The sequence below is a fragment of the Gymnodraco acuticeps genome, unplaced genomic scaffold (genome assembly GCF_902827175.1).
Source record: "Gymnodraco acuticeps unplaced genomic scaffold, fGymAcu1.1, whole genome shotgun sequence".
Taxonomy (NCBI): Eukaryota; Metazoa; Chordata; class Actinopteri; order Perciformes; family Bathydraconidae; genus Gymnodraco; species Gymnodraco acuticeps.
This window is the reverse complement of record NW_022991372.1, coordinates 23,715-91,285: the sequence shown is the minus strand read 5'-3', so window position 1 is coordinate 91,285 and position 67,571 is coordinate 23,715. Positions and strand designations below refer to the sequence as shown.

The 67,571-nt window shown below is 40.9% G+C and overlaps 3 protein-coding genes and 1 long non-coding RNA gene across 4 annotated transcripts; 3 read left to right on the top strand and 1 right to left on the bottom strand.

Moving 5' to 3' along the window:
- Positions 1-9,484: 9,484 nt before the first annotated feature.
- On the bottom strand, positions 9,485-14,999 carry LOC117562810 (the record flags this gene model as incomplete). The annotated part of the gene is made up of 11 exons (XM_034240712.1): positions 14,914-14,999; positions 14,417-14,487; positions 14,102-14,211; positions 11,774-11,905; positions 11,530-11,669; positions 11,122-11,212; positions 10,728-10,893; positions 10,535-10,643; positions 9,929-10,007; positions 9,674-9,815; positions 9,485-9,567 (listed from the first exon to the last, which is right to left on the bottom strand). Coding segments are annotated over exons 1-11 (1,194 nt in total), but the record flags the coding sequence as incomplete, so codon positions are not given.
- A 13,447-nt stretch (positions 15,000-28,446) lies between these two features.
- On the top strand, positions 28,447-30,729 carry LOC117562812. The gene is made up of 2 exons (XR_004571625.1): positions 28,447-29,350; positions 30,441-30,729. It is a non-coding gene; the product is annotated as an uncharacterized LOC117562812 (long non-coding RNA).
- Positions 30,730-32,576: 1,847 nt separating this feature from the next.
- Positions 32,577-36,172, top strand: LOC117562809 (CMRF35-like molecule 7). Its single transcript, XM_034240711.1, has 4 exons — positions 32,577-32,580; positions 34,187-34,207; positions 34,342-34,659; positions 35,906-36,172. Exons 1-4 carry the CDS (start codon positions 32,577-32,579, stop codon positions 36,166-36,168), a joined length of 606 nt encoding a protein of 201 aa, XP_034096602.1. The 3' UTR covers positions 36,169-36,172.
- Positions 36,173-39,846: 3,674 nt separating this feature from the next.
- LOC117562811 (zinc finger protein 239-like) lies at positions 39,847-58,180 on the top strand. The gene is made up of 3 exons (XM_034240714.1): positions 39,847-39,896; positions 40,809-40,858; positions 57,321-58,180. Exons 2-3 carry the CDS (start codon positions 40,817-40,819, stop codon positions 58,101-58,103), a joined length of 825 nt encoding a protein of 274 aa, XP_034096605.1. The 5' UTR covers positions 39,847-39,896; positions 40,809-40,816; the 3' UTR covers positions 58,104-58,180.
- Positions 58,181-67,571: the final 9,391 nt, after the last annotated feature.

Genomic DNA, 67,571 nt, shown 5'->3' with positions numbered 1-67,571 from the left:
GGAGGTGAGAGGACAAGCAGAGCTCATGGCTAAAGTAAGGAGAGGAGAAAACCTGCTTTAAAGTGAAGAATCTCTAACCAAGGGAGAATTAAGACCAGTGCCAACTTAGACCAAGACAAAGAGCTGAAAGCAATAGGCTCAAGCCATGATAATGACCCAGACATTTTAATGACTATGATAACCAAGGGTTGGGACCAATAAAGGACCATGTCGTACTTTATTTGCTACACATCGTGTTTTAACTTTATTGTCTAAATCACCATGGTTTCAATTTTGTAAACTAACTTCTTACAGCAAAGATGTTTTATGAAGGTTGATGAATCTAAAAGTAATCCTTGAAAGAAATGCTGAATAAGAGATTGACCTTGAGTTTTAGAAGCCAGAGGAAACAGAAGAGTTAAGTCAGGATATTTTGTGTCTACGAACGACATGTGTGATTTTGTTGTTGATTTTTGATGCTGTGTGTTGTAACGCCAAAGTAATGTTGTTCAAGCCATGTCAATAAAATGGAAAAGAGTTTGAAGCCTAATCTTTCCTCCAATCAGATGTCCATTGCTTGCTGAATGAGAGAAGCCTGATACCAAGCCAGGTTGGGCTCAAAGAGTTCATACCCTGCTAATCATGAGAGAAAAAACTATGAGTCTCGACACTTGAGAGACTGAGATTCAATATGTTTGCCACATTTTATTTGATATTTTTAAACAATTGTATTTCTGCAGAAGTTATGTGATATTTTTGTCAGGTTCACCAAACAGGAGATAACAGATGAACCATGTTTGTGGGAACACATTTTGTGGCATGGACAGTTCATTGTGCAGTGTTTTTCCCCTGTTAGGATCATTTACATATTTCATGTATGCAGTTTACATTGCTCAATAAATTACATTTAGCTGACGATTTGATCATAACGACTTACCATCATTGTTTAAAAAGATGTGTTGCTTATTGTTTTGTATCTTCTCTTCAGGTATATATATACTTTAAATATACTTAATGTAAACAATTATACTGATGTTTACTGAATTGCATGTTATTGTCCTGTAGTAATTAGGTGAGGGATGAAGAAAGTATGAAATGATTAAAAAACTGTATTGTAGCTCCTTGACTCGTGACCAAAGACTTGAGACTTGACTTGGACTTGCAAAAAAAGACAAAGTAAAGCTCTGTTGTCCCCATATCAAAGTGGGTTCCAGAGGGGTCGGAATACAATGGATTCTATATTGTGCTTAGAATCAGACATCAGGAAAGCACAGACCAACGAGGAAGTAGTGATTGCAGTCTTCTTTGATATTGAAAAGGCTTATGACATGCTCTGGAAGGAAGGACTACTAATCCAGTTCAAATCATTGGGAATTGGTGGTAAAGCATATAATTGGGTTATGAATGTTTTACTGGACAGGAAAATACAAGTAAGAGTAGGAAAGAACTACCAGTATGGTGCATAGTCCAGAATTATTCTGCAAGATATCACTCAGACTCAACAATCATATTTACAGATGGCTCCAAAGATCCAGAGACAGGGCGTGCAGGGGCAGCAGTGTATATCCCAGTGAGTAATACACATAGAAAGAAAAGGGTAACAGACCATGTGTCAGTATACACCACAGAGTTGTTGGCATTGGTACTGTCATTGAAATGGATAGAGGAGAAAGAAATACATAACAGTGTAATTGCATCTGACAGCTTTTCAGCATTATGGAGTATACGATCAGGCAGATCTTCATCTAGAATGGACATCATAAATGAAATATTTCTAATTTTATATCAAATGCAAATCAAAGGCATAGCAACTCGTTTCATCTGGGTTCCTGCTCATGTTGGTGTGGAGGGAAATGAACAGGTGGATATTCTGGCCAAACAAAACACTCAGAAGTATGAACATAGACATAGAAGTTCCACTCAGCAAAGCGGAGGTTCAAACATTCATTCAGAAATATGCACAAACAACATGGCAAGATCATTGGGACCTTAGTGATACAGGAAGACATCTTTATAACATTCAAAGGTATGTGGGGGATGGAAGGAAGTTGGGGTTTAAAAGAAGGGAGGAAAATGTCATTTCTCGGATGAGAATAGGTCATACAGGTCTCAATCATACTTTAAGTATAATACAGGTCTCAATCATACTTTAAGTATAATACAGGTCTCAATCATACTTTAAGTATAATACAGGTCTCAATCATACTTTAAGTAATAATACAGGTCTCAATCATACATTAAGTATAATACAGGTCTCAATCATACATTAAGTATAATACAGGTCTCAATCATACTTTAAGTATAATACAGGTATCAATCATACATTAAGTATAATACAGGTATCAATCATACATTAAGTATAATACAGGTCTCAATCATACTTTAAGTATAATACAGGTCTCAATCATACTTAAGTATAATACAGGTCTCAATCATACATTAAGTATAATACAGGTCTCAATCATACTTTAAGTATAATACAGGTCTCAATCATACTTTAAGTATAATACAGGTCTCAATCATACTTTAAGTATAATACAGGTCTCCATCATACATTAAGTATAATACAGGTCTCAATCATACATTAAGTATAATACAGGTCTCAATCATACTTTAAGTATAATACAGGTCTCAATCATACTTTAAGTATAATACAGGTCTCAATCATACTTTAAGTATAATACAGGTCTCAATCATACATTAAGTATAATACAGGTCTCAATCATACATTAAGTATAATACAGGTCTCAATCATACTTTAAGTATAATACAGGTCTCAATCATACATTAAGTATAATACAGGTCTCAATCATACATTAAGTATAATACAGGTCTCAATCATACATTAAGTATAATACAGGTCTCAATCATACATTAAGTATAATACAGGTCTCAATCATACTTTAAGTATAATACAGGTCTCAATCATACATTAAGTATAATACAGGTCTCAATCATACTTTAAGTATACTACAGGTCTCAATCATACTTTAAGTATAATACAGGTCTCAATCATACATTAAGTATAATACAGGTCTCAATCATATTAAGTATAATACAGGTCTCAATCATACTTTAAGTATAATACAGGTCTCAATCATACTTTAAGTATAATACAGGTCTCAATCATACATTAAGTATAATACAGGTCTCAATCATACTTTAAGTATAATACAGGTCTCAATCATACATTAAGTATAATACAGGTCTCAATCATACATTAAGTATAATACAGGTCTCAATCATACATTAAGTATAATACAGGTCTCAATCATACTTAAGTATAATACAGGTCTCAATCATACTTTAAGTATAATACAGGTCTCAATCATACATTAAGTATAATACAGGTCTCAATCATACATTAAGTATAATACAGGTCTCAATCATACTTTAAGTATAATACAGGTCTCAATCATACTTTAAGTATAATACAGGTCTCAATAATACTTTAAGTATAATAGGAAAGCATCCAACCGGAAAGTGTACACACTGCAGCCAGCCAGAAACTGTTGAGCATGTTTATATATATATTTATATATTGTGAGATTATTAAGTTTCTAAGAGAAATTGATACATTAAAAATAATCTAGAGTTTTGGTTCTTTGTTTTGTTTTTTTTTGTTTCTTGTTTTCTGCATAGTCTCTTGTCCACACTTCCAGTCCAGTTGGTGGCGGTAATGCGCCTACAAGTTGGTTTGCCAACCGCCAATAAACACGGAAGAAGAAGAAGAAGAAGAAGAAGAAGAAGAAGAAGAAGATGAAGAAGAAGAAGAAGAAGAAGAAGAAGACAAAGGACAGAAGAAGAGGTGAGTGGATTAAACCTCTTAGTTTACAGTTAATCACTAATCAGAAGTTATCTTATTTAACACAACAGCTGTAATCTTCAGTCTAACAGCTACAGTCTGAAAGCTAACGGCTATCGGCTAACAGCTACAGTTATTATTCCAGTTCGGCTCTGGGGGAGTAACAGTTGATTTGTATGCTCAGCTGACTTTATGCTAGTTATTTATTACACCAGTTGTCTTTAAGACGGTTTGAGTTGTTTGTGTTGGTGCTCTTTACCATAGATATGGTTTTAAATGTATGCTAACTAGCTTATTAGCATCGCCATTCACGTAGCATTTTTCCCATTGAAATGAATGGGGTTCTTCAGTTAGCAGCTAACGCTAAGCTAAGCGACGGTTTAGCTCATTAGATAAATAGATATACTTTATTTAGCTAATGATTTATCTTAAAGTGGGAAATGAATGTGTCACAGCAGAAGTGTTTTCAGGCATTACACGAGTTAAACATATTTAAAAGATGCAATAAGATATAATACAAATGAAGCATTAGCAGCAAGTATACACACAGGACACATATCACTAGAGTATCTAAAGAATACACAATATACAGAAAATACTGTATACATGGAGTACATTAAACAGTCTCACTAGCTAATGTTTGCTTTCTGTGTTAACTTAGTGATAGTTACACACGGATAGCGCTATAACAGTGGTTCAAACAACCATTAATGTCACTTTCTATGTGAATAAAGTCATTTTAATGAAATAAAAGTGAACAAACTGTGAGCTGTAAGTTACAATGTAAGTTGCTACACAGATTATGATGAATTATATCTAAATATTTGTATTATATTAATAATAATTTACACAGAAAACCAACTTTTTATCGTAATGGTTAAAGTAATGTGCATGTAACGTTAATAACTATCTGACCTTTCTATCATGTTCTCCTCTGCTTAGCATCACATTGACTAAATGGATCAATTTGGACCATGTTTACGTCACAGCAGCATAGATAAGACAAGGCACTGCACATGGTGTGATAAAACACTACATATAAGCATCTAGAAATAGAACATATCATTGAATAAACTCTTTGAATTCCTCCTCTTCACTCCTGACAGTTTATGATGAATTATATCTAAATACTTGTATTATATTAATAATGAAGCAGCTCTGTGGTCTTCATCAGGACAGCTGATGAGCAGCATGGAGGAGAAGAAAGAGACCCCTGGAGCTCAGGTCAGTGTGCACTTCATCACAATATATTCCTAATTCCAGCGTTTCCGCCAGGCGGGCGTCTTGCCTTCATTTGACGCCCTTATTCAGCTCGGAACGCCCTATACAGACATAAATAAAGCAGCAACTGTATTCTCCATGACACGGACAGTCTGTGGTTTGTACTTGTTTAACTTCTGTCTAGTTTCTAAACAGATATGAGAAGCTGTGAGCTCTGAGGGCTAACAGCTAGCGGTTGATGTTGGTTTTGTGGTTCACATTGTCACTACCCGATCTGCAGCCCTGCCCTATCTGCAGTGCGCATGTGCGAGAAGTTCCGCCATATTTGACAACTCCATACGGCAACTCTAATAGGACATTTGACGTCTAGACGGCTGCCCGATTTGCATCGTGCATGCGCGAGTCATAAACGTCTCAAATATCTTTATTAAAATATTTTGTTATTTGAAATAAAATGAAGGACATTCACAGATTAGTGAATTAGATATAAATTATGAATGCCATACATATTGCATACATTCACAGTCAATATTTCTTCAGTATGTATGATGGCTGTCTAACAGAAGTTACATCCATTTCTCACTTATTCTGACAATGTACTTAACCCAATAAAATGACCCAACAAAAGGAGTTGTTCAATAATAGTGAAGTCACGTTGTAATAACAATAACTCATCTCTCTCGTTCAGATTAATATTGTCGGGTTTTTTGAGTGTTCTTTTTCTGCTTTGCCAAACGCCACTGTGTCAAATGTCCTATTAGAGTTGCCGTATGGAGTTGTCAAATATGGCGGACCAACTCGCACATGCGCACTGCAGATAGGGCAGGGCTGCAGATCGGGTAGTGACACACATTGAAGATGACGTCGCGGCTCCGCCTACACTGCGTTACTATAGTTACTGCTAGGGTGGTAAGTTTCCGGAAAGTTTCCTCTGGCCGGACATTTTTTTGTGCTTGAAACGAACCGGATTCCGGAGCTAAGAGGCTGCTCCGCTTCAGTTGCCCCTTTCACACCAGCGCTTTTTCAGCTCCGGCTCGGAGCTGGAGCCTGAAATGCGCCGGTTTTTCCTGTTCACACCGCAGCGGCGCCGGCTCTTAGCTCCAGAATCCGGTTCACTTCCAGCTCCAAAAAATTGTCGGTCTAGAGGCAAGAGCTTCGGAGCTAAGAGGTGGCGTCGCTTACGTCTCTCTTACGTCGAGGCGTGCAGCAAACTAAACCCACCTCCCCTGAACATGGGTCGACTGTCATGTAGGGCTGGGCGATATGGCCAAAAAAAAGACTGTCTACAAGCAGTAGTGCTTATAAACAGGGCTGCACATAACTGGTGTGCAGGTGCGCATGCGCACCTCCGCCAAAAAAAGAGCACCGTGTCTTTTGAAAAAAGGCGCATTTGCGTACCAACATTGAGAAAGAGAGAGAAGGGAGAATAGAAGAGAGAGAAGGGAGAATAGAAAAGAGAAAAGAGAGAAGAGAGAGAGAGATAAATATATTTGCGAGTTGCATATGAACCTATGATATGAACTCAGGGCCGGCCCGTAGCACTGGCGTAATAGATGTTCGCCTAGGGCGCCAGATCTGTGGAGGCGCTGCGCTGGCAGCTCTGGGAGGCCTTGATGTAACAATATTCATAATTAAGTAAATGTAACACCCTTTTCACCCCGGTTACACGTTTCATTTGCCCTGTACGATGGGCGTTGTAAGTGATGAAAATGGGGGATGTTGGTTTATCTGGCGCCCGCAGCTCACAGCCAAAATGCGAGTGAGCGAGGGAGAGAGAAGGGCGCACCGCCCGGTACCGGCGCTGTTGTTATTAGAATCTGGTGCTAGCTGCTTTAACGGATATAAGAAGAAGATGTTTCTACAATAATGTGGAGGGAGAGTCCTCTCCAGTCAGACTGAGAGGCTGATACTACAGCTCAGTGAGGTAAGGATGCGAGTGTTTAGATAGTTCACTTTAGTCTAAGTTCAAACGGTTTGGTCACAATTTATGTAAATACATATTTCCAAGGCACTCCTTTATAATTATTGGGATAAACAGGTTTAAAATCATTCCAATGTATACCATAGGACAGTAACCAAAAATATCCTTTAAAACTGGAGAGATAAAAAAAAATGCATAAATAAATAAATGTTAAGGTAAAATAAAATATGAACAACACAAATAAAATAAGTTACATTAATTTGTTATTGGTTATGTTCACATACTTATTTGATTACATCCACTTGTCTAAGATGACAACAGAGACTTTCGACCCAAACCCAGCTGTTGACTTGTGGATGCAAGCAGCTAATCGCAGACTCAACCAGAGAGAGAGAAGTAGGCTTACATCATCAGCTACCATGTCTGACAGAGAGGAAGACAGAGAGGAAGACAGTGAGGAGGGTAGTGATGACAGCTTGTAGGATTACTGATCGTGCTAATGTTGTCTTGTGTTCACCTCTGCATGTGTGTTCTGTGTTCACCTCTGCATGTGTGTTCAGTGCCGTGTGTCTGGCAAATAAAGTCAAGACCCCCTCAAAAGTTACGGTTTATTTCATTTTAAGGATGAGCACCAAGCAACATCTCCAGGTGCTCCTTTGAGAACCAGGGCAAAAAAGTTATGTGCACCCCTGCTTATAAACACACTTTATAAAGTCAGGCAACACTAACCAGGCTTCGTGTGATTCAATCAATGTTTATTTATATAGCCCAATATCACAAATGTTACATTTGTCTCAGTGGACTTTACAGTTTGTACAAAATATCAGTATGACAATACGACACCCTCTGGCCTTAGACCCTCACATCGTACAAGGAAAAACTTCCGAAGAAAACCCACAGTTTAAAGGGAAAAATGGGAGAAACCTCAGGGAGAGCAACAGAGGAGGGATCCCTCTCCCAGGACGGACAGACGTGCAATAGATGCCGTGTGTAAATTCAAAAGATAATACATTTGCAACATACACACTAAAAAATGCTGGGTTAAAAACAACCCAATTTGGGTCGTTTTTTAACCCAACGCCAGGATCAATATTGGACCAACCCAGCAGTAGTTAATTTGACCCAACGAAATGGGTTGCGTATTTTAACCCAGCAGATGGGTTATACATTTAATCCAAATGCTGGGTCAAATTAATTACAGCCCTGGGTTAATTCTACCATGAATTGGGTTAAATATTACACCCAAATGCTGGGTCATAATAGCTGCGATGGGTTAATTCTACAAGTTATTATCGTCATGTTTTTAATGCAATACCCATGTCTCTTAAACATTTAAATTACAAACCCTTTTAAAATGCATCCTATATTTGGTCATGCAAATAATATAATATGCAATAAACGTTTTTAAACAATGTTGGAATCTTAGAAAAATATTCATTTTATTGTTATAACAATTGACAGTTCAATAAAGTGCAAACATATTCAGTTCACAATAAAGTGCAAAACTTTCTTTAAACAAAACTTAACATTTATGCATGTACAGTACAGCCTGTAAACAACACACATTAGCAGATCTACAAGCTCTGGTTTGAGAACCACTAATAGCAACATACGTTTTTTCAGAAATGACTGGTTCATATACTGGCTATGTAAACGTTACAAAGAAAATCCTCCAACATGATCACAACAATGTACTGCTCCTTTAGGTGATCCGAACTACAGGAAATAAGATGTGCAAATAAACATTTTAACAATTTATGCTTCCACCATTTAGCTCTTTTTTTAGCACACAACTTGCTCATAAAATACTTTGAGCATTAGGTAGTATTTTGAACATAACACACACACACTTCACAAATCCAGCAATATTTAATTTAACCAGATAGAACCCTACTCTGAGCCAAGCAGCAGAAGAGAGAGAATAGAACAGGAGGACCAGCAGAAGAAAATAAAAGGATCAAGACCACAAGTCTACTTGCAAGCAAGTATTGCTGCACGCAAGGACGTAGCAGGTTTTGACTCCTCTCCTCCCTTGATTTCGTACACTGCATTTTGGAGGAATTTCCATACAGCTTCACACTGCTTTGTGTAGTCGATGTCAAAGATATAGAATACCTTGAAACAGACATCTACTGCCTGAAGCAATGTGTTTTGTTCCAACGCCTCCCCATCAAGAATAACGAACGCCTGAGAGGTGTGCCAAATATCGTTTCCCAGGGACAGGACATATGGGTAAGGTCTTATTCAGGCATATTCAGAAACAATGTTTTGAATTATTCTTGAGCCCAGGAATAACAGGCAGTCAGGCACATTCTTAACCACTTAAACTGGACCTGGGTTGGCTCTGTACTTTAGACCACTGTTTTCCATCTTCACCAAATCTCTTCGCCAAAAATAGCCGATCTAGCTGCCATGTTTGGCTAATGTCCCCGCCACCCCCCCAAGAATATGGATGCTGGGTTCAAGTGATTAAAAGAATAACATTTCCCTTTAGATATGCAGAGGGACTTACAGGCTTATGATCAATGAAGGCCAACTTAGACTCCTCGATAGTGTACCGGAACACTTTTCGGCCAACCCTGTAGACAGTTGGTGGAAGCAGTGTTGGTAACTGGCTCAGAGCAAGTTCCCCCCAAACAATCTGTAGGAAGACAATTTTATAGGTATCAATATGTGGCATGGCATATCTGTGTATTGGTCATTTAGTAGCAAAATAAAGTCTGCTGTACAATATAACAATGTATTACCGGGTGTTAATCCATCAAGCGACGAGATAAGTTTCCCTTCCCGTCTCGCCAGGTGCAGGATCTTGTCTTTAAACAAAGGTAGCCAGGTTTCGAAGAGCTTAGGCGCAGCCTCTCCATGTAGGATCTGAAAGTCCTGTGCAATCTAAATGAAAAATTGAAAAAGAAAATTCAATGTGGCAGCTGACATACTGATAAAAGATTGTTATAAACAATGCATCCACATCATATGTAAACATATACTCCTTCCTAACTTACCATGCCTGGAGTGAATAGATGTGGGAACTCTTGGCGGATCCCTTGAATGTCCCACCCGTTTTCCCTTAAAGACTTGGCCCTGTTTGATAGTTTGCAGAAAGTACAGCAGTACAAGAATGTTAAAAGGATATCACAAAAAGCCCTGAGGGCAGTTGCAGACAGGTGTTCTTTTATGGCAGTTTTGGAGGGTAAGGAGTTGCACTTTCTTGATGGCTGGTGGTAGGGTGTTCCACATTTTGGTAGCATAATAGTAAAATGCATTCATCCCCATGTTTGTGCCGATTATGGGGGGGGGGGGGGAGAGAGTAATGGAGCTCCCACTGGTGTTGTGCCCTTTTATTTTGACAGGTACATGGCACTGGTCCCTTGAAAACCAGGCCCATTGCAAGTTGCTGTACTCTGTCCTCCCCTGAGCCATCCCACTATAGCATCATAATGAGCAGGGGTTAGGTCATAGGTGTGAGAGGTCTAGTAGTAGTTTGTTTTGAGAAGTCTGTAGTTCAGATTTGAATGACTTGAGGTGCTACAGTACCATGAGGTGCATGCATAGGCAAAATGACATTGAATGAGTGCTGCAGCTAGTGTCCTCAGTGCATTCCTACTGACCTGTACACTGCTGTATCCTGCATGTATTGCTCCACCTGGTTGAGGGGCTGCGAATTGTGTTTCAGCCATTCTTTACACTGTATGGCTCTTTCTTCCGATATGGTACATTCTATAAAAGTACACATAAGGATATTAACAATCTCAAATTATATGTCTGTATTGCTTAAACAAATTATTCAGTTCCAACGATTACCTGGTATGAATGTCCTACGAGTGCTAGCTTCACTACTTTGTGGTGGTGTCTGCTGCGTGCTCTGTGACCTGGCCGGTTTTCTCATCCTCTTTCTGACGTTCCGAAGCCTCTCTTCGAGGAATCCAGTGGCTGGGCGGCGGTTCCGTCCTGGGGTGAACCAGTATCCCTGTCAAGAAATGAAAGTCTTTGGTGAATAGAGATGAGGCACATTTTGATAGCGTGGCGACAACATGTGGCTGAGCCATCTAGAACAGGGTTTGTCTGTATGTCTGTCTGACAACACCGGGCATCAAACAGCACAGAAGTCCAGTACTCTGGTGCTGGGAGATGAGTTATATTGTGTTCAACTGACTTGTTTTAGCATCAATTCCTCAATAAAATGTTAATTACTTACGAAGCCACTGCTTGAGTCCGACTCGTCCTTCAAGGAGGGAAACCCATGAATCAAAGCTGCAGCCAAGGCCTTTTTTGTCTCACTGGTAGGACTGCAAACACAGAAAAACTAAATTACCAGCAGAGTCAAATTAGATCTTAAGTATTTCTAAAACATGTGTTGCACCCCAGTATAATGGCTGTAGCATATTCTGCAGCTAATAGGCATCCTAATAAATTAAAAACACTACTGAACGTGTGTTTTGGTACATGTGTTGTGCATGTTTATGTTGGTGGTCTAGGTAAAGGTCAGACTTGAAAGTAGTGTCCCGTCTTATTCTTTTCCCCTGAAAGAAGATTCATATACCTTTTTCAAACTAACATAACATTCACTAAAAACAAGAAAAAAAAACCCACTATTTTTAATTACCTCTCTCCAAACTTCTCCATGAGGTGAGACACCAAAATACGGACAAGGCACTTTCTTTGCGAAGGGATGATCACATCCTCATCAAGGCTCCCCAGGATCAGCTTGCCTTCAGTTGAGCCTGTGAGAATCTGGCGGATATCCTGAGAAAATTGCAAGAAGGGACAACATCACAGATATCGTTTATTACTCTTTAGTGTTGATTAAAGAAAAAAGTGAAACCCAAGTCTTAAAAAGTGGAGCTTACAAATTGTGGAATTATATGTAGTGTTTGAGGTATCATCGCTGGTACGACAGGTGCCGTTTGGTCCTCCATGGAGGGTGGAGTTGTGGCAGTTGGTTGGACATCAGGACTTGTAGGTGGCACAGCAGGTTCAATCTAAACAGAACCCAGGTTAATGTAACAAACAGTGACAGCCACCTAGAATTGCCGGATGAGCATCAGTAATGTAAATCAGTGTACCACACCAGCGGACTCAGAAGACTGCACACAGTATGCATGGTGTGAGAGATATGCACCACGCCAAAGTTTTGATAAATTCAGAGACCTGTGTAAAGTATGGTTTATATCGACCCCTAAGCAGACACAAAACCACTCAGAAACCCTTCACCCGAGTGAATGAAAAATGCGACAAGTTTGGACCATGCAGATCTGCGGCAAATTGAAAAAGATATAAAACAAACATGTAACTTCTTAACTGACAGTGACTACTACTGTACATCGTCGCCGTCGGGTGGGAAACCGTGTATGTCCAAAATTGTTCCTTTTATAATTTTTAACATTTAAAAATTGTGAAATAGCCAATCGACAAGCTCTTGACATTGGGAGCTTGTAGATCTATTTGAACTACTTTTGTACAACACTATGACGAATTAGTACATTTACAAATATAAAAAACATAGTTTAAATATGGAGACACAAGGTTTCTGCCCAACAGCAACGATATGTAGACAGATTAAACAAAAAATACTTACTGTACAATTTATCACATCCATCCCAGTATTTACAGAAACATCCCAGTACTCCATCGCATGATCATCCCTGTAGTCCAAAGGCACCTTTTAAGCAGCATTTATAGCTAACCACTAAACAAATATGGCAGGAAAAAATGGACTTGACGAGTCAAAATGCTATTTACAAAGTGTCATACCTACTGTACACACACCTGGTGGCAGTAAGCTGATTTTCTAAAAAAGTCTATAGCGCAGTGAAATGTATAAACTGTCATCAGTCTCGCTGAATGACTTCACTGCATGTAGGGGATGGTGATCAAGCAGCTCTCTCACATCAACAGCTGCCAAAACTTGAGTGGGAATCACACTGTATGCAAAGAAATGCCTATCAAACCATTGTGTTTCCCACTTCTGTACAACAAGTTTTATTGTTGGTGTGTGTGATGTTTGGTCTAGTACTAAAATGGACTTTATGAGACCAAATTGGGGCTCCCCATCTGGGTCATAAGACAGGAATACAGTCATGCCTGCTCGATATGCAGTTCCCTTAAAGGTAACCAAGGCTGGTTCATACAATTCACTGAAAAGGGGAATGCCTGTTAGACCACTTTCGATGTCTTTAACTCCCTCAATGTTGGCCAGAAAGGTAGTGTGCCCTAGACCAACTTCTGTATTGTGGCTCAACACAGTTCCACACAGCAAATTATAGCACTGCGCTATCTGATGGCGAAAGGCCATGGTTTTGCAAATGTTTCGGAAGTTGCATGTTACATGGCTAACCCGTTTAAAAAAGTTGTGTTTCGCTTCGAATCTCATAGCCCAAAACTGAGTCAAGGGTCCGAGCTTTTGAATGGCTCTTGGGTAATGGAGCATGAAGTGGTGTTTTGGCAGCAAATGGTGAAGAGGATAGAGCTGCAGGAAGAGAGAGTGATGCTCTTCAAGGATTTTAGCTAAGTACAGTGTTGCTTCAACAGTAAGAGAAGGAGAGAAGATGAACTCCATACATAACAGTAACAGTAGGAGAAGTTTCCATTCCTTGCTATGCATGGGGACCAGGTCACCTATCATTGTCGGCAGCAACCTAAGTAGGCACCACATTTGAGCTGCTGATTGATGCATGGCGCCTTTAACCTTTTTTAGATCATCCTTACTAATTACAGAAGGTTTAGACCTCAGATGAGCTAAAAAAAGGGCTACCCGGTTGGTCATGTCATCTTGCCCTAGTTCATCCCATTCATCCTCAACTTCCTCATCTCCCTGTACAGGCTCATTTTCAGCAAGCTGTATGTCAACAGGCTGGGCTGGACCTTCAAGGGGATCATCGAGAGTATCACTTTGGTTTTCATGTTCCTTTAATAGGTGTCTTCTATAAGACCTTATAAAAGAAAATGTTCTACCACAACCAGTTTCACTACATTGGAAATATGTTGATGAATGGTTTACGTGATGTACTGCACGTAAATGTTGAAAGAGAGTCTTGGCATCCCCTGGAATTTGCCTTTTGCATTTAAAGCAAATATATGCCATCTGCTCACAAATTTGAACAAATCCTCAGAATGAATATGCGTGTGTGGGGGAGGGGTGTAGCCTCTCACATCTGCAGTGATCTAACTATACTTACAAGTCCTCTACATTTTTTGAGGAACTTAAGCCTGGGGCCAGCTTTTGGAATCAATTGGCTGATGGTCCCCTCGTCTAAAAGAAGAAAACTCTCCTCGTCAATTCCCTCGTCTGAAAAACAAAAAACAAGGACATCTATTTAAACCATGGAGAACAGCAAAAAATAAGAGGCTAATTACATGGAAGCTATTGGAATAAAAATGCATTTTCAGTAACATAAAATACAATGCAGTCAATGCCATTTCAAATAATTCCTTTACCTAGCTATACAGACCATCTGCTTGCTGTGAACGTAAAAAAAAAAACATGTTCTTACCTTTAAATCTATCAATAACGTCTGTCAACTGCCACTGTGTCAACGTGTCACACACAACATCGTCCATTGATCTGAGACAAAAAACACATAAAGAGCTTAATTAAAACAAAACATAAAATGTACATTTGCATGACTTCAACCTCACTTCTGGGGCTAATTTATTCAGTTGATGAGGCTACTAAAACTGACAAATGTCTGCTTCTCCTATTTATTTATTTGTATTACCTGTTGTATTTAGCACACATGAGCCCCACTTACTATGGTTATTAGCATTGTATTTTATCTGCAGACTTATGGTTATATCAAAGCCTTTATTTTTATATAGAGTGATACACTTTTGTGACTGCTAGAAACAGGTCAACCCACAATAGAGCAAGATTAGTTAACCAACTACGGACAGCAGCCACAGGAACTTTTGCAGTCACAAATTGCTGTGAAAAATTGAGAGACCAATGAAAGTTAAGTTACAGAGAACCTGCTTTTTTTTTACACCAAACCTTATCAGTCCCCTTATCAGACAGAGAGTGCGACTACCGACACTGGCAGAGCGGCATCCGTCACGTAACATTAACTGCAGAGCGAAAACCACAGTGGCAGCTAGCTCCGCATGGCAGCTAGCTCCGCATGGCAGCTAGCTTGGCAGCTAATGTACGTGACGCAGCCGAATAACGGCGCAACATTCCTTTGTAAAAGGGGCTGATATTACTGACATATATAAGCGCCTGGGGTAGCACACTTTCCGTTTAACTTTCCCAGGGTAATGCTACCGTCCTTTAGTTTTCAATCCTGATATCCTATATTTGAACCATCTCCCTAACTGGCAGTTACACAGACTAGCTAGTTAACGACGTTAGCTTTAGCATGTTTGTCGGCTCATTCGGCTTTTTAAGTGAGATAAAAAATAACACTAAATAACAAATTAACTATCAACGTTACCACAATATCGCTCATGGACTAGCAGTTGATGACATTTATTAACAGCTTCACAGTTAGATGACAATGTGTTCTGCTTACCTCCTCCAACTTTCGCCAACGGTCTTTCTTGTCTCAATGATCCTCTCTCGCGATGATGATGGTTAAGTTTACGGTTATGCCCAAATATCGCGAGTGCACACAGGATGCAGGGGAAACCCTTTCCCGCCAGATCGCGGTCAAAATCAAACCATGGCAGAGTTCTCTTAATACATCCATGGAAGTGTCCAAGAGCAGTCAATAATGTAGCATGCCTTATTGTTCAAGCCATGTTTGTTGTTTCACATCTTTACAACCGTGAACATTTAAAAGTAGATTGATTTTTGTCTCTGTTTACATTAGTTGGTATCATAGACTGGTTGGTATCCAGTTTATTGGTGGTTATACCGCCACCTTCTGCTCTGGAGTGGGAATCAGATATACCCTAATCCCTTTGTCTCAGTTTATCTCAACATGAATGAATCTAATACATGTGAAATGGTTGCGATTCATGCAAACCAATACCCAATACCATAGGCGGCGCCGGCGCGTGAGGCTCAGGTTTGGAAAGGCTTAATCACTTTTTTTACCTGACGCTGCCCGCCTCCGGCATCTATAGAAAAGAGATCAACTCAGTGTGCAGAGTTTAAATCTCTCAAGTCATATTACAGGATAAAGGAAATACAGTTTAAACTGCCGTATGCAGAGAAGACGCCGACGTGTCGCACTTATCATTCATATTACATCATCAATCAGATCATCGATCATATAATATTATAATATATCATATATTTCCTTATCTGAGTCAGCTTCTCCAGCCATATCTGGCCGTGCAACACTTACAGTGTCACATACTGTATGCAGAAGTATTATTTTAAGCAATACATTATGTTCACGAAACACTCGAGTCAAATGTAATTAAAGTCAGATCTGGTGAGAGAAACCCTGGCTTGATTTACCGAGTTGATAACCAGCGTCGTAGGACCGCTTAGCGAGATCTCGTTTGTTTGTTTGTTACTCAAACATATCCAGGGTATGTTGAACTGGCTTCGTAGTACAGGGCTAGCGGGTGGCTAGCAGCGCTAATGTCAAAGACACAGACATTATACATTAGCCTATATTTGTATTTTACCAGGATGCAGTGACACAAATATTTGGGAAGGCTTAGCCTTCCCTAGCCGCTACAGCACCCGCCGCCCCTGCCCAATACCATATAAATAACCCAGAATGAGTTAAACATTTCATAACCAAATGGTTGGGTAGACAAAAATATTTTGACCCAGTACTTGGGTTGCACAAAAATAACCCAATACCATATTAATAACCCAGAATGGGTTAAACATTTCATAACCCCATGGTTGGGTAGATGAAATAACCCACTGTTTTTTAGAGTGTAGGTAGTCCAAATGTTTGGAAATGCATGTGTGTATAATAGGAAGATGAATCCACGAGGATATCCATCCAGGACCTATGATCCAGGACCACAGCCACGACTCAAGATCCAGGGCTCGCGATCCAGGACAGAGGAGCGCAGGATCATCCATGACTCCGGATCCCGGCGTATATAGACACCAAAAAGAAAGACATTTGGGGAAGCTGGGTTAATCGGAACATGAGAGTACACAGGTATAGACAGAGAGAAGGAAGAAGTAAGATGTCCCCCGACAAACTAAGCCTATATCAGCAAAACTAGGGGCTGAATCTAATCAGCCCTAACTATAAGCTTTATCAAAAAGGAAGGTCTTAAGCGCACTCTTAAAAACGGATAGGGTGTCTGCCGCCCGAACACAAACTGGAAGCTGATTCCACAAATGTGGAGCTTGATAAGAAAAGGCTCTGGCTCCCATTGTACTTTTAGAGACTCTAGGAACAACCAACAACCCTGCATTCTTGGAACGCAATGCCCTAGTAGGACAGTAGGGTATAATGAGTTCTTTAAGGTAAGATGGCGCCTGCCCATTAAGGACTTTGTAGGCGAGAAGAATAATTTTAAATTATATCCTGTGTTCTATAGGGAGCCAGTGTAAGGCAGCCAGAACAGGAGTAATGTGGTCCCTTTTCCTAACTCTGGTTAGTACACGAGCTGCAGCATTTTGAATCAGCTGAAGCGACTTGACTGACTTCTTGGTACACCCTGATAATAAAGAGTTACAATAATCCAGCCTTGAAGTAACAAATGCATGGACTAGTTTCTCTGCATCGTTTTGATGCAAGATATGCCTGATTTTTGCAATGTTACTTAGATGGAAGTAGGCGGTCCTTGAAATTGATTTTATGTGGGCGTTAAAGGATAAATCCTGATCAAATATAACACCAAGATTCCTTACAGTCTCACTGGAGGCCAATGTAATGCCATCCATAGTTAGTATATCCTTAGATAATTTGTTTCGTAGATTCTTCGGGCCAAGTACAATAACTTCAGTTTTGGTCGTGTTTAACATCAAAAAGTTTAAGGTCATCCACGTTTTTAAGTCCTTAAGGCCGTCTTGAATTTTATTTAGATGATTAATTTCATCAGGCTTGATTGATAAATATAGTTGAGTATCATCCGCATAACAATGAAAATGTACAGAATGATTCCTTATAATATTGCCTAACGGAAGCATATATAATGTGAACAAAATAGGTCCGAGCACTGAGCCCTGTGGCACTCCATGGCTAACTTTGGTTTGCGTGGAAGATGAATCATTGACACGTACAAACTGAGAGCGTTCAGATAGATAGGACCTAAACCAGCCTAAAGCAGTTCCCTGTATGCCAACTAAGTGCTCTAGTCTTTGCAATAAGATATTATGGTCGATAGTATCAAATGCAGCACTGAAATCGAGCAAAACAAGAATAGAGACACGTCCCTTGTCATAGGCTATTAGAATGTCATTTGTGACTTTAACCAGAGCTGTCTCTGTGCTATGATGTGTTCTAAAGCCAGACTGAAAAGCTTCAAATAAATCATTGTTTTTTAAGTAATCACACAGCTGTTTAGCGACCGCTTTCTCAAGAATTTTTGAGAGGAACGGAAGATTAGAAATAGGTCTATAGTTGGCTAAAACCTCTGGATCGAGGTTGTGCTTTTTAAGAAGCGGTTTTATCACTGCTACTTTGAATGATTGTGGAACATAGCCTGATAATAAAGACATATTCATAATATTTAATAAATAAGTGCTAATTAATGGAAACACTTCCTTCAACAGCTTAGTTGGAATTGGGTCTAACATACACGTTGATGGTTTCGAAGAGAGAATCATTGAATTTAATTGTTCAAGGTTTATGGCTGAAAAGCATTCTAGTTTACTATCTAGTGTAATATTAGAACTTAGGTTTCCGGGAGCTGTTGATAACACTATACTGGTCAAAGGCAAGAGGTCATTAATTTTGTTTCTAAGATTAACAATTTTATTGTTAAAAAAGCACATAAAATCATTACTACTGAGTGCTATGGGAATAGAAGGCTCAATCGAGCTGTGGCTTTCCGTCAGCCTGGCTACAGTGCTGAAAAGAAATCTTGCATTATTCTTATTCTCATCTATTAATGAAGAGTAGTAGGCTGCTCTCGCTTTACGCAATGCTTTCTTATATTCATTGAGAGTAATATGCCAAATTAAACGAGATTCTTCAAGTTTAGTGGAACGCCATATCCTTTCAAGTTGTCTCGACTTTTGCTTTATTTTGCGGGTTTCGGCATTATGCCATGGAGCTAATCTAAGTTGTTTTATTTTCTTCTTTTTCAAAGGAGCAACAGAGTCTAATTTTATTCGCAGCGCATCTGTAGCACTATCAACAACATGATCAATTTGGGGTGGTGTACATTTTGTATAAGTTTCCTCCCTTACATGCAGACATGCTATCGAGTTAAGTATTGGTGGAATCTCTTCCTTAAATTTGGCTATAGCAATAACAGATAGGTTTCTGCTAACTCACCAGGCTTCGTGTCATTCTGTTTATTTGTGCCTTACTTTGACCATCCGTTCACTGTTATTGATCATTGTGGAGAGAGGCAGACGTGTTGTTTTGTATTATAGCAGCTATCGGATGGAATCAATACATGGGCTGCACAGGTTGTCGTGTCCGACTATCACAAGTAGAATCATAATAAAAATACGCCGGTAAAATGTGCCTGTAGAAAACGGTTTATGCCACAATAGGATAGCAATAGCAAGTAGTCAGTTTAGCTTCGGTTGCTATGCTAACATCACCCATTTTATACCAGAGAAACGTTCATAACAGCGTTGTGATACCAAACAGCGTCAATTCAGACTGACATACATTCACTTAGGCTAAGGGGAACTGGGGATATGTATCAGCTGCTTGTGTGAGTCGGACAGTGAATACTTTAGAGCGGCCGCTGCAGTGTGAGCTAACCGGGAGCTAACGGAGGAGAATAAACTCCCGTGGAAGAGCAGCCAACACTGCAGCGGTCGGTAAATGCTGCAGAAACACATTAATAAACAATGAACCACGGCACTCTGGAGCAAAGTATAAGGTTGGAGAAGTCGTTATTAATTTATTCTGGCTTCGTGTGATTAAAAGCAACACGATCATCGACCCGACGCAGTTCCCCGTTGTTGTTGTTGTGAGCGCCGTAATGCCGTTGGGGAGCAAGTCAGCGATGTAAATGGTGACGTCATGACGCAGCAGCGGCAGCACCAGTCGGGTGCTGGGCGGTGTGAACAGAGCGGGAGCAGAAAAGGGAAACCGGAGCTGAACCAGAAAAGCTCTAGCCTGGAGCTAGAAAGGGAAAAGCGCTGGTGTGAAAGCCGCAAGTGTGAACTGGAAAACCCGGTGCTTTTCAAGCTCCAGCTCCGAACCGGCCCTGAAACACCGTTGGTGTGAATGAGGTGTGAAGTAGATCTGAGGCCATGCAAGGAAAACCATCTTTGAAAAACCCTGTTGGAATAATATCAAGGCAGCAGGAGGAGGATTTCAGAAGTTGAATAATGTCCTCTAGGTTTTTATCATTAATCTGATGGAACTGTGTCATGGTGTTTGTATTGATTTTAGGTGGACACAGAGACAACACATCTGCTGTACCTGATGCAGAGGCTCTGACTGCTGGTCTGATTTTCTGAATGGGGGGGGTACTGACACTGGGGGGTTAGTTAGTCTGTCGACGGTAGCAAACAAGGCACGTGCATTGTTTTTGTTTTTGGCAATGATGTCAGAGAAGAAAGACTGTCGTGCAATTTACAATTCCAAATGATAAAAGCCAAGTCTTTCTTTATAGATTTCAAAGTGAACCTGGAGATTTGTTTTTCTCCACCTACGTTCAGCTTTTCGACACTCTCTTTTTGCTGTTCTCACGGTCATGGCCTTTCTCCATGGAGATCTTTTCTTCCCAGTCACTTCCTTTAACTTAGTTATTTTTTAATTAAAATAATCTACTAGCTCATTTACTGAGATGTTAGCAGGGGCAAGTGTGGAAGAAACATTTTGAGTAAACATTTCCCTAGTGTTTTCAGTTAAATATGGCTTTGTGGTTACCTCTTTTTGAACATTTGTGTGAACAGAAATAGAGCTCTCAAAGGAATGATCAGAGAGCGCAACATCAGTCACCACAACCTCAGAGATATTCAGACCCTTTGAGATCATTAAGTCCAGAGTGTGCCCCTTATTGTGCGTGGGCTCCGTCACATGCTGAGTCAGTCCATAGTTATCAAGAACACAAAACAGTTCTTTAGCCCCTCTGTCCTGGGGGTTGTCAACATGGATGTTAAAATCACCAACAATGACTAGACGGTCAAAGTCAAAACACACTATAGACAGCAGTTCAGTAAAGTCATCAAAAGAAGCTAAAAGAAGCTAAGAGCACAGCTGAACTCCCGCAGCCCTGGGGGGCCCTACATTGGTTGTGATTGCAGATGACAGGGTTTGGTCAAGTTGCTCTCTACTGGTGAGGAAAGCGGCATACCAGTAAATCAGGTATGGATTTACTTCCATTTTTGACACCAAGATGTCTGCTTGTATTGTGTTGCTGCTGAGAAGTCTAGGAAGAGGGCTCTTGCATAGGTGTGACGTTTATCTAAATGTTTAGTGATGATGTGAACCAGAGTAGCAGCAGTACCACCCCCTTGCTTATAGGCAAATTGGTATGGATCAAGTATGTCTTGTCCATCACAATAGGTTTAGCTGAAGAGGTCATTCCTGTCACGGTTCTCATGGTGTCCCACACTTTTTTGGGGTCTTTGGCTTCAAAAGCATTTCCCAAAAGCTCTCTGTGTGTTTTGATTCCCTCAATTTGACTTTCAGTTCTTTCTCTGTCTGTTCAAGTGCTCCATAGTCTTTGTTTTATGTCCTTAGTCACATATGATTTATTACTTTCTTTTCTGGTTCCCTTGAGGTTGGTCTTATACACTGGTATCATATTCACAGCACTATGATCAGAGTTCAGTATTGGTGGTCTGTATTTAGACACATAGGCTCCTTTATCATTAACAAAGCATTTGTCCAGGATATTGTCTTTCCTGCTGTGATCCCTAACACACTGCTGGAACCCAGGTAACACAGTCTCCAGGCGACATTGCTTCATGTCCCCGAGCACTATTGCCGGTGCATCGGGGTGGCTGAGTTGCAGCTCGTGAACACAGTGTCCTCTGCCGCTGGGAGGCACGTAAACAACAAACGGTAAAATACACCCGAATTCTCTAGGCAGATAAAAGGGTCTTAACGTCATGCCGAGAATTTCTACGTTGGGATTGCAGGTTTTACATTCTACTGAGTATGATCGGCACCACAGATCATTAATATACACACAAATACCACCTCCTCTGGTTTTCCCCGAGTTCGCATCCCTGTCTGCTCGAACAAGGGTGAGTCCGGGTACTTCAGAGAGAGATTCAGGCATCGTAGATTGGAGCCAACTTACCGTGAAACATAATAAAGAGGCCTCGAGAAATTCATGACAGTACCTTGTGTATGTCCTTAGTGTGTCCACGTTGTTGCTCAATGAGCGCAGGTTTGTGAGAATGATGGATGGAAGTGGTGGCCGGCTGAATCTCCGCCATATTCTGAACGCCTCGTCTCCTTCCTCGTCTCTTTTTCCTGGTGTTTCTAAGCGGCTCCCGAGGGATTTCATCCAATAACGAAGAGCACAGGTGGCTTTGTGTATTCGTAGGAGGCCGATCGCATTGTAGCTCTAGCATTGCCTCGCGTCTGTAGCAGCGTAGAGGCCGGGGCTCCTCACCATACCTGTTCGTGCTGTCACTCAGGTGTGTCATGGAAAGTTGAATGGCCAGACATGGTCTGCAGAAGGCAAATGTAATCCACAGGATCAAAAGCATGGTCTCTCAAAATGACGTTTCATACAGACACAACAAAGTTTAGACAAAAAAACAAAACACAAGAGGAACGGAGCATACTGAGACTCGCAGTGACAGGATGCCGTCTCCCTCTGTCTCCTGTATACCAGAGGTGGGAGTAAGTCATACATGTGCAAGTCTCAAGTTACTGGGGTGAGAGTCAAGCAAGTCAAGTCCTACGAAATCCTGATGAATAACCCCAGTTTAAATCAGTTAAAAGACAGTGGTTATGAAACTAGAGTTTTATTTTCAACATTAACAACAATGGAGAGTGGGGCTCTGAAATCATAAAACAGGTAATATATATGTATTTTATTTTTTTTACTTAATTTTTTCACGTATTCTTTATGTAATTTGTAATCTTTTTTTTTTAAATTTTATTTTTTTTAAACTTTCTTTAATTTATTTTTTCACAAGGTACAATTACACACAACAAATATTACATTTCAGAGAGAACAGTGCCTGTACGGAGACGATCTACATAGTTATCAAATATTACTTGTTTTTTATGACTCATTTGTTATGTACCGTAACCATTTTTCCCAGCCCTTAAGAAATGTGTCTTCCATTACTTTCAACTTGTATGTGATTTTCTCCATTATTAGGATATCACCAATAATATTAACCCATTGTCTGTAGCTTGGTGTTTCCGCCTTTAGCCAGTTTTTAGTGATAGCCTTCTTTCCAGCAGCTAGGAGGATCTTGATCAGGTATTGATCTCCGACATGTACAGATCCTTCCATATGTCCCAGGTATAATACCACACATGTTCGAGGGATTCTATAGCCTAATACCTTGCATATAACAGAGTGTACACAGTCCCAGAAAGGTTGCATTTTACTGCAGCTCCAAAACACAGGTGTATGGTGAGGTTCCTGATGTTTACAAAGTCTCCAGCATGATTGTTGAGTGTTTGTTTGTTTACTAGTGATTTTGGGTGTGTAAAAAAAACGAATTTGGTTTTTCCACAGAGATTCTCTCCATCCGTGTGACTGTGTATGGTCGTGTGACTGTGTGTGGTCGTGTGACTGTGTATGGTCGTGTGACTGTGTGTGGTCGTGTGACTGTGTGTGGTCGTGTGACTGTGTGTCGTCGTGTGACTGTGGTCGTGTGACTGTGTGTGGTCGTGTGACTGTGTGTGGTCGTGTGACTGTGTGTGGTCGTGTGGTCGTGTGACTGTGTGTGGTCGTGTGACTGTGTGTGGTCGTGTGACTGTGTATGGTCGTGTGACTGTGTGTGGTCGTGTGACTGTGTGTGGTCGTGTGGTCGTGTGACTGTGTGTGGTCGTGTGACTGTGTGTGGTCGTGTGTCGTGTGACTGTGTGGTCGTGTGACTGTGTGTGGTCGTGTGACTGTGTATGGTCGTGTGACTGTGTGTGGTCGTGTGACTGTGTGTGACTGTGTGTGGTCGTGTGACTGTGTGTGGTCGTGTGACTGTGTGTGGTCGTGTGGCTGTGTGTGGGTCGTGTTTGGTCGTGTGACTGTGTGTGGTCGTGTGACTGTGTGTGGTCGTGTGACTGTGTGTGGTCGTGTGACTGTGTGTGTCGTCGTGGTGACTGTGTGTGGTCGTGTGTACTGTGACTGTGGTGGTCGTGTGGACTGTGTGGTCCGTGTGACTGTGTGTGGGTCGTGTGACTGTGTGGTCGTGTGGTCGTGTGACTGTGTGGGTCGTGTGACTGTGTGGTCGTCGTGACTGTGTGTGGTCGTGGTGACTGTGTTGGTCGTGTGGTCGTTGACTGTGTGTGTCGTGTGACTGTGTGTGGTCGTGTGACTGTGTGTGGGTCGTGTGACTGTGTGTGGTCGTGTGACTGTGTGTGGTCGTGTGGTCGTGTGACTGTGTGTGGTCGTGTGACTGTGTGGTCGTGTGACTGTGTGTGGTCGTGTGACTGTGTGTGGTCGTGTGGTCGTGTGACTGTGTGTGGTAGTGTGACTGTGTGGTCGTGTGACTGTGTGGTGGTCGTGGGACTGTGTGTGGTCGTGTGACTGTGTGTGGTCGTGTGACTGTGTGTGGTCGTGTGCGTGTGACTGTGTGTGGTCGTGTGACTGTGTGGTCGTGTGACTGTGTGTGGTCGTGTGACTGTGTGTGGTCGTTGTGTGGTCGTGTGACTGTGTGTGGTCGTGTGACTGTGTGTGGTCGTGTGACTGTGTGTGGTCGTGTGACTGTGTGTGGTCGTGTGACTGTGTGTGGTCGTGTGACTGTGTGTGGTCGTGTGACTGTGTGTGGGTCGTGTGACTGTGTGTGGTCGTGTGACTGTGTGGGTGTGTGACTGTGTGGTCGTGTGACTGTGTGTGGTCGTGTGACTGTGTGTGGTCGTGTGACTGTGTGGTCGTGTGACTGTGTGTGGGACTGTGTGTGGTCGTGTGACTGGTGTGGTCGTGTGACTGTGTGTGGTCGTGTGACTGTGTGTGGTCGTGTGACTGTGTGTGGTCGTGTGACTGTGTGTGGTCGTGTGACTGTGTTGGTCGTGTGACTGTGTATGGTCGTGTGACTGTGTGGTGGTCGTGTGACTGTGTGTGGTCGTGTGACTGTGTATGGTCGTGTGACTGTGTGTGGTCGTGTGACTGTGTGTGGTCGTGTGACTGTGTGTGGTCGTGTGACTGTGTGTGGTCGTGTGACTGTGTGTGGTCGTGTGACTGTGTGTGGTCGTGTGGTCGTGTGACTGTGTGTGGTCGTGTGACTGTGTGTGGTCTTGTGACTGTGTGTGGTCGTGTGACTGTGTGTGGTCGTGTGACTGTGTGTGGTCGTGTGACTGTGTGTGGTCGTGTGACTGTGTGTGTGGTCGTGTGACTGTGTGTGGTCGTGTGACTGTGTGTGGTCGTGTGACTGTGTGTGGTCGTGTGACTGTGTGTGGTCGTGTGACTGTGTGTGGTCGTGTGACTGTGTGGTCTGGTGCATTTTCCACATATCATACCACATCTCATCTGAGATCCTTTCGTTTAGTTATTTTTCCCATTTAGTTTTTACATAGTGTTGAATCTTTTTTGGCTTCCATCAAGCACGAATACAGGGTTGACACAACTTTGCGAACATCATCATGGTAAGCTCGTGCAATAATCTTTACAATAGGTTGTATGTCATCTTCATTTTTCTTAACCTTTTTTGTATAGTAGTCCCTCATTTGCATATATCTGAATAAGTCTTTGTTCTCTAGGTCAAAGAGGTTATTCAGGTCTTGAAGGCTTCTCATTTCTCCCTTCTGGATAACCGTGCATATGGCTGTTAAACCCTGTTCTGTCCATTGCTTGAATCTACAGCTTCCTGGTTTGAATCCTTTGTCATAGGCTATCCAGTTTAATAGTCCAAGTTCCCTTCCCAATTTCAATTGTTTAATAATAGAATACCATTTTTCTAGTGTAAATGTTGTTATTGGGTCTAGGTCTCCCTTTTCTTTAATATGGGGAGGTATTTCTCTTTGCCCTATGAGTGGTTGAATTGGGGACTCATATGTAAGTATTTCGATGTCTTTCCAGCGGGCTATATAATCGGAGTTGCACCAGTAAATGAGAGGACGTAGTTGTGCTGCATGATAATATTCCTTTAAGTTTGGAAGTGCCAGTCCCCCTCTTTCTTTAGGCAGGTGCAGTGTGGTATATCTTATCCTAGGTCTTTTACCCCCCCATATGAATCTTGATATAAGCTTATCCCAGCTTTGGAACTGAGTCTGCGGTATATTTATCGGCAAGGATTGAAATAAATACAACAAGCGTGGTAGAATATTCATTTTCACTGTATTTATCCTGTCAATAAAACTCATCGGGTAAGTTGACCATTTTTCGAAATCTTTCCTTATATCTTTGTCAATACATTCATAGTTGCTTTGGTACAGCTTTGTACATGTTTGGTTATGTTTATTCCTAAGTATTTAATTGATTTAGCTTCCCAGTTTAAATGTAATTCTTTTAGTTGTTGATTTGGAGCGCAGTTAAACATAAGGATTTGAGTTTTAGATATGTTTAATTTGTACCCTGAATATTAGCTTTATAAAGGAGCTTACTGGATCTTTCAGCGTGATCATGACGTCGTCTGCGAAAAGGCTAATAACATGTTTTTGTTGACTAATTTCTATTCCTGCAATAGCACTTTCCTGTCTGATCATTTGGGCTCTGAAATCATAAAACAGGTAATTGTGTGTGTGTGTGTGTGTGTGTGTGTGTGTGTGTGTGTGTGTGTGTGTGTGTGTGTGTGTGTGTGTGTGTGTGTGTGTGTGTGTGTGTGTGTGTGTGTGTGTGTGTGTGTGTGTGTGTGTGTGTGTGTGTGTGTGTGTGTGTGTGTGTGTTGTGTGTGTGTGTGTGTGTGTGTGTGTGTGTGTGTGTGTGTGTGTGTGTGTGTGTGTGTGTGTGTGTGTGTGTGTGTGTGTGTGTGTGTGTGTGTGTGTGTGTGTGTGTGTGTGTGTGTTGTGTGTGTGTGTGTGTGTGTGTGTGTGTGTGTGTGTGTGTGTGTGTGTGTGTGTAAAACACATCAGCTGCCTCCTGGTGCTGCAGAGATTTCATGAAGTGAAGGAGGTTTTTCTTCTATGAAGCAGCTGTGGGCAGCAGATACTGTGAGAGTCACAGACATGAATACATAGGTCAAGGCAGACTGGTTCACAGACTCTCCTGTTTTGCCGATCCGGTGCTTGAACAAATAACTCTACACCCCTGGCCGAAATGTCCCTAAAATGAAGTCCGAGTTTGAAATCTATCTCAAATAATGTATGTATTTCCCCACATAAACATAACAGTCTGCAATGAAACGGCTGTCTCCTGTGCGCTCCACTTCCTACTTTCTCCTGCGAACGAGAAGAGACTTTCTCTCTCTGTTTTTTCTTTCATTGCCCTCTAAGTGCTTCGTACAATACAAATGCAAATATTCTATTTTAAAAAGTAAAGTCCTTTCGAGTCATCTGTCTCAAGCCTAAGTCTCAAGTCATGAATACCAAGTCAAAGTCAAGTCTTTTATCAATGTTAGTCAAGCAAGTCTCAAGTCAAAAAATAGGCAAGTCAAGTCATGTGACTCGAGTCAAGTCATGTGACTCGAGTCCCCCACCTCTGGTATATACTTTGGTTAGAATATTGCTGTATTACTGTATCAAATATAATAAACACAAACAGATGTTAAGTAGTATTTTGTTAACTCAAGGTTTATATTAAGTGAGTTTTTATTGTGTTAACTTGTGTATTTATGCTTTTTAGATTGACTTTCTCTCTTTCTCTGTCCGTCTGTTCTAGAAACCGAAAGGAAGAGAGAGACGTCACAGCTGTCAGCAATGTGACAAATCCTTTACAGCATCTGGACCTTTAAAGAGCCACCTGCATATTCACACGGGAGAAAAACCGTACAGCTGTGAAGAGTGTGGGACAACTTTCACTAGATCAGGTGCTCTCAAAATACATCAACGTATTCATACTGGAGAAAAACCTTACAGCTGTGAAGAGTGTGGGACAACTTTCACTACATCAGGTGCTCTCAAAATACATCAACGTATTCATACAGGAGAAAAACCTTACAGCTGTGAAGAGTGTGGGACAACTTTCACTACATCAGGTAATCTCAAAATACATCAACGTATTCATACTGGAGAAAAACCTTACAGCTGTGAAGAGTGTGGGACAACTTTCACTCAATCAAGTGCTCTCAAATCACATCAACGTATTCATACTGGAGAAAAACCTTACAGCTGTGAAGAGTGTGGGACAACTTTCACTACATCAGGTCATCTCAAAACACATCAAAGTATTCATACTGGAGAAAAACCTTACAGCTGTGAAGAGTGTGGGACAACTTTCACTCAATCAGGTGATCTCAAAATACATCAACGTATTCACACTGGAGAAAAACCTTACAGCTGTGAAGAGTGTGGGAAAACTTTCACTCAATCAGGTGCTCTCAAAACACATCAACGTATTCATACTGGAGAAAAACCGTACTGGTGTGAAGAGTGTGGGACAACTTTCACTACATCAGGTTCTCTAGAATCACATCACCGTATTCACTCAGGAGAAAAACCTTACTGGTGTGAAGAGTGTGGGAAAACTTTCACTACATCAAGTGCTCTCAAAAGACATCTTCGTGTTCACTCAGGAGAAAAACCATAGTGGTTCTAAGAGTGTAGGAGCCGCAATTAAGCATATTTTGTTGTTTTCACAGTTTACAATAAACAATTCCCATCTATTGGCCTTGTGTTGGGTAATCCTTTTTTCCATTACAGATCCCATCCCAACAGCGCCATCTGTTGACGTAACGTCAGAATTGACAGGCATAATGTTCACTGTTCCTTTAAAAGTGGACCTATCATGCTATATTTGAATAATATAGTGTAGGACCATACCTATATAAGGCATATTTATACTTTTTATTTTTCAAAATACCAAACAGATCATGCATTTTAGCCATTCCTCATTTCGCTCAATTTAACACTGTGTTTGCATGGGCTGATTCTGTGAGAACAGCGCCATCTGTTGACGTAACGTCAGAATTGACAGGCCTAATGTTCACTGTTTCGTTTTCTGTCCGTCTGCCGACAGCGCGCTGTTTCATTGCTTTACATACCAAGGTTTAAGTACACTGTGTCAATAGTTGTAGTATGAGCATCGTCTGGGCTGGCCGTCTGGTAGAATCGGTATGCTCTTCCTCCTGTGTCCACTTCCTCTCCTGTCACCTATGACCCCTTTTATACACCCCACCACCAAGTGTTCAAAATAACATTCAGGGTGTCCACGGGGTCTTAAAAAGTATTAAAAGTTGATAAATCAATTTAGCAAAAATTAAGGCTATTAAAAAGTATTAGACGGCATTTTCCAAGGTATTAAGAAGGTCCACAGCAACGACAACAAGAAACACCCTTTAATTTACTGAAACAACATGTCCCCCTCAAGGTGGCCCCATGCATAGCGTGCCATAAAATGCTGCTTCTTATTTTAAGTTTCGTTGCCTTGCTCCGCTCGGTGGGGGGGGGGGGGGGTATACCTGAGAGATATACAGCAGGAGAACACGCCGTCCACCACGGAGAATAAACAGAAGGGCAACCATGCTCTGGGGACTTCTTCGCTGCTTTTGGTGTATTTTGTGGCGGCAGCAGCGCCACTTACAGGCCTGGCATATGTACTACAGCGTTTCCAGCGGTCTAATGTGAACGGACGCGTTAATGAATCGAATGCGTGTGAACGGAAGGCTTTTTTGCGTTTGCGTTTTACTGTATGCGTCCTCGTGGGGCCGGGGTCTAAGCCAAACGATATCCGGTCACAGAGATCTGCTATTTTAAAGTAAGGTCAACACATATCGACCCTAAATATAGTCTATATTAAGAACGAGAAAATTCTTAACATATATATCGTTTTTTGTAGACAAATGTGTGAGGGTGATGACGTCAGAGCATCGTCCTATGTGCCGGGCTTAGCCCCGGACAGCCCCAGCCCAATTGAACCCCTGGGTATTTGTGAGGGAGCTCCTATATGGCATTACCCCGCTGAAGCTCACCAAAGTTTCATATATTTCATAGTTCAAAGTTTTGTCAATTGTTTTGTTTATTGGTCAAATACTGGTTTCTAATGGTTTCTAATGGTTTCTGAGGAGTTTGACTGGAATGAAAGAGCACAGAGTACAGAAGCAACAAAGCAGCATCCTGCATTAACCCTGACCTTCACAGAGAGGTTGAAGTTCATGGAGAGGAGGCTTCAGTCGTCTGTCTGCACTCTGTTTAGCTAATCAATATAGAGATGTGAGGTAAAGTGTCGCCAAGGTAACCGGTTAGAACTCCAAGTTGCGATGAGGTCTTAAAATGTATGGAAAGGGTCTTAAAAAAGGTCTTAAAAGGTATTAAATGTGACTTCAGGATTCCTGCATATACCCTGATATTGCACTATTCATATAAATAAGGTAAACTGAGACACCAACAACACCCATAAAATGGCTCCTACAAAGAGTGTGGGAAAACCTTTTCTTAAAGTATTCACCTTAAAGTCCATGAGCGAGTTTCACTGTTCATTAATCTGCTTCATGTATCTAGAACATATCTACGATGTTTTCAGTTTGATTCTATTCTCTTGTTGAAATGATCAGACTACCAAAAATAAAATGGCCTTAGAAACAGACCAGCCTGCCCTCCTACAAAAAACGACCAAATAGGTCGATTGTTGAAGCACCTTAGATTACGACCCAGAGCCACGTTTTAAAGTGTGGTCGTGTAAGAAACAACATGCTCCCGTTTATTCACAAATAACCCTCTCTGGAAAATCCTAAATTGTGGAATAGTTTGGCCATTAAAATGCTTTTTGATTAGATTTCTAGCAAGAAGTGTATATTGTACTCTTAGAATCCACGTCCAGTGGATGTGTAGGATCTATAGTTTGATAGATATTACGAAGATGATCTGAGGTCTCGCCAGGATAACGTGTATGCAGCTTCCATGCAAAGTTAGCGTGGGTGAAAACTGTTTTTCCGGTCTCTAAGTTTTCACAATAAAACCGGATATATTCCCTCACTGTCAAATGATTACACAGTGATATCTGCATTACTCATCCACTAGAAAACATCAGTTTATCCTTGTTAATTACACAATATTGATTGGTTTAAATGGTGTACAATGCTTTTGTGTTTTTAACCTTCGATTCAGAGAAACAAATAGGAGTTTTGACACTACAGTTTCTGAAGACACTACACTACCCAGAATCCCCAGCTATCGTTTGGGACTACAACATCCGCCTTGCTTTACAAACCTCGTGATTAGTCATCAAGCCCTGTGATTGGATGTTGGAGTGGCAGTGCGGCAAGGTTACGCTGAGCGTCACAGCTCTTTGAAATGGAATGGAGCCACGGCAGACTTTCCAAAACTGGAATTGGACAGCACATTTAGCAAATATGGCAGCATCCATCGATCATCTTAAGATAAGATATACTTTATTGATCCCAAGTTGGGAAATGTTTTTGTTACAGCAGCATACTACTTTGTTCTACTCCACTACAGTTCAGAGGTTAACCTGGTATTTTTACTCCACTACATTTATTTTAGTTCCTTTGCAGATTGTGATTAATGATGTGAAATATAAACAACCCTTAAAGCAGACTTTAGTTGCACCTGCCTCAAATTCAGGGAAGGTGATTGTCAAGTGCCAAAATAAACTATGCAATATATTGGACGTTAAGTACTTTGTCAGAATTCATATTTATCTGTGGATAACCCCAACGTTTTTTTCTTATTCAAGAAGACCTTAACTTAAAGTAATGTTTAATGTTTAAATAAAGCCTAGTTGGTCTGTTTTGCATCCTCCTGTTAATATCTTTGGACGTCCTGCACTCAACTGTTTTAGAGATCACTACAGTGTCTTCTTGATATTTTATATTGTGTATGTAGGCTACTCTCAAAATTCAATAACGTGCTTTAACCACTAGGCGGCGCGGGTTAAAAAACCAGTGGTGTAGTTAATAAAACATAATAATATCAAACATAATGTGACTATTAACTTTATTGTGAAATGAAAACAGAACGGTAAAGGAAAACACAGTTTCAGTCTCTCGATGTGAAGCTTATGCATTGTACCATGAACCTGGATAGACCTGTAACAGTCAACTGCATGAGGAGTTGGAAAGGTAATGAATGAATTAAAATGTCGAACTCTGACTTCATTTTAAGGACATGTCGGCCAGGGATGTAGAGCTATATTTGTTTAACCACCGGATTGGCAAAACAGGAGAGTGTGTGCACCAGTCTGCCTTGATCTATGTATTCATGTCTGTGACTCTCACAGTATCTGCTGCCCACAGCTGCTTTATGGAAGGAACACCTCCTTCACTTCATGAAATCTCTGCAGCACCAGGAGGCAGCTGATGTGTTTTAACCACACACACACACACACACACACACACACACACACACACACACACACACACACACACACACACACACACACACACACACACACAACATAAATATCTGTGTACAGATGTGTATTCCTATGTGATATTGTATTACTTATAAACACCTCTCTTAGCTCAGGATGTGTCCCAGCTGCCTTCAAACATGCCGTTCTTAAAAAGAAAATCTTGACCCCTCCATTCTCACACATTTTAGGCCCATTTCCCAGCTACCTTTTTTATCAAAAGCCCTGGAGCGAGTAGTCTACGCCCAGCTGCAGTCTTTCTTAACCACGCATGGCATCCATGAAAAGTTTCAGTCTGGCTTTAAACCTATGCATAGCACTGAAACAGCCCTTTTAAGAGTTTTTAATGATCTGCTCTTAGCCGCCGACTCAGGCAGCCCAGCTGTCTTGGTGCTGTTAGACCTGACAGCTGCCTTTGACACTGTGGACCATAGCATCCTGTTGTCACGGCTTGAACAGTCCGCAGGCATCACAGGCTCTGCCCTTGCATGGTTCAGGTCTTACCTGACAGACCGTAGCTTTTTAGTGCAGCTAGGTGCCTTCTCCTCTGCCAAAGCCCCTCTTACCTGTGGGGTCCCCCAAGGCTTAATTCTGGGCTCCATCCTCCTTTTACTGTACATACTGCCCCTAGGTTCAATCCTCCCGAAACACAATATCCCCTTCCACTGCTACGCGGACGATGTACAGATCTATCTGCCTCTCAAAGCAAATGTCAACTCACTACAGCAGTTGATGGACTGCTTAACAGAGTTAAAATCCTGGCTGAGCAAACACTTCCTCAACCTCAATGAGAGCAAGACCGAGGTAATCTTTTTTGGACCCCAACCTCCAGCCTCTCCGGTTGATATTCTGGGCTCCCTAAGTAAAAACATCCTCCCCTCTGTGTTGAACCTTGGAGTGACCTTTAATAGCACTTTTAAATTCGACAAGCAGGTCAGCACCGTAGTAAAATCCTCCTTTTTTAAAATAAGACTATTGGCCAAAACCAAGTCGTATTTATCTTTTAAAGACCTGGAAAGGGTTATTAACGCCTTTGTGACCTCAAGACTGGACTATTGTAACGCTCTGTATGTGGGTATGGACCAGGCATCAATTAAACGCCTGCAGCTAGTCCAAAACGCAGCTGCACGTCTCCTGACTGGCCACAAAAAGCGTGACCACATCACCCCAATTCTGGCTTTACTACATTGGCTTCCAGTCCGGTTCAGAATTGATTTTAAAATCCTTTTATTTGTATTTAAAGCACTAAATGGGTTGGCTCCGGCCTATATAGCTGAACTCCTCCATCGCTACACCCCAGGCAGAGCTTTAAGATCTGCTGACCAGCTGCTGCTGGTAGTGCCTAAGACCAGGCTCAAAACCCGAGGGCACCGAGCCTTCGCAGCAGCTGGCCCCAGGCTCTGGAACACTCTTCCCCTCCATGTGAGGTCGGCCCAGACCCTAGGGGCTTTTAAATCCACATTGAAGACACACTACTTCTCTCTGGCCTTCTAGTTAGAGTGGGGTTACGACTCCTGACTGTTCCATGTGTTGTTTTTATCTGTTGTGATTTATTGTGATGTAATGTGTTTTTATGTGTTTAAATTACATGTACAGCACTTTGGCTCGACCAAAATCGTTTTTAAATGTGCTCTACAAATAAAACTTGATTTGATTTGATTCTGTGTGTTCAGGTGTGTGGAAAGTATTTCCAGGTACAAATGTTATTTCTCACGGGGATATTCACAAGCAACCAACTCCCATGCACTCTGAATGTGCATTAGCAGACCCACTGTTGGTATGACATGAAAGAGCTTCTTCTCAGACTCCCTTTTCCTTTCTGTTTCAGCGAGTCTGCAGCTGCAGTGTGATAAGAAGCAGATCACGGCTCCCCTCGGGTCAGACTTCCTGCTCTCCTGCAGCTATGAGAACCAGCTGCTCAGCAACAAGTACTGGTGCCGAGGAGAGTCCAGGAGGACCTGCGAGGTGCTGGTGGACTCGGAGGGGAAGACCAGAACCACCCGGGTTCACATCGTGGATGCTCGGAGGAGAGGACCGTTTGTGAGGGTCTTAGATCTGCAGAAGGGGGACAGCGGGGTCTACTGGGTCGGGATCGACAGGCCTTATGCTGACATCATGACGTCAGTGAGGGTGGTCGTCACTGAAGGTGAGAATACACACTGCAGGTGGAGAGGGTTCAATATTGAACTAACAGGTATTGTGAAGTAAAAACTTCTTTGCAGCAATGTTGAGCGCATCATAAAATGAGGGAAACTGGATTCACCTGTAGATACACTGATATTTATTGAGAGACAGACAATTACGTACGGCCGGGAGATCATCCTAGTTTCACACTGTCCTTGTGCTCCACCAAGGTAATCTCTGAACCAAAAGACACAAAACATCTAACCAACACGAGGAGAGGCGGGCTCCCAGAAAGCCCGCGTATACCTAATTAGTAGCAGATGTGAGACAATGGTCTACTTGTCTCAAAGAGATCCAGACAAGCCTCAACCTACACAGGGGTCTTTGACTGACTACAAGCAGATGTTTGCAGTATCACAGATTCTATAAAACAATAAGAAACTCTATAAACAGATCAGAAGGAAAATATTCTCTTACAGGTATCACCATGAAACCCCCGTGCCCGATCACGGCTCCCCTCGGGTCAGACTTCCTGCTCTCCTGCACTTGTTGGAGAGACGCCATCGAGGAACAGTTTTAACCATACACGTACACAAATCGTACAAGTACCCTTTAAGTTATGAAGTTATAGAAGCCTTATCAAGAAGAGAGAATACCGTTCAAACACATCGCAACTTCATCCAAACCATCGGAGGCCGAGTAACTCTTCAACTGTAAGTAATATAAAGGAAAGAAAACGAGTTAGAAGTGTCTGTTTAGGCGTCTAGTGGCTTGATAGAAAAACAAGGAATGAAGCCACGACAATCTTTCTAGTCGGACCCATTAGAGCGTAAAAAGTGTAACTATAAGTATCTGAAATAAATATGTACTGAAAGAATAACTGTATGCATTGTTTCTTATGCGCAATTACTTCATACTGTCTTTGTCTTTCTCGTCCTGCATTTATTGCCCCCCCTCAGAAAATAACTGCCCCCCAGTCAGAATATAGCATGGTGATGAAGTTGGTCCTATAACCTGTAACCTTTAACCTGATTAGGCGTTCTCTGTCAGATTCAACAACTTCAGTCTAATGCAAAAATAAATACATTTATGTCATCAAGTTTTTTATTTAGCACATTTTAACAAGGCATAAATAAATCAATAAGATATGGTGCAAAGGAAGCATCTTATAAAACTACATTTAAAGGCAGTAAAGAAAAAGCCAATACAAATTAAAACAAGATGAACTGGAATAAAAAAAGGTTGCCCTGCTCTCCTCTGTGTTTCAGTCCCGGTCTCTAAGCCCCGCCTCCAGCCCCTGGTCTCCCTGATGGAGGGCTCCATCTATCGGGGGGGTCCGGTGACAGTGCGATGTGTGTGTTCACGGGGGACCGCGGTCCGTTACTCCTGGTTCCGACACACACACCCCGAGGACGTCCTGCTGCAGAACTCTGCTGACCTGCAGCTCACCTGTGACTCTCTGCAGCTCACCTGTGACTCTCTGCAGCTCACCTGTGACTCTCTGCAGCTCACCTGTGACTCTCACCTGTGACTCTCACCTGTGGCTCTCTGCAGATCACCTGTGACTCTCTGCGGCTCACCTGTGACTCTCACCTGTGACTCTCTGCAGCTCACCTGTGACTCTCTGCGGCTCACCTGTGACTCTCACCTGTGACTCTCTGCAGCTCACCTGTGACTCTCTGCAGCTCACCTGTGACTCTCTGCAGCTCACCTGTGACTCTCACCTGTGACTCTCACCTGTGGCTCTCTGCAGCTCACCTGTGACTCTCTGCAGCTCACCTGTGACTCTCACCTGTGACTCTCACCTGTGGCTCTCTGCAGCTCACCTGTGACTCTCTGCAGCTCACCTGTGACTCTCACCTGTGACTCTCACCTGTGGCTCTCTGCAGCTCACCTGTGGCTCTCTGCAGCTCACCTGTGACTCTCACCTGTGACTCTCTGCAGCTCACCTGTGACTCTCTGCAGCTCACCTGTGACTCTCTGCAGCTCACCTGTGACTCTCTGCAGCTCACCTGTGACTCTCACCTGTGACTCTCTGCGGCTCACCTGTGACTCTCACCTGTGACTCTCACCTGTGACTCTCACCTGTGACTCTCCCCTGTGACTCTCTGTGGCTCACCTGTGCGGGGTGCGCGTGCCTCGCAGCGGCGAAACTGTGGCGCTTACACTGCGTTTGCGCTTCAGATGAGGCTCCCTCCGCAAAACGAGGCCCCACGGAGCGCAATGAGTCACATTTAACAAGTGTTGGATGGATTGCTGATGTTAAAGCAGCAAGTATAGGTTTGAATCAAATACAGTATTGCCCCACAGCTCCAATCTCGTCCATTCCACCCTGGTTGTTCCCATTGCCAAGTGGAGACCTCAATATACGAGAGGAGTTAAAGGAAACGAAAGAACTACCAGAAATACATAACAGTGTAATTGTATCTGACAGCTTTTCAGCATTATGGAGTATACGATCAGGCAGATCTTCATCTAGAATGGACATCATAAATGAAATATGTCTAATTTTATATCAAATGCAAATCAAAGGCATAGCAACTCGTTTCATCTGGGTTCCTGCTCATGTTGGTGTGGAGGGAAATGAACAGGTGGATATTCTGGCCAAACAAACACTCAGAAGTATGAACATAGACATAGAAGTTCCACTCAGCAAAGCGGAGGTTCAAACATTCATTCAGAAATATGCAACATGGCAAGATCATTGGGACCTTAGTGATACAGGAAGACATCTTTATAACATTCAAAGGTATGTGGGGGATGGAAGGAAGGTGGGGTTTAAAAGAAGGGAGGAAAATGTCATTTCTCGGCTTAAGAGAATAGGTCATACAGGTCTCAATCATACTTTAAGTATAATACAGGTCTCAATCATACTTTAAGTATAATACAGGTCTCAATCATACTTTAAGTATAATACAGGTCTCAATCATACATTAAGTATAATACAGGTCTCAATCATACTTTAAGTATAATACAGGTCTCAATCATACATTAAGTATAATACAGGTCTCAATCATACTTTAAGTATAATACAGGTCTCAATCATACATTAAGTATAATACAGGTCTCAATCATACATTAAGTATAATACAGGTCTCAATCATACTTTAAGTATAATACAGGTCTCAATCATACTTTAAGTATAATACAGGTCTCAATCATACTTTAAGTATAATACAGGTCTCAATCATACTTTAAGTATAATACAGGTCTCAATCATACTTTAAGTATAATACAGGTCTCAATCATACTTTAAGTATAATACAGGTCTCAATCATACTTTAAGTATAATACAGGTCTCAATCATACATTAAGTATAATACAGGTCTCAATCATACATTAAGTATAATACAGGTCTCAATCATACTTTAAGTATAATACAGGTCTCAATCATACTTTAAGTATAATACAGGTCTCAATCATACATTTAGTATAATACAGGTCTCAATCATACTTTAAGTATAATACAGGTCTCAATCATACTTTAAGTATAATACAGGTCTCAATCATACTTTAAGTATAATACAGGTCTCAATCATACTTTAAGTATAATACAGGTCTCAATCATACATTAAGTATAATACAGGTCTCAATCATACTTTAAGTATAATACAGGTCTCAATCATACTTTAAGTATAATACAGGTCTCAATCATACTTTAAGTATAATACAGGTCTCAATCATACATTAAGTATAATACAGGTCTCAATCATACTTTAAGTATAATACAGGTCTCAATCATACTTTAAGTATAATACAGGTCTCAATCATACTTTAAGTATAATACAGGTCTCAATCATACATTTAAGTATAATACAGGTCTCAATCATACATTAAGTATAATACAGGTCTCAATCATACTTTAAGTATAATACAGGTCTCAATCATACATTAAGTATAATACAGGTCTCAATCATACTTTAAGTATAATACAGGTCTCAATCATACATTTAGTATAATACAGGTCTTAATCAATACAGGTCTAATCATACTTTAAGTATAATACAGGTCTCAATCATACATTAAGTATAATACAGGTCTCAATCATACTTTAAGTATAATACAGGTCTCAATCATACATTAAGTATAATACAGGTCTCAATCATACATTTAGTATAATACAGGTCTCAATCATACTTTAAGTATAATACAGGTCTCAATCATACTTTAAGTATAATACAGGTCTCAATCATACTTTAAGTATAATACAGGTCTCAATCATACATTAAGTATAATACAGGTCTCAATCATACATTTAAGTATAATACAGGTCTCAATCATACTTTAAGTATAATACAGGTCTCAATCATACTTTAAGTATAATACAGGTCTCAATCATACTTTAAGTATAATACAGGTCTCAATCATACTTTAAGTATAATACAGGTCTCAATCATACATTTAAGTATAATACAGGTCTCAATCATACATTAAGTATAATACAGGTATATACAGGTCTCAATCATACTTTAAGTATAATACAGGTCTCAATCATACATTAAGTATAATACAGGTCTCAATCATACTTTAAGTATAATACAGGTCTCAATCATACATTTAGTATAATACAGGTCTCAATCATACTTTAAGTATAATACAGGTCTCAATCATACTTTAAGTATAATACAGGTCTCAATCATACTTTAAGTATAATACAGGTCTCAATCATACTTTAAGTATAATACAGGTCTTAATCATACTTTAAGTATAATACAGGTCTCAATCATACTTTAAGTATAATACAGGTCTCAATCATACTTTAAGTATAATACAGGTCTCAATCATACTTTAAGTATAATACAGGTCTCAATCATACTTTAAGTATAATAGGAAAGCATCCAACCGGAAAGTGTACACACTGCAGCCAGCCAGAAACTGTTGAGCATGTTTTACTGCTTTGCAGGAAATATAGTACTCAGAGAAATGTGCTTTTCCAGACACTGAAGAAAGCAACATTCCATGACTTGTCGCTATCAGGGCTGTTAGGGAAAACATCAGGCAATATATATTGTGAGATTATTAAGTTTCTAAGAGAAATTGATACATTTAAAATAATATAGAGTTTTGGTTCTTTGTTTTGTTTGTTTTGTTTCTTGTTTTCTGCATAGTCTCTAGTCCACACTCCAGTCCAGTTGGTGGCGGTAATGCGCCTACAAGTTGGTTTGCCAACCGTCAATAAACACTGAAGAAGAAGAAGAAGACGAAGAAGAAGAAGAAGAAGGAGAAGCAGAATCAGAAGGACGAAGGACAGAAGAAGAGGTGAGTGGATTAAACCTCTTAGTTTACAGTTAATCACGAATCAGAAGTTATCTTATTTAACACAACAGCTGTAATCTTCAGTCTAACAGCTACAGTCTAACAGCTACAGTCTGAAAGCTACAGTCTGAAAGCTACAGTCTGAAAGCTAACGGCTATCGGCTAACAGCTACAGTTATTATTCCAGGTCGGCTCTGGGGGAGTAACAGTTGATTTGTAATGCTCAGCTGACTTTATGTTAGTTATTTATTACACCAGTTGTCTTTAAGACGGTTTGAGTTGTTGTGTTGGTGCTCTTTACCATAGATATGGTTTTAAATATATGCTAACTAGCTTATTAGCATCGCCATTCGCCGTGACGTAGCATTTGTCCCATTGAAATGAATGGGGTTCTTCAGTTAGCAGCTAACGCTAAGCTAAGCGACGGTTTAGCTCATTAGATAAATAGATATACTTTATTTAAATAATGATTTATCTTAAAGTGGGAAATGAATGTGTCACAGCAGAAGTGTTTTCAGGCATTACACGAGTTAAACATATTTAAAAGACGCAATAAGATATAATACAAATGAAGCATTAGCAGCAAGTATACACACAGGACACATATCACTAGAGTATCTAAAGAATACACAATATACAGAAAATACTGTATACATGGAGTACATTAAACAGTCTCACTAGCTAATGTTTGCTTTCTGTGTTAACTTAGTGATAGTTACACACGGATAGCGCTATAACAGTGGTTCAAACAACCATTAATGTCACTTTCTATGTGAATAAAGTCATTTTAATGAAATAAAAGTGAACAAACTGTGAGCTGTAAGTTAGAATGTAAGTTGCTACACAGATTATGATGAATTATATCTAAATACTTGTATTATATTAATAATGAAGCAGCTCTGTGGTCTTCATCAGGACAGCTGATGAGCAGCATGGAGGAGAAGAAAGAGACCCCTGGAGCTCAGGTCAGTGTGCACTTCATCACAATATATTCCTAATTCCAGCGTTTCCGCCAGGCGGGCGTCTTGCCTTCATGTGACGCCCTTATTCAGCTCGGAACGCCCTATACAGACATAAATAAAGCAGCGACTGTATTCACCATGACACAGACAGTCTGTGGTTTGTACTTGTTTAACTTCTGTCTAGTTTCTGAACAGATATGAGGAGCTGTGAGCTCAAAACTGTTTCATCAGCATACATCACATTCTCCACACACAGAAGGCGGATCATTTATGTACATACTAAACAGGATTGGGCCCAATACAGAGCCCTGCGGTACTCCAGTTGACAAACACTAGACTTATGGTTCTCAATTTGAACACAAGGAGCTGTTGTTGAGATGATTGATGATTTGTTTGGCAATCAATTTCTCAAATACCTTGGCTACTATGGGTAAGATACTGATGGGCCTATAGTTGGATGTCATGAGAGGGTCCCCACCATAGTTATCAAGAACACAAAACAGTTCTTTAGCCCCTCTGTCCTGGGGGTTGTCAACATGGATGTTAAAATCACCAACAATGACTAGACGGTCAAAGTCAAAACACACTATAGACAGCAGTTCAGTGAAGTCATCAAAAGAAGCTAAAAGAAGCTAAGAGCACAGCTGAACTCCCGCAGCCCTGGGGGCCCCTACATTGGTTGTGATGGCAGATGACAGGGTTTGGTCAAGTTGCTCTCTACTGGTGAGGAAAGCGGCATACCAGTAAATCAGGTATGGATTTACTTCCATTTTTGACACCAAGATGTCTGCTTGTATTGTGTTGCTGCTGAGAAGTCTAGGAAGAGGGCTCTTGCATAGGTGTGACGTTTATCTAAATGTTTAGTGAGTATGTGAACCAGAGTAGCAGCAGTACCACCCCCTTGCTTATAGGCAAATTGGTATGGATCAAGTATGTCTTTCACAATAGGTTTAGCTGAAGAGGTCATTCCTGTCACGGTTCTCATGGTGTCCCACACTTTTTTGGGTTCTTAGGCTTTAAAAGCTTTCTCAACTGGTGTAGCGAGCTGCTGCATGGAAGTCAGTGACGACATTTTGTCAGTGAAGGAGGAGACAGGGATTTTAACAAATGATTGTGCGTGAGGTGCGAGAGGAATCAGAGCAGCTGCCTTTGCGGCTGAGTCAGCAGGTAAATTAGCGGACCCAATTTCTTAGGGAAACTGGGTCTGTACTGCTTGCGTGTGCGGCACATTTACAGACTGCAACTTCAGATGGGAGCAGAGTGGCGTCTAGTAAGCCTGCAACCAGTACATGGTTAAGTACTGGTTTGCCATCAGATTTCAGAAATTGTCTACACTTCCAAATAGCCCCAAAATCGTGTACTACCCCAAAAGCATAGCATAGCGTCAGTGTAAATAGTCACGGTTTTGCCTTCTGCAAACGTGCAGGCTTCAGTTAGTGCGATGAGCTCTGCTGCTTGTGCTGAGACATGGGATTGGTCCGGAACGGAGTACAGCAGAATCTGAAACAACAGGAAAACCCACCCGATTAGTGCCCCCTTGGTCGCGAGAGGCAGACCCATCAACATACAAAATGAGGTCAGCGTTGGTCAGAGGAACGTCTTTTAAGTCCGGTCTAGGTGTGCACACCATGAGAAGTTCGTCACCGTCTTCAGGCAAAGGCATAAGAGGGTTCTTACACCTTTTCCAAAGTCAAATTCAAGCACTTTTCAAGCATTTTCAAGGTGCATTTTCAAGCTTTTCAAGTATCTTACAGCTGTTGTAAATTACATATTTATATGCACATACTCAAATGATTATTTCCCTACCTCACATTAACCCAGATGTTCTTTATGCTATAAACAACCAAATGTGTGTTTCGTGATAGCATTCTACACGAGGATGAAAAATTAAAGAAAAGAAAACTAAGTTTAATATTTCAAAATGAGTGATCTGTACGTCTAAAAACCGAATTCAGGCGACCTTTCACCTCCACTTAATTAAATGCACTGGTTGCAAGATAAACATGTGAGTTAATTGATTTAGATAAACATTTTAAGTTGCAACATTAATTTATAAGTTGTGTTGACGTAATAATGTTGGTAATTACATCAACTTAATATTGTGTGTCATTTGAACTCTGATTTCTGCGTTAATTGACTTCAAACTAAATTCAAGTTGAGGTAAGTAATGCAATTGGCTTGATAACTTATTGTTCTACACCTTGAGTTAAGGATTTCAAGTCCACTCCCACTTAACAGGCCTGGACAAGTTCCCACAGTTAAGACAAATAGAAATATACAAAGGACATTTTAAGGTGAGTGTCATCTTTTGTCATTCAAATACAACTTGAAATTCAAACTCTCCTGATTGAAACATCATGTGTTGAAATAAACAACTGCAGTTCAAAAATAAAAAGTGAATTGCCTAATATTTTTGTTGTGGAATCAATTAATTTATTTCTTTAAAGGCAAAACATGGAAAAGCTAAGAGAAAAAAAACTATTGAATACAATATTATTTGGAGCAACTTAATTTACAAATGGCTGTCAACTTAAAAACATGTGTTCATGTTCAACATGTGGTAATTAAGTACATACAACTTAAGATTACATTTAAATCCTACGGTAAAACAAGTTGGAACGTTTGGAGTAATCAACTTAAAACGTGTGTTTATGCTACCAATGATTAAGTAAGTGGTAATTGAAAACACCTGATTGTAGAGGAGACGCCTTCTCCCCTAACTCAAATAACTTTGTTGCTTTAACAACATTTCATTAGAAGTTGTCTTAACTCAATAACCATCGATGCAACCTATTGCCTTGATTCTCTTTGTTAAGCCAAGCATTTGTTTTTAGAGTGTACGTAGACTGGGCCTCCCATATAACCTGGCTGAGCCGATATAATAATAATAATAATAATAATTCCTTACATTTATTATAGCGCTTTATCAATGACTCAAAGCGCTTTACATATACACACATTACACATATATGATACATGCAATGGTCAGATACTGTGGACAATACCCACAGGAGCAAGTTCAGGTGAAGTGTCTTGCCCAAGGACACACCGGCTTTACAGACGCAGCAGCGGCGGGTTTCACCCCTTGATCTGATGATCATTGCACAGCGCACTGCGCCACACCGTCCATCTTCACGCCTCGAAGACATCGAGGCGCTTTTACAGGTACACATTGGTATTATACATGTACTGTGGACAATACCCACAGGAGCAAATCCGGGTGAAGTGTCTTGCCCAAGGACACAACGGCTTGACACAGTGGCGGCAGGAGCGGGTTTCGAAAACAATATAAAACATAAAAACAATCAGCCAAATAACTTCTCAATACATTATTGATTACTATTCTTTTAGGTACTTTTAGGTTGGCAGTGAACATAAGTCAGAGGTACATGGTGTACTTTTCCTCCACTACATGTATTGAATACCTTTAGTTACTTCACAGATGTGGATGAATGATGTGAAATCTAACCAAGTGTTGAATCAGACTGTAGTTCCACCTGGAGTAAATCCACCAGCTACCCTGCAGTATACAAAGTACTTCAAACTAGCTGCACCTTCACCAGCTTTGAGAACACTTTCATGATCAATCATTATAAAACATATCATATATATTATTCTGAAATGGACCAATCTGCACAATGAATACTTTTACTGTCTTTCACTATATTTTTGATGAGAATACTTTTCTACTTTCACTTGAGGAACATTTTGAATGCAGGACTTTTACTGTAACACTCTGGTACTTCTACCTTTACTCAAGTACAAGATCTGAGTACTTGTACTTTTACTCAAGCACAATATCTGAGTACTTGTTCCACCTCTGGTAGTGTATTAGTCTGAATTGTAGCTACAAAATCACGCAGAGCTGCATAAAAATAGCCTCACAATGGTAACACGTGGAAAATAATATTTACAAATGTGTCCAATGGTTTGTAGGTAATTTTGACTACTCAAGACACCTGACTTATACAAAGGAAGACTGTGTTCATTCTACAATTACATGGGATTAAAGCAACATGTAGTTTTACTTGTATAATTCTTCCATTTTGTATAAAAGACAGTTTGTTTTCATCTGTTTTCGAATAAACAAAGTATTGGCTTTCAGAATATTAAACTTGTAACGGCATAATTACAAGCAGAGAACGGACTAATGTAACATCACAGCAAGCATAACAACAGCCGTGTGTTATGAACAAACCGGAGGAGCCAGGCATGGAGGGAGGTGGCAGAGACAGTGGGTGAAACTGGTAGGTTTTCGCCTGTTCGGGGAGTTTATATCCAGTTTACTGCGTTTTAACATTGCTATTGCTTTGTATGTCGGGGGCGGGAGATTCATGTGATTGGTTGTTGGTCGCGTTGCTCGCAAAAAATCGCCAAGCTTCAGACACGCCCAGCATCAAGATTTTTCAAGATGTTTTTCATGCCTGTGTGTGGACGGGCCGTAATCCCCGAAGCTTTTTGTGAAGCATGTATCGAGGCTTGTATCGTTTTGGGCCAGTGACGTCATCGATGACAAACGAAGCCTCGCTGCCTGTCGATACCACGTGACTAGTGCTGCGTACCTGGACTCACATTCAGGTTCAGGTCCGGACTCAAGTCCAGAGGTTCAGGTTCAGGTCCGGACTTACAAGTCCGGACCTGAACCCAAGGCTTGTGTCAAGTTGTGTGACTAAAGTGAACTTATTGTGAGCTAATTATCAATTGAAAATTAACTAATAATCAACTCAAATTCAAACTCGTCAGGTTTATTGTGCTCCCTTCCAACTTGTGTCTACATTTCTCTACAAAGTACAAATGTAAAAAAAACACTTTTTGCCACTCTACAAATGACTTATGACAGCAACTACAGTGAACTACTACAAAGTTCAAACATTTATTTCATTTAGCAAACTAAAGTAACCAAACAGTCCCTGAGCTGACTGAGCCTAAATCCCTAAAACGTTGCTGAAAGGTAGAGTGTAGAGTAGACTATACGCATTACACTGTTACACACCTACTATACAGTATAGGCTACACTGTAGTGACTGACTGTACAGTCAGAGTGTATTGTACTGTCTGTACACCATGTATTATCTACAACTCTACATGTGTACATTATACAGTATATACATACTACATACATACTGTTAGAAATTAAAATCAATGTTGATATGGCGTAATTTTGAATTAAATACACTATTTAATTTAAATCAGTTTTATTCTGAAAAAAACAGAAGTTGCCAACGGAGGAGATGGATCTGCAATAAGGACAGAGAAAGTCTGGCACCTATGGGCAGGTAGACGCTATGTAGGTGATGTTCTATGCTTATTTTATATTGGACAATGTTCGTTAAGCCTCGATACTTGAATATGTTGAAATAGGGGCCAGTTTATTTTCAAATTATTGCAGATAAGAGTTCTAATGTTATTGTTTAATTGCCATGTTTATATGGTGTTAAGGTAATATTCCGCCCATATTATATACTTTAAATTCGAGTGATATGCGGCATACATAATGTACATTATAACGGAATAGGCTTGGGAAGCTGGAGGCGTGTTTTGAAAACTTTTTCATGCATCCACTGTTTACATTCATGGGCGCGTGATATGTATGACGTCATCGGCAGGCAACGGTCTGTATATGGGCTATACCATTTCATGAGAACGAGAGGGGGATGGTTGTAATGATACAGGTTGATCGGTTTAAAAGGGGTTTTCTATTCCTCAGTTTTACTGTTTGTGAGATCTGCTATGCTTTATCTTTATGCAAGGGCGGGGAACAATCAGTGTTCAGTGTTAGACTAAGTGACGCTCACAGATGTTACCAAGAAGAGGGTCGAATGGGGGGGGGAAGGGGAGGGTTGTAACTCAGGGATCCACCACCAACTCACAACAGGTCCAGGGAATAAATACACATACAGATAAATTGGAACATTTGAATATTGTATCATTTAATGTAAGAGGACTTAACTCTCCGTATAAACGTTCAAAAATCTTAGATTTCTTGCGCAGAAAGAAGATAGATGTTGCAATGTTTCAGGAGACACACCTTAAACCTAATGACACTTCAAGGGTTCAAAACAGATTCTATAAACCTATTGTGGCATCAACTGATGGCACTCGCACTAAAGGAGCTATGATACTTATGAGGCGTAACATAAATGTATCAATTGAAAGGATTGGCTCTGACAATAAAGGACGTCTAGCCTATTGCTGCACATCTATTCAAGGTAAAAAAGTGGCTTTTGTTAGCATATATGCCCCGACAGTATTTGAAGCTGATTTTTTTCCCTCAGTTACTTCACAGTTACTGAAGTTAAATGACTACCGATTATATGTTGGGTCGGACATGAATGCTTTTGTAAACAATAACCTTGACAAATCTGCTGCAACTCTATCAAGTTCTCAAGAATCTGCTTCCAAAGCACTTAATCTCTTTATAACAGACTTAAACTTAATTGATGTGTGGAGGGTCCATAATCCATCCATTTTTTTCCACGAGACATAAAACCTTCTCTCGAATAGACTACATTCTTATATCTTCTGGGCTGATGCCTTCAATACAGTCTATTGAGTTCCTACCCAGACATCTCTCGGATCACAACCCAATTTTAGCTAATTTTAACTATGGAAATATAAAAAATGGGGCTACTAGATGGAGGTTCAACACAACCCTTTTAAAGAACAACACATTTATATCGCAATTGAGATCAAAACTGACCGAATTTATAATCTTGAATAAGAATAGCGTCACAGATGTGACGGTGGTCTGGGCCACCATCAAGGGTTTTATACGAAATAATGCTATACGGTTCAGTTCCCACCTACATAAAAGCCGACTGCAAAATATTTCTCACCTAGAAGAAAAATGTAATATGTTGGAAAAAGTCCTAAAAGAGAGATACACAACAACAATAGAAAGTGAGCTCAAAACAAAGCAAGCAGAACTTAACGACCTATTAAGACACAGGGCAGAATATATGATCCATATAACCAAACACAAGTATTATGCAGAAGGCAGCAGACCAAGCCACCTTTTGGCATTAACTTTAAAACAACAAGAGGCTAAAAGGACCATACCAGCAATCAGATGTAATAAACGCGGAACAGTATCTTCTACAGAGGAGATAAATGAAACATTTAAAAATTACTTTAAAGAACTGTATTCAAGTAGCTCAGTCCCTTCTGACGAAGACTTCGCCACATTTTTTAGCGGGTTAGGCCTCCCTACATTATCATTAGATGACACCAAAACACTGGAGTCACCTATCACGCTGGAGGAGCTATATAAAGCTGTCAAAGCTACAAATAAGGGCCGTACGCCGGGTATAGATGGCATACCTGTGGAACTCTATTTAACATTTTGGGATATTATTGGACCGGTATGGTTAGAAACACTTAATTATGCTACCAATAAGGGTATGTTCCACAAAGACTTAAATACGGCTCTGATTACGGTTATACCAAAACCTGGGAAGGACCCCTTTGAATGTTCTAACTATCGCCCAATATCACTGATAAATGCTGACCTCAAAATTTTTTCCAAGGTCTTAGCTATTAGACTTGAGACGGTGGTTGGGAAATTAATAAGCCCCGATCAAACAGGCTTTATTAAAGGGCGGCTCGCATCTGATAATATCCGCAGACTCCTGCACATTCTTAGCGCAACACATACAATTCCACCTGCCTGTGGCCTTTTGTTTTTAGATGCTGAAAAGGCGTTTGATCGCGTGGAATGGCCATATCTATGGAGGGTTCTGAAAGAATTTAAATTTGGAAATACATTTATTAACATGATTCAAACATTGTATGCGAATCCTACAGCTCGAGTATGCGTGGGAGGAAGCTTCTCCGACTTATTTGACATAAAACGGGGTACAAGGCAAGGAGACCCTCTGTCTCCTTTAATTTTCAATTTATCGATCGAACCACTGGCACAATTCATTAGGAATTGTCCTCAGATTTCCCCCATCACAATAGGTGGAACGTCACATTCTATATCACTATATGCAGACGATACATTAGTCTGTATGGCAGATGTTCAGCGAACCCTCCCCTGTGTCTTGGAAGTAGTGGAGCAGTTTGGGCAGCTTTCGGGATACAAGATTAACCTATCAAAATCAACACTGATGCTTCTTAACATAGGCCAAAGTGAAGTGTCCCTCCCACCCCAAATCAATGTTTCAAATGAGGTCCTCTATTTAGGTATTAAGGTTAGTACTTCCTTATCATCTATAGCTAAAACAAATTACTCTTTAGTTTTGAAGAAAATAGAAGAAGATATTACAAGATGGAAACACCTTCCAGCATCAGTCCCAGCCCGTTTATCGGTTGTTAAAATGAACATATTGCCCCGCATAAATTTCGTAAGCTCAATGATCCCCCTAGCACCTCCAACAGGATACTGGCAAAAACTAGATTCTTTACTTCGATGCTACATCTGGAATGGTAAACGACCCAGTATAAAATGGTCAGCTCTTCAGTATAGAAAATCAGATGGGGGATTGGCATGCCCAAATTTTAAACTATATCATTGGGCATTCATATTAAGATCTCTCAGCTATTGGGTAGATGAAGATAAAATGTCATCTTGGAAGAATATGGAACAAGATTTAATAGCGCCGATAAGATTAAGGGACTTTCTCCTTTCAGGTATATCTACCAAAAAATGTGATTTACTGTACGGTCCAATTTTAACTTATATGATTAAAGTGTTCAGAGCAGCAGGGAAATTCCTAAACTTTAAGAGTGTGTGGTGTAGGTCATCTCCATTATGGAACAATCATAACCTATTGACTGGGGGAAAACCATTTAACAACAAAGCTTGGGAGGATAAAGGTATTAAAACTCTTCAGGACATTAATGGGGACAATTGTATTCATGACTTTCAAAAACTGGTCTCTCAATATAATATTGATCAACACTCTCTTCTTTTACTTTAGAATAAGGTCTGCCTGTAAAGCCTATGGGGTCCCCTGGGGGTCAGATTTGAAAGAACATCCTATTCTGAGTTGGGTGCAAAGTGCTCCCAAAAAAATAGTTTTGTTTATCTATAATAATCTTAACTCCCAGAACTATATTCCTACATCAGGCATGAGAGCATGGGACAGGGAAATATCTACTTTAGGACAAGAATTGGATTGGGATGCAATTTGGGCTAATGTTACGGGTGCTTCAAAAAACCCAAACCATCAGTATATACATCTGAAATTTTGTCATAGAGCATATCTAACACCAATAATTAGACACAGAATTGGATTGGTACCTGACCCGTATTGTTCATTTTGTCACCAGGGAACCATTGGCTCTTTCTTACATGTTGTATGGGAGTGTCCAGGAGTATTACACTTTTGGGGGAAGGTTATTAGTACCCTTACAGATTTAATGGAGTGGTTGGGGGGTGGGCTATGGAGTGGGTGGGTAGCTGGGTGGGATGTAGGATAGAGGGATGGGATTGAATTAATCCAAAATGTTGTGCAACCTGAATTGTCTTCTGTACTGTGTTGTAAATTGAAGATGTTGCAATAAAAAATGTATGATTAAAAAAAAAAAAAAAAAAACGGAAGTTCACACTATTAACTCAATACTTTTATTCTGAAGATTCTTCACTTCCGGTTAGCATTAGCATGTGGCGAAATGCTACGTTTTCAAACCGTGAATCGAAGGTGAAATGACATGTGATTTTGTACACTGAGCACACTGGGATTAGCACTCATTTATTGACGCTGAATAACGTTTATCAGGGAATGTTTAAATAACCACAGACACCAGAATATACGTAAGTGCTAGTTTTGTTGCGAGTCCAAGTACCGGTTCGGCGTACCGGTACGCAGCACTACACGTGACTGCTTCAGCAAGCCATTCAGATGGGTTGAACCAGCGCCATATAGATATTTATCTATATAGATACCTAGTGGTTCGATGCTTCATTCAAAGCTTCATTTTGCCATCACTACAGAGTAGGCTTGTTTGAGACGCGTTGCGGCTCGCCTCGAAAGTAGACGAGAATAGCCGATCGCAGCCGGGGGAGGTCTCAAAACGCTCGCCTGAAGTCGGACAGCTCGGAGTCGGCTTCGTCTTCTTCTTCTTCTCTCGGTTTTTTGGCGGATTGCAAACAGCTTGAAGGTGCATACCGCCACCTCCGGAGTCGGCTTGACTCGGTTTGCATTTATAAAGAATGCACAAATGTGTTTAATCGTTAATGTCAGATATGTACTAAGTAAATACATTTGTTCCTGCTCAAGATTAGGTTCAACTTTATTGTTATTGCACATATTACAGGTACTGAGACAACAAAATGCAGTTTAGTTTCTAACCAGGTGCAACAAGCAGTAAAGTGAAAAGTAATGTACACAATCTACAGAATAAAAGATAGAATGAATTGAATGATGAATAAACAGTGAGGGGTATGAATATAGGCAAGGCAAGTTTATTTATATAGCACTTTTCAACACAAGGCAATTCAAAGTGCTTTACAAAAAATGAAAGACATTCAGAAAATGGCATTTAAAATCAGTCATTAAAAAGAAAAGCTAATAAAATAAACATTAAAGAAAAAATACATGGATAAAAGTTTCAGTGCAGTCTAAGATATGAATAGTTCAATTAAAAGCAGCGACAAAAAGAAAAGTCTTCAGCCTGGATTTGAAAGTAGTCAGAGTTGCAGCGGACTTGCAGGTTTCTGGGAGTTTGTTCCAGATATTTGGAGCATAATAACTGAACGCTGCTTCTCCATGTTTAGTTCTGACTCTGGGGACAGAAAGCTGACCAGTCCCTGAAGACCTGAGAGATCTGGATGGTTCATCATTTAGCAGGAGGTCAGAAATGTATTTTGGTATTTTTTAGTGAGACCTGTGAAGACACAGTTGCAGTAGTCGAGTCTACTGAAGATAAAAGCATGGACAAGTTTTTCCAAATCCTGCTGTGACATTAGTCTTTTAATCCTAGATATATTCTTTAGGTGATAGTAGGCTGATTTAGTAACTGTTTTAATGTGACTGTTGAAACTCAGGTCAGAGTCCATGACTACACCTAGATTTCTGGCTCTATCTGTTGTTTTGAACATTGCACACTGAAGCTCAGCGCTAACTTTTATACGTTCTGCCTTGGCTCCAAAAACCATTACCTCAGTTTAATCTTTGTTTAATTGGAGAAAGTTCTGACACATCCAGTCATTGATTTGTTCAATGCACTTACTCAGTGTTTGAATTAGAGCATAGTCTCCTGGTGAAATTGTTACGTAAATGTGTGTGTCATCTGCATAGCTATGGTAACTTATTTTGTTGTTTTTCATTATCTGAGCCAGTGGTAGCATGTATATGTTAAAGAGAAGAGGCCCCAAGATGGAGCCTTGAGGAACCCCACATGTCATATTTGTCAACTCAGATGTGTATTTACCTATAGAAACAAAGTTGTTTCTGTCCTTTAAGTAGGATTCAAACCAATTTAGAACTGTTTCCGAAAGTCCCACCCAGTTTTCCAGTCGGTCTAGTAATATGCTGTGGTCAACAGTGTCAAACGCAGCACTGAGATCTAATAATACTAACACTGAAGTTCTGCCACTGTCTGTGTTTAAGTGGATGTCATTGAAGACCTTTACAAGAGCAGTCTCAGTGCTGTGGTTTGGACGAAAGCCTGACTGGAACACATCGAAACAGTTATTTAAATGCAAGAAATTACTCAACTGTTGAAAAACAACTTTTTCAATGATTTTACCTAGAAATGGGAGGTTTGATATGGGCCTGTAATTGTTCATTACTGAAGCATCTAGATTATTCTTTTTTAAGAGCGGTTTAATGACTGCAGTTTTCTGGGCCTGTGGAAAAATACTTGAGTGAAGAGATTTGTTTACTATGTGAAGTAGATCTGAGGCCATGCAAGGAAAAACATCTTGGAAAAACCCTGTTGGAATAATATCAAGGCAGCAGGAGGAGGATTTCAGAAGTTGAATAATGTCCTCTAGGTTTTTATCATTAATCTGATGGAACTGTGTCATGGTGTTTGTATTGATTTTAGGTGGACACAGGGACAACACATCTGCTGTACCTGATGCAGAGGCACTGACTGCTGGTCTGATTTTCTGAATGGGGGGGATACTGACACTGGGGGGTTAGTTAGTCTGTCGACGGTAGCATTGTTTTTGTTTTTGGCAATGATGTCAGAGAAGAAAGACTGTCGTCAAATTTACAATTCCAAATGATAAAAGCCAAGTCTCTCTTTATAGATTTCAAAGTGAACCTGGAGATTTGTTTTTCTCCACCTGCGTTCAGCTTTTCGACACTCTCTTTTTGCTGTTCTCACGGTCATGGTCTTTCTCCATGGAGATCTTTTCTTCCCAGTCACTTCCTTTAACTTAGTTATTTTTGAATTAAAATAATCTACTAGCTCATTTACTGAGATGTTAGCAGGGGCAAGTGTGGAAGAAACATTCTGAGTAAACATTTCCCTAGTGTTTTCAGTTAAATATCGCTTTGTGGTTACTAGGGGTGTAACGGTATCCGTATTCGTCCCGTACCGTCACGGTTCGGACGTCACGGTTCGGACGTCACGGTTCGGCACATGCAGTCACACGACGAATACGCCTTTTTTTTACGAGTAGGAAAAAAGTCTGTCATTCAGGGCAGTATCCACTACACTATATATAATCCAGGGGGCGGTATTGCGCCTAAAATCTGTTTGCCAGCCGCCCTTAAACAACAAATGAAGAACAAGAAGAAACACAACAACAAGTCGAACAAAATACAATAAGAAGAAAAGTTAGTATGGCGATTTCAGATAACACACAGGAGCTAGAACCCACCTGCTTCTTTTAAATCAGCTGTGTGGGAACATTTCGGGTTCCCTGTGAACTACAATAACGATTAAGTGTGCGAGTGGTGGATCGGACGAGTGGTGGATCGGACGAGGACGGTGTGTCGACGTTGTTCGATAGCGGTGCTGTATGCTAATGGCAACACACGCCAAACATGCTAAATCATATCAGAAGGCATCACCCAGATTTGCCAATCACCGGAGCCCGGCAAAAGACAACAGCAGTTCAACAGCTTATCCCCGCTGTTTTTAAGAAGCCAATAGGCATGAAAGCCGTGAGACCAAAATAAATAACGGAAGCTTTTGGCATATGTTTTTCAACGACTTTGCGCTTTTGAAACACTTTCTTATTATTTATGATGTAATATTTTCAAGACATTCTTTTTAGTTTTACAGCTTGATGAAACCTTTTTGTTTGACATCAGCCATTATAGATAATATGGCCATCTGAGTGTATTGTGTATGGTTTGTTTTTAACTGTTTAATACAGTTAATTATTCAAAATGTCAGAGTTCTTTATTTTTAAACTGAAACTTGCACTACTGTTCAAACATAAATAACAACAAACCTGGAATTATGCATTTAGGGACTTTTTTTTGCATTTTCTTGTTGTACCGAACCGTACCGAACCGTGACCTCCAAACCGAGGTACGAACCGAACCGTGACTTCTGTGAACCGTTACACCCCTAGTGCTTACCTCTTTTTGAACATTTGTATGAACAGAAATGGAGCTCTCAAAGGAATGGTCAGAGAGTGCAACATCAGTCACCACAACCTCAGAGATATTCAGACCCTTTGAGATCATTAAGTCCAGAGTGTGCCCCTTATTGTGCGTGGGCTCCGTCACATGCTGAGTCAGTCCATAGTTATCAAGAACACAAAACAGTTCTTTAGCCCCTCTGTCCTGGGGGTTGTCAACATGGATGTTAAAATCACCAACAATGACTAGACGGTCAAAGTCAAAGCACACTATAGACAGCAGTTTAGTAAAGTCATCAAAAGAAGCTAAAAGAAGCTAAGAGCACAGCTGAACTCCCGCAGCCCTGGGGGGCCCCTACATTGGTTGTGATTGCAGATGACAGGGTTTGGTCAAGTTGCTCTCTACTGGTGAGGAAAGCGGCATACCAGTAAATCAGGTGTGGATTTACTTCCATTTTGGCCATTTTTGACACCAAGATGTCTGCTTGTATTGTGTTGCTGCTGAGAAGTCTAGGAAGAGGGCTCTTGCATAGGTGTGACGTTTATCTAAATGTTTAGTGATGATGTGAACCAGAGTAGCAGCAGTACCACCCCCTTGCTTATAGGCAAATTGGTATGGATCAAGTATGTCTTGTCCTTCACAATAGGTTTAGCTGAAGAGGTCATTCCTGTCACGGTTCTCATGGTGTCCCACACTTTTTTGGGGTCTTTGGCTTTAAAAGCATTTCCCAAAAGCTCTCTGTGTGTTTTGATTCCCTCAATTTGACTTTCAGTTCTCTCTCTGTCTGTTCAAGTGCTCCATAGTCTTTGTTTTATGTCCTTAGTCACATATGATTTCTTACTTTCTTTTCTGGTTCCCTTGAGTTTGGTCTTATACACTGGTATCATATTCACAACACTATGATCAGAGTTCAGTATTGGTGGTCTGTATTTAGACACATAGGCTCCTTTATCATTAACAAAGCATTTGTGCAGGATATTGTCTTTCCTGCTGTGATCCCTAACATACTGCTGGAACCCAGGTAACACAGTCTCCAGGCGACATTGCTTCATGTCCCCGAGCACTATTGCCGGTGCATCGGGGTGGCTGAGTTGCAGCTCGTGAACACAGTGTCCTCTGCCGCTGGGAGGCACGTAAACAACAAACAGTAAAATACACCCGGATTCTCTAGTCAGATAAAAGGGTCTTAACGTCATGCCGAGAATTTCTACGTTGGGATTGCAGGTTTTACATTTTACTGAGTATGATCGGCACCACAGATCATTAATATACACACAAATACCGCCTCCTCTGGTTTTCCCCGAGTTCGCATCCCTGTCTGCTCGAACAAGGGTGAGTCCGGGTACTTCAAAGAGAGATTCAGGCATCGTAGATTGGAGCCAACTTTCCGTGAAACACAATAAAGAGGCCTCGAGAAATTCATGACAGTACCTTGTGTATGTCCTTAGTGTGTCCACGTTGTTGCTCAATGAGCGCAGGTTTGTGAGAATGATGGATGGAAGTGGTGGCCGGCTGAATCTCCGCCGTATTCTGAACGCCTCCCCTCCTTCCTCGTCTCTTTTTCCTGGTGTTTCTAAGCGGCTCCCGAGGGATTTCATCCAATAACGAAGAGCACAGATGGCTTGGTGTATTCGTAGGAGGCCGATCGCATTGTAGCTCTAGCATTGCCTCGCGTCTGTAGCAGCGTAGAGGCCGGGGCTCCTCGCCATACCTGTTCGTGCTGTCACTCAGGTGTGTCTGGAAAGTTGAATGGCCAGACATGGTCTGCAGAAGGCAAATGTAATCCACAGGATCAAAAGCATGGTCTCTCAAAATGACGAGCATACTGAGACTCGCAGTGACAGGATGCCATCTCCCTCTGTCTCCTGTATACCAGAGGTGGGAGTAAGTCATACATGTGCAAGTCTCAAGTTACTGGGGTGAGAGTCAAGCAAGTCAAGTCCTACGAAATCCTGATGAATAACCCCAGTTTAAATCAGTTAAAAGACAGTGGTTATGAAACTAGAGTTTTATTTTCAACATTAACAACAATGGAGAGTGGGGCTCTGAAATCATAAAACAGGTAATAGGGGGAATAATTGTGTGTGTGTGTGTGTGGGGGTTAAAACGTAGCAGCCTGCGGTCGCTTGTTAGCTGTTCTAATGAAGGTAAACACAGTGAAGGCACAGCTCTTTGCAGCTGCTGCTGCTCTTCTCAGATTCTGTGAGTTACACGTTACAGCCTCCTGGTGCTGCAGAGATTTCATGAAGTGAAGGAGGTTGTCTTCTATAAAGCAGCAGATACTGTGAGAGTCACAGACATGAATACATAGGTCAAGGCAGACTGGTTCACAGACTCTCCTGTTTTGCCGATCCGGTGCTTGAACAAATAACTCTACACCCCTGGCCGAAATGTCCCTAAAATGAAGTTCGAGTTTGAAATATATCTCAAATAATGTATGTATTTCCCCACATAAACATAACAGTCTGCAATGAAACGGCTGTCTCCTGTGCGCTCCACTTCCTACTTTCTCCTGCGAACGAGAAGAGACTTTCTCTCTCTTTTTTTTCTTTCATTGCCCTCTAGGTGCTTCGTACAATACAAATGCAAATATTCTATTTTAAAAAGTAAAGTCCTTTCGAGTCATCTGTCTCAAGCCTAAGTCTCAAGTCATGAATACCAAGTCAAAGTCAAGTCGAGTCTTTTATCAATGTTAGTCAAGCAAGTCTCAAGTCAAAAAATAGGCAAGTCAAGTCATGTGACTCGAGTCAAGTCATGTGACTCGAGTCAAGTCATGTGACTCGAGTCCCCCACCTCTGGTATATACTTTGGTTAGAATATTGCTGTATTACTGTATCAAATATAATAAAGACAAACAGTTGATAAGTAGTATTTTGTTAACTCAAGGTTTATATTAAGTGAGTTTTTATTGTGGTAACTTGTGTATTTATGCTTTTTAGATTGACTTTCTCTCTTTCTCTGTCCGTCTGTTCTAGAAACCGAAAGGAAGAGAGAGACGTCACAGCTGTCAGCAATGTGACAAATCCTTTACAGCATCTGGAACTTTAAAGAGCCACCTGCTTATTCACACAGGAGAAAAACCGTACAGCTGTGAAGAGTGTGGGACAACTTTCACTCAATCAGTTAATCTCAAAAGACATCAACGTATTCATACTGGAGAAAAACCTTACAGCTGTGAAGAGTGTGGGAACACTTTCACTAGATCAGGTCATCTCAAAATACATCAACATATTCATACTGGAGAAAAACCTTACAGCTGTGAAGAGTGTGGGAAAACTTTCACTACATCAGGTGCTATCAAAATACATCAACATATTCATACTGGAGAAAAACCTTACAGCTGTGAAGAGTGTGGGACAACTTTCACTCAATCAAGTGCTCTAGAATCACATCACCGTATTCACACTGGAGAAAAACGTTATTGGTGTGAAGAGTGTGGGAAAACTTTCACTCAATCAGGTGCTCTAGAATCACATCACCGTATTCACACTGGAGAAAAACCTTACTGGTGTGAAGAGTGTGGGAAAACTTTCACTAGATCAGGTGCTCTCAAAAGACATCAACGTATTCATACTGGAGAAAAACCTTACAGCTGTGAAGAGTGTGGGACAACTTTCACTCAATCAGGTCATCTCGAAAGGCATCAACGTATTCATACTGGAGAAAAACCTTACAGCTGTGAAGAGTGTGGGACAACTTTCACTACATCAAGTGCTCTCAAAAGACATCTTCGTGTTCACTCAGGAGAAAAACCATAGTGGATTTAAGAGTGTAGGAGCCGCAATTAAGCATATTTTGTTTTTTTCACAGTTTACAATAAACAATTCCCATCTATTGGCCTTGTGTTGGGTAATCCTTTTTTCCATTACAGATCCCATCCCAACAGCGCCATCTGTTGACGTAACGTCAGAATTTACAGGCATAATGTTCACTGTTCCTTTAAAGTGGACCTATCATGCTATATTTGAATAATATAGTGTAGGACCATACCTATATAAGGCATATTTATACTTTTTATTTTTAAAAATACCAAACAGATCATGCATTTTAGTCATTCCTCATTTCGCTTAATTTAACACTGTCTGATTCTGATTCTGTGAGAACAGCGCCATCTGTTGACGTAACGTCAGAATTGACAGGCATAATGTTCACTGTTCCTTTAAGTTTCGTTTTCTGTCCGTCTGCCGACAGCGCGCTGTTTCATTGCTTTACATACCAAGGTTTACGTACACTGTGTCAATAGTTGTAGTATGAGCATCGTCTGGGCTGGCCGTCTGGTAGAATCGGTATGCTCTTCCTCCTGTGTCCACTTCCTCGCCTGTCACCTATGACCCCTTTTATACACCCCACCACCAAGTGTTCAAAATAACATTCAGGGTGTCCGCGGGTCTTAAAAAGTATTAAAAGTTGATAAATCAATTTAGCAAAAATAAAAAAAGTATTAAACGGCATTTTCCAAGGTATTAAGAAGGTCCACAGCAACGACAACATGAAACACCCTTTAATTTAATGAAACAACATGTCGGGAAACCCCCTCAAGCAGACATGGGGACTCGAGTTTGTGACTCGGACTCGAGTCGCACTTAAGTCGCACACACAGAGACTTCAGACTTGACTTGGACTCCTGCTCAAAAGACTTCGGACTCGACTTGGACTCGTGTTTTGGGACTCGTGAACAATCATTGTGTTTTCTATTTTTGGCGTATTAAAGGTGGGGTAGGTAATTTTGAGAAACCGGCTCGAGATCGCTAGAATTTGAAAATACACAACCGGAGAAAATCTGCCACTTCCTCACAGAGCCCCTCCTCCAACACACAGGAACGCGCACATGACCAATGAGGGCCCGAGATAAGTGTGTACACAGATGGAAGGCTGACAGGCAGGTAGGCCATCCAGTTACTTTAGCCGGGCCGGCTAAAGTAACTGGTCGTGCTTTTTACAGTATTACGGCTTCCACAGATGACTCTTTTTATTGGATCTTTTGTCAAAGCACTCGGTTAGCAAACATGTTTAGCTCAGCATCAGCTATGTAATGTTAACTTAGCTTGCTACTAGCTTTGTAACTGAATATTTGAAAATATGAGTGAATGTTTGCTTCTCACACTTGTTTGCGTTGAATGACGTTGACATCCAACTCTTGACATGACATAAAAAGGTCGGTAACGTTAATCATTACGTTCCGCTGCCACCATCTACTGGCTAACGTTAAACGTTGAAAAATACATAGTTACATACATAAATACATCTGTCGGTTTATAGGCAGGTTACAGGTTTATTGTTGACCACGTAACGTTAATGTTACAGGTTTATCAGGTTACCATTACACTGGGTTTGAGTGAGAGGATAGAGGAATATGTTTATTTATAGTAGACTTAAAAGATGTCATTAGAGACCCAGTGTAATTAAACAATACGGTTGCAGAGGTCAAATTTTAACATTTTTGTCCACTGGCCAAATGGCTAGCCTAGTGAATGTTGAAATGTTACCAGCCACTCAATAGATTGCCATTGTTATTTGTGGCTGGTGCGTGCAACATACAGAACCAGCCACTTGCATGATTTACCAGCATCTGGCTGGTAAATGGTGTTAATGGTAGATATCTCTTTTGGAACAGGTCATGTTTTAATATCACCAGTTCAGTATATTTCAGATAATATTGCAGCAATAGTTTTTTAGTTGCAAATGGCACAGAACAAATGTTTACTTTGAAGTACTTTTAACACAGTTTCCCTGCGGGGGATTAATAAAGTATTTGTGATACTGATTTCTGATTCTGAAGTGTTTTGCTTATAAGTTGTTTGCATTTAGCTAAAGTGTGATGTTTGTCCTCATATTGCAATAGCCTGTTTAAAGTGATCATATAACAACTAATCAGTACTGATACTGTATGCTAATAGATATAGGAGTGATAATAATACAGTACATGCTTTGAATGTCTTAGATATAGCTGTGCAGTATTCTTAACAGACTGGATAGCAGCAGACAATAGAAGGCTTATTACAACCAGAAGAGACATGAGACTTTTATTTTTTAGAGACTTGAGACTTGACTTGGACTCGTGACCAAAGACTTGAGACTTGATCAAGTCTCACCCCACAAAGACTTGAGACTTGACTTGGACTCGTGACCAAAGACTTGAGACTTGATCAAGTCTCACCCCACAAAGACTTGAGACTTGACTTGGACTCGTGACCAAAGACTTGAGACTTGACTTGGACTTGCAAAAAAAGACTTGTGAACATCTCTGCCCTCAAGTACCTCATTCACACCAACGGTGTTTCAGGGCCGGTTCGGAGCTGGAGCTTGAAAAGCACCGGGTTTTCCTCTTCACACCGCAGCGGAGCCGCCTCTTAGCTCCGGAATCCGGTTCGTTTCAAGCACCAAAAAAAATTGTCCGGCCAGAGCAAAAGCACCGCATACATCACGCTTACGTCGAGGCGGGGGCAGAGACAGATCAACTCCTGAACAACAACAAAAAGCCCGTGTTTTATCCAGTTTGTACACAACGATGGAGAAACTTAACAACTTTCAGAGTTTCAGTGTATCTGCCATAGACTGTATATATAAAGGTTTCTGCTCATGGTGAAGCAACGTGTCTGCGTGTTAAGGTGGAACCTGAGCATTCACGTTGATCACCTCTCATTATAAATCTATAAAACTATAAATATTAAACTCTACTTCACGTGTTCATTTAAGAACAGCTGTTACATACCTGGGTGAAGGTTACAGTTCATTTAAATGAAAGATACAACGTTACTCCACACTCATGGTTCAGTCCACCTTAAGAAATAAGACCGACCTCGGAAGCAGTTGTGTTTTAAAAAAACCTTTATTGACACGAGTACACTTTTTTATAAGAATATAACTAAACCACAGAAATGACTCCGGAAAAGCTGCAGATAGAGCCATAAGAAATGAATGCAACTGATTTCATCCGCGCGGTTTGGCTTTATGAAGCAGGCACGCAAACGGTTACGCCATGACGCAAACGATGACGCAACACCACATTACCAGTCGGACTCTGGGCGGTGTGAAAAGAGCCAGAGCTAAACCGAAGAACTGGTTCTGAACCTGAAAAGCTCTAGCACGAAGCTTGACCGGAGTTGCGTTGGTGTGAATGAGGTAAAGGTGGCCCCATGCATAGCGTGCCATAAAATGCTGCTTCTTATTTTAAGTTTCGTTGCCTTGCTCCGCTCGGTGGGGGGGGGGGGGGTATATGTACTTCCTGCTCTGGTCCCTTTTCCCGCCATCGTCAGTGTCTGCCCCGCCCCTGATTGTTTCCACCTGTGCCCACTTACCTCATGTACATATTGTCCTGTCTCCCCTTGTTAGTTGTCGGTTCGTCTTGTTCGTTGTCCCAAGAAGCCAGATCCAAGCCATCGCTTAAGAGATTCAGTGTTGTGCCTTTTTCCCTCCATGAGAGCATGTTACTTTAGTCATTTTGTTATTTCCTCTAAAAGAGTGATTTTGTTTTTTGCAAGTAAAGATTATTTGTTCTTCAAACCTTTTTTGTCTCTGGGTTGTGCATTTGAGTCCTAAACTATTGAGTCAAGGTTCCTAACACTATGGACATCAACTCTTAATCGCAGCAGCTTGTTTGGACAACATGTTGAACTGGAATGCTATCAAGAGTGAAGATAGAAAAGCACTGCATTCTTCTGCTATCTGTCTTCGTGGATGTTGCAACACAATGGAAGAGGTTGAGTTTTTGGATGAAATGAATAGCACATCAAACATGAGAAATGTGATCATGAAACTCCCGTTTAAACGTAGGGAAAAGTGGAGAACAACTGCATATGCATATAATGAACACAATAAGAGCAAAGTTTCCAATATTGGTCGACTTCATTGAAAAGCATGCTCGCATTGTATCAGACCCCATGTTTGGAGACATACAGGATGTCATGCCAAAAAGGGATATTAAAGTGTACAAGTCACCCAGCAATAAGCCTGCTCATGGTTATAAGGGAAGTAGCTTTGTTACTGTGACAAGCCCAGGAGTCAATGAAGAGCAGAAACCTTTCCAAAACATCAACTCAGACCATAAAGGCATTACTGTTCAGAAGCGCTGTGTACTTTGTGCAGGAGAACACACCTCTGAAACATGTCAGATGAACAAAACATCTCACAATGAAAAGATCGACTGCTCAAGGAATTTGCTTTGGCTGTCTAACGAAAGGACATCTAAGCAAAGACTGTCAGAAAAGAATGAAATGTGAAGTTTGTTCAATGAAACATCCAACAATATCTAAACATCTACAAGAAAAGGATTGAACAAAAAGACAGCTCTGATAAATCCACCCAAGCAGCTTCTGTAAGCATTAGTCTCTTTAGATGGCAGACACCACACTGGGGCCGGTGGGCAACAAACCCTACCAATTATCTCCAGTTCAAATCAAGTTGTCAAACTCGACCCAGACTGTGCAGACTTACGCATGTATGGATCAGGGAAGCACTGCACGTTTCTGTACTGAAGCCCTTCAACAACATGTGCATGCCAAAGCCAAGAGAACAAAGATCCTCTTAAAAACAATGGGTCAGGAGAAAGTGACACTTCCTTTGTCAAAGGTCTTGAAGTGAGTTGCATCGAAGGTAATGATGTTTATCAGCTGCCTAAAGTCTACACACAAGAGGAAAGTCCTGCTGGAAAAGAGCACATTCCCAAGAGACCATCAATCAATGGAAATATCTAAGAGAGATTAAGTGGCCTGAACTGGATTGTGAAATCGGGTCGCTTATAGGAACAAATGCACCAAAGCTAATGGAGCCGTGGAAAATAATAAACAGTCCAAATGGAGGACCCTTTGCTGTGAAGACAGTCCTAGGTTGGGCTGTGAATGGACTGAATCAGGAAACCACTGAATCTGAGGATACTTCAGGTGCTGTTGTTAATGGGATATCAGTGACAGATTTAGGTGAGCTGCTGGAGCAGCAATACAATCATGACTTTCCAGAGAAAGGTTGTGATGAGAAGAGAGAGATGTCAGTTGAAGACAAGCCATTTTTAAAGATCATGTCAGATTCAGCTCAAATCAAAGATGGACATGATCAGCTTGGACTTCCATTCAAACAGAAGAATATCATGATGCCAAACAATCGCAAACTTGCAGAGCAGAGAATCATTAAAAAGGAAATTCAAAAGGAACAAAGTTTTCCATGATGAATATAAAACATTCTTGGAGGCTGTGAGAGCAAAAGGTCGCACTCAGCTACTGCCCCAAGAGCAGCTCAACCCTGAGAGTGGAAAGGTGTGGTACATACCACATCATGGGGTTCAGCACCCAAAGAAGGGCAGATTCGTGTAGTGTTCGATTGTTCCACATCTTATCAAGGATATTCATTAAATGACTTATTCAGGGTCCCAGTCTTCCCAACACGCTACTTGGTGTGCTCATTCCATTCAGACAAGAACAGATAGCTTTCATGGCTGATGTCGGATGTACCATCAGGTCAAGGTGGCTCCTGCCAATCAAGATTTCGCTTTCTTTGGTGGCCAGGAGGAGATGTCAGTTTACCTCTCGCCGAGTACAGGATGACAGCACATCTATTTGGTGCCACTTCATCAGCAAGTTGTGCAACCTATGCTCTCACTAAAACCGCTGAAGACAACATCTCTACATCTCTACATCTCTACATCTCTCATCTCTACATCTCTCATCTCTACATCTCTACATCTCTCATCTCTACATCTCTACATCTCTCATCTCTACATCTCTCATCTCTACATATCTCATCTCTTCATCTCTCTCTCATCTCTCATCTCTACATCTCTCATCTCTCATCTCTCATCTCTCATCTCTCATCTCTACATCTCTCATCTCTCATCTCTCATCTCTACATCTCTACATCTCTCATCTCTACATCTCTCATCTCTCATCTCTACATCTCTACATCTCTCATCTCTACATCTCTCATCTCTCATCTCTACATCTCTTCATCTCTCATCTCTCATCTCTACATCTCTCATCTCTACATCTCTACATCTCTCATCTCTCATCTCTACTCTCTCATCTCTACATCTCTCATCTCTCATCTCTCATCTCTACATCTCTCATCTCTACATCTCTCATCTCTACATCTCTCTCTACATCTCTACATCTCTCATCTCTACATCTCTCTCTACATCTCTCTCTACATCTCTCTCTACATCTCTCTCTCTACATCTCTCTCTACATCTCTCTCTACATCTCTCTCTACATCTCTCTCTACATCTCTCATCTCTCTCTACATCTCTCATCTCTACATCTCTCATCTCTACATCTCTTCATCTCTCATTACTCATCTCTTCATCTCTCATCTCTACATCTCTACATCTCTTCATCTCTCATCTCTACATCTCAATGCAAAACAATATATTTGGTGCAGAAATATATGGTTGGGTGGGAGGTGGCGAGAGAGAGTGGGTTTGAGGTAGCGAGAGAGGATGGAAGGAGGTAGCGAGAGAGGGTGGGTTTGAGGTAGCGAGAGAGGTTGGGTTTGAGGTAGCGAGAGAGGTCGGAAGGAGGTAGCGAGAGAGGATGGGTTTGAGGTAGCGAGAGAGGGTGGGTAGGTGGGTATTGTTCATAGTTAATGAGGACTGTCAAGACAGGTGGAGTATGAGGTATCCTTTTCTGTGTTTTGCTCCCTCCTCTAAAAGGGTTTGGGACCATAGAAGATTGCAGTAGCCGCAATACCACTCACTGTGTTAATGCCTGTCGTCTGGGGTGCAATTGCCTAAATTCTGTCCATGCCGTCCGTGCAGCGAAGTCGTTTCCTCAGGAAGGTTAGACCATAGAGATAGAACACACCTAGTGCTCTGTCTCTATGGAGATAGAACGCACCCAGTGCTCTATCTCTATGGAGACACCCAGTGCTCTATCTCTATGGAGACACCCAGGGCTCTATCTCTATGGAGACACCCAGTGGAGACACCCAGTTATATATCTCTATGGAGACACCCAGTTATATATCTCTATGGAGACACCCAGGGCTCTATCTCTATGGAGACACCCAGTTATATATCTCTATGGAGACACCCAGTGCTCTATATTGATTGAGATAGAACACACCCAGTCGCTATCTCTATGAAGACACACAGTTCTCTATCTCTATGAAGACACACCCAGGGCTCTATCTCTATGGACACACACAGTTATCTATATCTATGGAGACACCCAGTTCTCTATGGAGACACACAGTTCTCTATCGCTATGGAGATAGAATACACCTAGTGCTTGAGACCATGTGGGAGGGTCTTGCAGAGTGGGCGAGTTCAGTATTTGCTGTGCGCTTTAATTTAAAAGTATTGTTATATGTTGCCTATTCCTGGATGTATGTGTGTAGATATGTCCTATTTGTGTTTGAATAGTGTGAGGAGGGAGTACAGGTGAAGGAGGGGAACTTCCATATGTTTTCACTTTGGTTGGTGAGGTGTATGGATTGGAGTGCCTGTTTTAGCATTACTTGTTTTTTGCTCAGTTGAAGTGTCTCTTGTTTATTAGTGCCTTAAGTCTAGTCCTGTGTGAGGTGGTACTTCAACTTAATGGAGGCCTCAAGGGCCGGAATGGCATTTGCAAGCCTATAAACCTACTTATTTTTGGACAAATGGTCTGGAGGTTACTCAAAATGTGTTAGCCTAAACCAGTTTTTAATAGAGGGTGATTTAAATCCATTGTGCATCTGAATACCAGTCGCGCAATCAATGCAAATGCAGTTGAAAGTCCCAAAGATTGGTAAATCAGGGGGTAAATTGAAACTTGTATAGACCCCCCAAAATAGGGCTCCTTATTGTAATCAATGTGGGTTTTATATTTAGCTGGAAAGTAAGATGCAGCCATAAGAATCAAACGCAACGGGGTGTAGTAGAACGAAAAGGACCGTCGTTCACGAGCATTACAATGACGAGGAGTCGAGAGAGACTGAAGAAGGGCAGAAAGAACTACTCTGCTCAGAAACCTTTGCGTTGGGTTTCTGACGGAGCATGCACGAGCAGAGCCAATGTGCAGGAATTGCAGGTAAATACATCCAGTTTTATCTAGTCATTGGTTTGTTTGGATACCAGAACACAAGATGAAAGTAACCTTCAATTGAGATGGTTTAAAATGCTATTTTGTTTTAGAACGTAATAAAACAAAGTAAGTGTAGATTATTGGATGAAGCCTGTGTAGATTTCCAGAATAAAGTCAAATATGAATAGGCTATGACCAGGCCATTCAATGTTGCAGGCTTCTATGGAGAGCCAAGAGGCCAACTGTGACAATAGTCTCAGAATTGTTGCTTAAAATATACAACAGATTGTAATTATATTTAAAATATTACCACCCCCTTTATCCCCCACCCTTACAAACAAAACAAAACAGTGACGTCACGGATCAGCCAACCAATCAGACAGTAGTCTCGCGATGCCAGACCCATCTTCACACACTTGGTAGCACTGTACTTTAATCAGACAGTTATCAAGGTACCATATATGTTGAGTGGAGACGGCCGAAAACACTCGGTTTGTTACGAATTAGCTGGAGTTAAATAGCCTATTTTTTTTACCGGAATTCCGTTAACCCAGAGCCATATAATAGAAGAGTTACGCCAACGGAAGTCCAAAAACGGTTATCATCACGTGGTTCATGTAGACGAGGATCGTTCCCCGGAAGTTCATGGCGGGCAATGTGAATGCATTGATAACAGGAGATAGAACTACGATTTTTGGTAATTATTAGTGAATAAAGGTTTTGATTTGCAATATTTATACAACAAATCGATATGTGTATGTATTTACATCAATATGTTTTAAAAAATAAAATAGAATTTGCTAATATTAAGTGATAATATTAGGATTAGTGTGAACAACTAGTTTACATGTTAGGCTAACAGTGACTTGGTTAAAGAGCCTGTTGCTGTTTATTTATAGCTTTGAATTCTTTAAAACCAATATTATCTTCTTAAACTTGTATGGTAGTCAGGAGCATCACTTTCTAATGTTTATTGATATATTTAGAGGGAGGGGATCTAAAGTAATGCTTTAAAATTCAGATTAGATTAATGTCTACCATTTTCTTAAAGTCATGGTAGTTTCAGTAACCATGGTAACTGAGGACACGAGTTATCTAAATGACTAATGTCATCTTTATGGCTTTCAGAAAGGACAGGAGACCGACAGGTGACTATCAAAGGACTAGCAGCAGCAGCATGATGATGATGATGTTAAATGTGTTGTTTTAGGAACATCCATTGCAAATACATGGAATTCA

Excerpts from the sequence above, each read along its gene's own strand:
- LOC117562809 (XM_034240711.1), top strand. Across the intron at positions 34,208-34,341 it reads TGTGTGGAAAGTATTTCCAG|CGAGTCTGCAGCTGCAGTGT; the intron begins GTACAAATGTTA and ends TTTCTGTTTCAG. Across the intron at positions 34,660-35,905 it reads GAGGGTGGTCGTCACTGAAG|TCCCGGTCTCTAAGCCCCGC; the intron begins GTGAGAATACAC and ends TCTGTGTTTCAG.
- LOC117562811 (XM_034240714.1), top strand. The coding sequence starts at position 40,817 with ATGAGCAGCATGGAGGAGAAGAAAGAGACCCCTGGAGCTCAG. Across the intron at positions 40,859-57,320 it reads AAGAGACCCCTGGAGCTCAG|AAACCGAAAGGAAGAGAGAG; the intron begins GTCAGTGTGCAC and ends CGTCTGTTCTAG.